Source organism: Balaenoptera physalus (assembly GCF_965194825.1).
Source record: "Balaenoptera physalus genome assembly, chromosome: 8".
NCBI lineage: Eukaryota > Metazoa > Chordata > Mammalia > Artiodactyla > Balaenopteridae > Balaenoptera > Balaenoptera physalus.
This window is the reverse complement of record NC_138887.1, coordinates 16,499,154-16,554,927: the sequence shown is the minus strand read 5'-3', so window position 1 is coordinate 16,554,927 and position 55,774 is coordinate 16,499,154. Positions and strand designations below refer to the sequence as shown.

General features: G+C 41.2%; 1 pseudogene across 1 annotated transcript; it reads right to left on the bottom strand.

Annotated features, from left to right (window-relative positions):
- Positions 1–27,425: 27,425 nt before the first annotated feature.
- On the bottom strand, positions 27,426–55,250 carry LOC309666276 (large ribosomal subunit protein uL22m pseudogene; annotated as a pseudogene). Its single transcript has one exon. The product of its transcript is annotated as a large ribosomal subunit protein uL22m pseudogene (transcript).
- Positions 55,251–55,774: the final 524 nt, after the last annotated feature.

Here is a 55,774-nt window from a genome sequence, read left to right as displayed (position 1 = left end):
GCTGAGGCATTCATCATCTAGAAAAGTTTGATAATGGATCATGGAATAACTATAATTCATTTTAATGCAGTAAGAGCTTGCCACACTGAGACAGCCCTTTCTCCAGATAATGTTGTCCTTATTTTCAGGTGCTTATTCTCATGGAATCCTAGTTTCCTTAAATTTGTGAAATTTTTGTCTTTAAATGGAATTCCATTTCGGCACAATGATTATTGAATACTTTATATCGCTGGGGGGGTTAAGAAGATGACTTAGATACAACTCTCGAGGATCTTTTTAGAGTCTAATGAGGGGATAAAGGGCGCAAATAACTTGGATACAAGGCAGAGCATGACAAGTGTCAGCCATCAGCATGGGTATTCAGTTGATGATTTTCCTACAGCTTTCCTTCCGTGTTTAATTCCCAGTAGCTGCTAAGAATTTGAATAAAATGCAAATATTAAACAATCATCCCAATATGAGATCTTCTACACACTATTATATATCATTTTCTCCAGTTTGCTGTCCTGGTTAAAAACAACACTCAAGCCCTCTGATACTCCAGCACTTTGATCTCTTTTCATGGGGAGATTTGCATCCTCTAAAAGAACAAACCACAGTAAGTCAGAAAAGCAGAGGAAGCTTTCAAAAGTAAGCCAGAGACTCTAGTAGAAAACTATGTAATTCTCTACAAGCTTAAAAGAACCAGGTGTTTTTAGATTCCCTCAACAGTTGGATCGTTCTTTAGATAGCTCCCGCAAAAACACAGGTAATACTAACACCTTAATATCCACCAATGTCATGCATAAATATTTGAGACTTTCACAAACGCAAAACTCCTACTCCCTTTATACACCACAGAATTAATGGAATGTTCTCTCAAAGCAAACAGTGAGGTTTCTCTCTGGCAGACTTATAGAAAAACCTTTTCTTTTAGAAGATGGTTATAAAGGCTCTTAATACTCTGGGTGTGAATGCCATAGATTTGTAGCATGTGTCATATCCATTATATTTTCTCATTTTCCTCTAATGCTTCAACTACTAATGCTGCAACCTAATATCATATCCACTTAAACCTGAGAGTTTAGTCTTGGATAGGCCAACCAGATAAAGCTCGCTAATAAGTTTGACTGCCCAGCAGATCTAGTGAACCTGTTAAATATTTCTTAGTTGTGCCATGGCAAAAACCCCTGATCCCATATGAATTCACCTATGTCTCCTATCAGGCAGGTTGATTCTGCCCCCAAGAAGTTTTACTGAAGTTCATTTGCTCATATTCAAAATCCCTAAGTAGACATGGATTTCTTTTCCAAGAGCGGACAATAAAATACAAATAAAAACAAAACAAGCAAACAAACAAAAAGAGAAAGCACTCCCCAAATGATGTAATTCAGAGGATGTACCAAATATATCAGCCATGATGCCTGTCCCCCCACAGCCCAAGCTAAGGAGCTCTGCTTTGCTCCAAGAGACTGTGACCTCACCCGAAGACAGTTTAATATGAGCCAGTCCATAGCTTGACTAATGACACATGAGGTACCCTGGCATGGAAAGCTGATGAAGATGAATCCTTGTCTTGACATTTTTAAACTAAGAAATATTGAGGAGGGCATAGGGGCCTCACCCTCTCGGTTTCTCATGTCCATAATGGAAATGATAATAATATTAGTATTCACAACATAGCAGAGATTAATCAAGAATAGTAAAGCACTTGGAACAAGACCTGGCACTTAATAAGCATGCAATAAATTCACTGTCATCACCATCATCTTCATCATTATGAGTGGTTGTCTTCTATTCAGCAAACCTTGCATGAGAACGCATATGTAACAACGTATGTGTAATAAGCTGAAAAATGAAAGGAATGAGGGATGACTAGCCCTACCAGGTATGAAAATTTAAAAAAATAAAGCTACTTTAAGTAAAATGATATGGGATTCATGTAGAAAGAGGCAGATAAAAATTTTTCCTGAAATTGACCTAAATATATATGGAAATTTAGTGTATGATAAAGGTGGCATTTCAAATTAGTGAAGAAAAAATGTTATTATTAATAAATTATTAATAACTATTTTTAGAACAATTCAGCAGCTACGTAGAAAAAAGTAAAATAAAATCTGTAACTCACCCCTTATATCAAAATAAATTCTAGATAGGTCAAAGATTTAAATATAAAAAATGAAAGTAATAGAAGGGAATATGGATGAATATTTTTACAGTATTGGGAGATGCTTTTCTAGGATGAAAAAAAACTCTGAAGGCATTAAAAAACTACTGACTATAATTAAAAGCAAATGTTTGGGGGGAAAGTTAGAAGCAAATGCTTGGTGGAAAAATCGTGAAGTCAAAAGACAAATAGCAAATAGAGAGAAATATTTGCAACCCAAGTAAAAGTCTAAGGGCTAATTTCTATAAAATACAAAGAGCTCTTAAAAATCAGTAAGGAAAAAAAAAAAAATCAGTAAGAAAGGAGTTGACCTTTCAATAGAAAAATGCACTAAGGACATACAAATGACTAATAAATATAGGGAAAATATTTAATTTCTTTATAATTCAATAAATATAAATTTTAAACAAAATTAAATATCAACATAAGTTATCAGATTAGCTAAGACTTCATTTATAACAATCAGCATTGAGAAGGTGAGAGAAACTCTTTGATTCACTGCTAGTGGGGGCAATTTGATCATATATTTTCAATTAGAAATGTACCTTCCCCTTTACCCAGCAATTGTATTTCTACAGACTTGGACAAAATTACAAGAGTATGTATAAAGATGTCCATTGCAACATTGTTCATAAGAACAAAATACTGGAAACAATCTAAATGCCTGTTAATAAGGCACTGGTTAAATAAATTCCATGCTGTAGAATACTATACAGTCATTAATAAAACCAAGGGTAGATGTATATATTGCCTTTACTGACACAGAAAATGCCCAAGATGTATTTTTAGTGGAAAAAACAAAATAACAGAAGAGAATGTTTAATAAGAGTCCATTTAAGCATTTCAATATCAATATAAACATGCATTATAATATTGCATATAAATATGCAATATAAATATGCCCCATTTATGTATTCATATGTACATAAAATACATACATATTAAAATACATGAATGAGGCATATTATGCCTATATCTATAAGTAGTAGCAGTACTAGTAGTAGTGGTGTGTGTGTGGCGGTAGTATTTGTATACACTTCAAGAGTGTCTGTGTAGTATCCCCAACTCCTAACCTCTGGGGAGTGGGGTGGGGGGTGGGAAGCAAGGCAGTCAGAAAGGAAATCAAGAACCTTTACTTTTTACTCTTATATTACACATTTCTGTGCTGTTAGAATATTTTTATAATGAATGTATATTATTTTAATAATTTTAAAAACTCAAAGAAATTCATTTTTTTAATCCTGCTGTGGCTCCTTTTGGAGAAAAAAATAAAGCCCGGACTCCTTAGCCCACCAAAGGCTGCCATGATTTGTTTCTTATCCGCCCCTCCCTTTCAGCCTATAATCTCCTATAATCAGAACTGCCTTGCCCTTCCTCTTTTGCTCCCCTCACCCCCTTGGGGATAATTTGCCTGTCCGCTCTCAGATCCACTCCCTGCCCTTCTCCCTTTGCTCTGTGTCACAGGAAACTACATTTCCCAAGCTCCCTTGCCCTTCAGCTTCCGGGTGGAGTTGGCCAGCAGGAGCCCTGGCAGGAGCTACGAGGAAGCCAGGGTATTTCTCCCTCTCTCTCGGCCTCAGATCATCATCTGACTGTATCGCCAGCTGCCGTGGGACATGGTCTTCCATGGACCTAGCGTCTGTAGGCAGGTCTACTCTGGTCGCTGCTCCCACAAGATGGTCCCACATCCCAGGCTCTGGTAACACCACTCTTTGTCCCTCCAGCCCGATTGGAGGTAGCAGCTTCCTGCTGTTGCTAAACTTGGAGCTGTCTCACCACCTCTGTTGGACTTCTTAGCTCTTCCATTGACCATGTAACCAATTTTCCACGTTAAATTTTCTCCTTTTGAGATACCTCAGGTGCTGTGTGTTTTCCGGACTGAGAACGATGCCCTATTCCCTCTTCCCACGATAATAAAAAACTAACAGTCTGTTGTACCTAACTGCAACAAGCACAGTAAGTACTCCAGTACCTCTGGGCTTTTGTTCAAGTCGTTCCCTCAGCCTGGACTGTCATTCTTTCCCTTGTCTTTCTGTCAAAACCTTACTCATTCCCTAAAGCTCAGCTCAAAGCCCATCTTCTCCGAGAATCCTCCTCTACGTCTCACACGTATTCACCCCCTGCCTGCTTTCCAGCCACAGGTAGAGAGCAAATGGATTATCCCAATGCACTTTGTGTCAAGTATTGAATAAAATACTCTAGTGACAGGTGACATCTTAGGCCAATCAACTAACACCTTACTGGCCATTGGGTTGTCATTTTTTTCTATTTTGAGAAGCTGAGACGTAGTCACCTCATCATAGAGCCTTCCCTAACCACCCTATAAATAATACACCCTTTTCTGGGGAATCATAATTGCCAGTAAATTCCAGAGTCCTTTGTTTGGTTTTAGTTTTCAATGAGCTCACGTTTGCATTCAGGTGCCTTTTAATAGCCCTTTTCTCTTCAGTTTGGTAATAAATGGCTTCCCATTCTTGCTCCAGTTCAATGAAAGTTCTTTTTAAAGGCAGTGCCAGCCAAAGTGTAGTCACGTGTATACTGTCCCAGCGTGTAGACACATTTGCAGAAGTCGACCCCCAGGGGTCAGAATGAACAAGCTAGATGTGGACTCAGGGGTTTGATCATTAGCTCAAGAACCCTCAGCTCTGTTTCCCTGGAGAGTAATCACTTATCTGTTGTGAGAGAATTGGGGCTTTCCCCAAATAATTTTTGACTCCTCATCGCCTGGTGATATAGGAGTAGGTCTGAACGACAGAGAAGACGATGTCAAAATCATGGTGAGTAAGCTAATGAACGTTTTGTATATTGCACAAAAACATTCCTGATCTGACAATTTTGATGACTATTTTAAGTCTTCCCTAATCCTTTAGCAAAGAAGAATGTTCCTTTCTGCTTTGCCAACTTAGACCAAATAGGCCCTCTATTCACACTGACAGAATTCTTCCTCCTTGTTACAAAACCACAATATGTATATTTTTAGGGGAAGAGTTTCATTATATAAATTTAAATTATAATTGATAAACACTCTTCAGAAAACCATTTTCACAGATGCACATTTTTATCTGACCTCAGTTTATAGAGTGTAGCAAAGGCAAACAGTTGAGAAATGCTTAATGTTTAAAGTATTTATGGCATTAAAATTTCAGATTAACACTTAATACCTCTTGGTGGATAGTCCTATCAGGAGAGTTGCTTCTTTAGATTAGAGTGGAAAATTACTCCCTTAGGAGGAAACAAAAGTCCCTGCGTTCCTTGTGTCCCCGTCTACTTCACTTTTGCCCACAGAAGGACATAGAACAGCAAAGGGCCCTATGCATGGAGAAAAACCAAGCTTGCAGCACCAACGTTAACCCAACTTGCATCAGAGTTCCAGCAACCCCACTACCATCCTTGGACATTATCAACATTGCAAAACCCTCTAATCATCTATCCCTTTCCCCACTCTGCTCCTCAAGTTCAAGTTCCCACTATTCGCTTCCTTCTTAAGACCAACTGTCAGCTGTCATTCCTCGTTTGATGGTAAACAAACACTTTTATTATTCAAAGAGGTTCCCCACCCTCTATGTCCTCTGCTATCCTTGCAGAGAAGGAAACTCCACTCTCCACTCTCGCAGAGGCTCCCACTTTTCTGCAGTCATCTGGGGTAGAAGCTGTGCTATATTTTCAAGCTCTGCTTGTGTGCAGAATCCTACCATTTCCACTTCCAAATTTTAATACTGCCTTTAGTCTCTCATTGTCATTCTTGACTCTGACCTCACTACACATTCACCTCAAACTCAGTCACTTGTGTCACCACTTCTTTCTGGAGCACTTTGCAGAAGACCATTCATAAACCACCTTAGTCTCCTGATACCTTGAGCTCTCAAGACCACACCTTGAGTTTAATTATTCCCTAGAATTTCTGTTGTTTAAGCCACCCGGTCTGTGCAATTTTGTTATGGTACCCCGAGCAGACTGAGACAACACCCAGTATTAACCTGGGCTCTATATTTGAACTTTTATACTCTACTCTGAAACAATAGGTTTTCTTATGCAAAATTCAGATACATAGGTTTAAGGCCAAAACATGAAGTCAGATCACACTTGACTCTGTTATCCTCTGTCTCCTCCTCTGTAAAACAGGTATGATAGTTCCTTCTCTGCCAGCTTCACATCATTGCTGTGGCAATCACACGAACACACGGCAAACCTGGACGCGCCAGGAAATGCAAGCATCACACAGTCGGGCCCCTGGCCACCTCTTGAGCTCAGAAGGGAGCTGCATGTTATGAATGTTGGCTCCTAGTTTCCTTTTTTACCCAGAACAAGCAGTTATTATAATTCTTAGTTTAAATAATTAAATGGGAAAGTGTCCAGAGGCAGCAGGAAAACTTCAGGCAGTCTATTCCAGGGAAGTCTCAAGACAGGCCAGGAGGGAACCTTGGAAAACCTGAGCCAGAGAAAGGAAGAGTAAAACAAATGTTCAGGTTAAAGAAGAAGAAGAGCCAAGAAGCTAAGAGAACTCTGGCTTCTTTTCCCAAGGCAACAGTCTGTCCCGCAAGCAAAGGCCCTTCCAAAGGGAAGAGGGAGAGCATCTTCTCTGGCTGTCAGGGTTGCTGAGGGTGTAATCAGGAAGAACAAATCTGACTCTATATTGGATCTGTTTCTTTTTCTTTAACCTCTGTATTCTATTGCTTTTGCTACAAGTTACTCACTAAAGGGATGGTGCCTATAGCTTCAAGTATACACGGTGGCGCATCTCCAGGAACCCCATCTCCCATGCCTGCGTGTTAAGCTAAAATACCTTTGTTTAGCACACGGGAAACATCCTGACCAGGCCCACCTGTGAATGGCTGCAGGAAAGAAGAAATTAACACAGCCCCTCCAGAGTCTGGCCGGAGCCAAAAAATATTTACGACAACTTATTGCCTTTTTACTTTACCTCCTCATTTCCTCCTCTTTGTTCTAGAAAAGAAACTAGCATCCAAACTCGGGCAAAATGGTTCTTTGGGACACTAGTCTACCATCTTCTCGGTCTGCTGGCTTTCCAAATAAAGTCGCTATTCCTGCCCCAATAACTCATCTCTCGATTTATCAGCCTGTCGTGAAGCGAGCCCTCAATCTTGGACTCGGTAACAAGGGGAGGGAAGTGTGTACTTGAGGCCTGAGAGAAGACAAATCACTTGCACGGAGCGTGAGTAAAAATGAAAGCAACAATGAGAGGAAGAAAGCGAACGGCCTGAACTTGGACTAAAGTAAATTCCGTCAAACGTGATTAAATACACACAATGCCTAGAGCAAAAGCAGGAGCTCAAGTTCACACATCAGCCAAACCACAGTCTCTCACCAGAGGAGCCAAGACACAAAAGTGGTCGGGTGCAGCACTTGCCCAGCAGGGCGGGATGAAGGGACGCGCTCCGGAGGGCCCAGCAGCATCACAGACTCGGTAAGGCCACCTCCAAATCACTGGAGACGCAAAACCAAAAAGTGCACAAGACAAACAACTCCAGGTCAGCACACGCCTGCTCCACTCCCAGCTCTACCACTTCCAAATCCGGACTCGGTGATAACTTACTACACATTTCAGGACCCCAGTTTTCTCCTCTATAAAATGGGTTGATAAAACTGGCTTGACTGGCCTTCCAGGATTGTTGTGAGAATCAGAAAGTTATAAGAGGAAGCATTTCATAAATGGGAAGGAATCACACACGAGTGGGGTTGGATATAGGTATTTCCGCAGAGCCGCATCCCTGGGACTTGAGCACACGCGAGCTTACATCCAAGCTCTCTGGGGGCCTCAGCGATGTTCATTCTGAGGAGAACCACTTGCTTTCTGGCGAGCTCGAGCTGTGGCACAGCAGCAGCCGTGGTGGCTGCAGAAACGCGGCCCGGGGCTCTCTTTTCTCTTCCTCCTCTCTTTCCTCAGAGCCCTGCCCAGCAACAGCAAACTACAAGCCCTCCAGACTCCCGCACTCCCCACCCACTTCCCCCAGCTCAGATTCCTCATCTCCCCACTTCCCCATCAAGGGCATTACTCACGAGAACCAGGCCTGCTGCCGGGTCCACTGCACCCTCCATTTGCCTCTACCTTTGATGCAACAAATGATGACCCTTTCTCCTGCCAGTGTGGGAATCGTGGTTGCCTCGGCCAGGAGGGTGCAGGGAGAGCAGTGGGGATTTCCTGTGATGGGCTACACCAGCACCCCAGGCCCAGAGGGAACGTTGGGGGCCCTCTTGGAGCTCCTGTAGGGGCACTGAGGCAGCTGGGGGGTTATGGAGGGTCTCAGAGGAGGCTGTGGTCCAGGTTTCATTCCCTCTCCATGCACTCAGGCTGCAGCCCCCCAGCACCACACTGCCGCCTGGCCCAACCCTGGAAGGGCTCTCCCCAGGCCCTTGCCTCCATGGGCCCCAATGCACTGGCCCATCCCTCCTGCTGTCTTCACCTTTTCCTGGTTTCCTGCTCTCCCATCTTTTCAACCCAAATTGGAACCGAGGACTCTGACAAATTCGGTCACGCAGAGCTCACTGTGTTTTCTTTCCTTTTTCCCCTTTGTCAGAAAAACAACAACGAAACCTCTGTGCCCACCATCCAGTTTGGCGGTACCTTGTTTACCAAGGTTTACTCACCAACAGGTTTGCTCCCAACTCCTTGGTGTTTGAGCTCCCAACTCCAGGGACAGAGACGAGTTTCGATCCACTGGCGAGATGTTGAAGCACTTGAGAGGGAAAGGGGGCTTGGAGGTCCATGATAATAGAATGAACATTTTTTTATTGCACTTCACAATTTACAATGTCCTTTCGTGACTACATTATTTTGTTGGAGCCTCACAATAGCTATATAAGGGAGGTTGTTCAGATTAGAAATGTGGACCTCACAAAGGTCACATAACTTGCCCATCAAACATCTGAGCTGATTAGAGATGGTCCTGGAGCGTAAGTCCTCTGCTTCTGACTACTTCCCCTCCACGAATACTGGAACCGAGGACGGCTCTGGGGTAAAGACTCTCCTGCCCCAGGAGAGGCTGCCCGTAGCCGCAGAGCCGGGTGAGCAGTAACAGGGACCGAAAGAGTGAGAATGGAGTCCCACGAATGCCCCCGACGAAGGCCCGCTTGGTCAGAGGTCCCTTCTGCTCCTGGAGCTGGCTTCCTCCCAAATGTACAGAAGACTGCATCTTGCTGCCTGTCGGATGGCAGCCTGTAGGCGGCTTCCTTGGAGGTGAGTGAGGAGAAACTCCAACTCCGTGCCCCTCAACGTGGGCCTCACTAGAACCACCTGGAGGGCTTGTTAGACCTACTGATTGTCTGGCCCCAGGTGATTTAAATCTCCCCAGGTCATTCTGCCGCACAGGGATGATGTAGAATCACTGCCCCAGGTGATAAGAATGAGGGAGGCTAATGGAAATAAAAACAAAAATAAACAAATGGGACCTAATGAAACTTAAAAACTTTTGCACCACAAAGGAAACCATAAACAAGATGAAAAGACAACCCTCAGAATGGGAGAAAATATTTGCAAATGAATCAACAGACAAAGGATTAATCTCCAAAATATACAAGCAGCTCATGCAACTCAATATCAAAAAAACAAACAACCCAATCCAAAAATGGGCAGAAGACTTAAATAGACATTTCTCCAAAGAAGATATACAGATTGCCAACAAACACATGAAAGGATGCTCAACATCACTAATCATTAGAGAACTGCAAACCAACTACAATGAGGTATCACCTCACACCGGTCAGAGTGGCCATCATCAAAAAGTCTACAAACAATAAATGCTGGAGAGGGTGTGAAGAAAAGGGAACCCTCTTGCACTGTTGGTGGGACTGTAAATTGATACAGCCACTATGGAGAACAGTATGGAGGTTCCTTAAAAAACTAAAAATAGAACTACCATATGACCCAGCAATCCCACTACTGGGCATATACCCTGAGAAAACCATAATTCAAAAAGAGTCATGTACCAAAATGTTCATTGCAGCTCTATCTACAATAGCCAGGACATGAAAGCAACCTAAGTGTCCATTGACGGGTGAATGGATAAAGAAGATGTGGCACATATATACAGTGGAATATTAACCATAACAAGCAACGAAATTGAGCTATTTGTAGTGAGGTGGATGGACTTAGAGTCTGCCATACAGAGTGAAGTAAGTCAGAAAGAGAAAAACAAATACCGTATGCTAACGCATATATAGAGAATCTTAAAAAAAAAAAAAAAAGGTTCTGAAGAACCTAGGGGCAGGACAGGAATAAAGACACAGACATAGTGAATGGACTTGAGGACACGGGGATGGGGAAGGCTAAGCTGGGATGAAGTGAGAGGGTGGCATGGACATATATACACTACCAAATGTAAAAGAGATAGCTAGTGGGAAGCAGCCACATAGCACAGGGAGATCAGCTCGGTGCTTTGCGACCACCTAGAGGGGTGGGATAGGGAGGGAGGGAGGGAGATGCAAGAGGGAGGGGATATGGGGATATACATATGCATATAGCTGATTCACTTTGTTATACAGCAGCAACTAACAACATTGTAAAGCAATTATATTCCAATAAAGATGTTAAAAAAACAAAACAAAAAAAAAAAAAAAAAAAAAAGAATGAGGGAGGCTGATAAGTGGGGTGATGAGAAGGGTGGCTCACAGAAGAGAGGCCCCCCAAAATTGAAGCAGTGTGCTGTCACCTCTCTACTCTTTCCCCAAACCATTCCCTTTTAACTTGAATTTCTGAGTCCTGCAGTGCTGGTTTGTTCAAGGCTCTAACTTTCTGCCAAATCCCAGTGCCCAGCCAGGAATCTCAGTGCCCAAGAAGTGTCCCCCATCTATTCTAAAGACAATTCCAAAGTGTCACTCCCTGATGGAAAGGAGTGCCAAGGAGAAGGGTGACTGGCTGGCCAAAGACCTGCAGCGTAAGACGAGGAACTCTCTGCACAGAGATACCAGCTACCACTCAGCACTTCCAGTGGAGACTGAGGGGCCTCACAGAGTCACTTACACTCGCTAGCTTTCCTTTCAGGCATTTATCTAACAAATTCTCTGAGCCAAGCTTCTCCCAGACACCCACTGCTTACTGCCTCCCTGGAGCTAAAGCAAGTAGCAAAGTAGCACCAGATATATTTTATATATATATATATATATATATATATATATATATATATATATATAATCTCCAGCACCATAGTCAGAAGCACCCCCAGAACCTAGGATGCAGCTTAATCATAAGTCCCACCACCTCAGAGAGCCCCGTGCCCAGATCAGGTCACAGGATCAGGGAGGCTAGATGTGGTCTTATTTAATGTGGGAACAGAGAGTTCTCTATGCAGCATAGGCAATACAAAGGGAGAGGGTAGATGCTCCTATCACCTGTTTCAATTATCCTAACAATAACCTGTGAGATAATAACTATGATCTCTGTTTTACATGTCGACAGAAGCCCAAGAAAGACACATCTCCAGAACCTAGGAGTCACTAAAAGCAAAAGAGTTCGTACACAGGCCTCAGGTTCAGGGGAAGGTGGGTATTGACTGCTCGTCAATAGCAAGTCTGTGCAGAGAAGTAGGCCCTATAGAAATTCACCAACCCCTGGCGCTAACTCAACCCAAGGGAGAATATTATTCCATAAGAAGAATGAAGTACTGAGTCATGTTACAACATGATGACCCTTGTAAACATTATGCTAAGGGAAAAAAGCCAGTCCGAAAGGACCACATGTTGTAGGATGCCATTTATATGAAATGTCTGCAATAGGCAAGTCCGTGGAGACAGAAAGTAGATTCCTGGGGGCTATGGCTGGGGCCAGGGGTGGGGTGGGGAGGAACGCTGTGTGAATGCTAATAGGTACGGGGCTCTTTTTTGGGGTGAGAAAAACGTTCTGGAATTAGATAGTGGTGATGGTTGCACAACCTAGTACATTTATTAAGAGCCACTGAATTGTACACTTTTCATGGTATGTGAATTATATCTCAAAAAAAAAAAATCCAAGGGTGGTGGGCTTCAAAATCTGAAAGGTGCCTAGGGTTCCCTGAGGCTTTCAGGGGAGCCTGAGAATCACCTGTACAAGGTCTCTCAGCTAACAAGTGGCAAAGGCAAAGCGTAAGCCAAAGTTTGTCTGACTGAATAGTCTGCTTTTCTTCCGTCCAAGGTCAAGTTCAGTCAGTCCCCTAACTCAGCAGCAATGCTCGTTAGCTCAGGCCGGCTGCTCTCCTCCTAACATCTCACGCAGGCCCTCTGCCCTGAGGAGTCGGTGTCCGGGTTAGGACGCCACAGGAGTAAAAGAGGACGGGCACCCTGGGCCTGAGCTGCCCTTTGGGAGGTTGGGGGAGCCCAGTGGTGCCGCTATGGACCAGGGCTCAGGGGAACTCAGAGCCACAGAGGGAACAAGGTCTTTGCATGATCCCAATACCTTTCCTTTGAAGCTCTGGTTACAACATGAATTATTATTTTTAACTAAAGCATCTTAATGAAATATTTTAGTCTTATAATAATTTAAAAATTACCCCATATTCTCTACATTTTACAATTAATATATATATTAATTTAAATAGATATTCATCTTTTGTTGCAATCATTCTTTTCTTTAGTAATAATTGTAATATTATCATGTTTAGCACTTTTCTGCAATAATATAAACATTATCAATGAGATAAAATACTTTATCCTTGCTGCTGCTGAATAGTGTAGCAACTAATGTTGACAATCACACGATTTCACTTGTCCACTTAAAAGGTTAAAATTACAGTTACATCTGTATCTTTAATGATTGCCTATGCTAAATAATGTATATCTGTTATTGGATAATATAACTTTCCTTTTCTGTTGTGATACATATTTTAAGCTTTTTTCAAATGTTGAGAGTTTATTAAATCTTTGATATTTGTTTGTGTAGCTCAAAGTCTTAGAGATGGTAATTTACATGGTAATTAGAGAAATAAAGATAGATTATCTATAAAGGAAATGATAATGTTCTATTTTAAAAGAGCCCATGTTGATTCTGTAGTCCAGAAAGTATGAGGAGCAATTCTAGAGCCAGAAGGTAATTGTGTGTTTCATGGGACTATTATCAACAACATGAAATTATTTATTTGTCCTTTACCTGTCTGTGATCGTTCTCCCTCTAGATTGTAAGCTCCACGAGGACAGGGCCTGCATCTGTCTTCCTCACCACCGTGTTGCACTGAGCATGCAGGACAGCACTCAAGCAACCTGAGGCAGAGGGAGAGAGATGAAGAGAGCTGGATTTGTCCTTGTTTACTCACAACTCTCCACCTCATTCAGCTGCACAGGAGGAAACGATTCCACTGGGGCATAGTGTCCCCTCTTTCTACCTTAGACGCAGTGAGCAGACCTTGAGAAGAAATAGGACTTCTGGATATTAAAGGGGTGAGGCACAAGATCTGCTAAAGAGAATCTGATAATGGAAGTTGGGTGTGGATAAAAGGGGGGTCCTGGGCCACCGGAAACAGGAATGATTAGAGCCAAGCCCAAGGCTATTGACATGCTCTCTCCTATTTGCTTGATTAAGGGATTCACGGTGGCGAATTCCAGGCCCCATTCCATGGACACAGATGGCAACCAGAGAGCTAACTCTTCCAGTCTAAGTGGTGATAGCTCTGTCTCCCTGATCTTCCAAATAAATGCAAGCATTCCATGAAGTGATATCAAATGCACACATTTGATTCTCCACATTCAGGATAGCAAACTTGGCTAAGTACCCACCCTCTGCTAGAGACTTAACATGCATCCCCTTGTCTGCCTCTCACCATAATCACAGGATGTAGCTCTCACGATTCCCAGTTTACAGACAAGGAGTCTGTTGAGTATGTGGGGAGTATGGATTAGTACTCAGGCAGCCTGGTGCCAAAGCTTTGCAGGCATAACCACCACATCTCACTGCTTCCTGCCACCGTCGCCTTCTTAGTAGAACTCCACGGAGTTCCCTTGACAAGGATAATAGCCCAGCACCCCTGTGCTCCGACCTCAATTGTGACTTGTTTACAAAGCTGGCCCTGCACTTATCGGCAAGGGAGGTTCCAGTTCACAAAAGTTAGTAGGTTAAAAAATAAAGCAGTTGTCAACAACTGCCTACGTGACATTTTATTCTGAATTTTCATCGCATTGGAAACCAGTCCTGTTGTTCCCATTTTGTGAAAACGAGAAAAGCCACAAAGTGTCAGTGACACAGCGGTCGCCAGCTCCTCTCTGTGATTTGGGCTCCTCCTTCTGTAAGAAAAGTTAAGTCATTGAGGATAAAGCCTTAGGAAAGAGTTCTCACTTCCAAATATCTCTCAGTGCATCAGTGCATCTATCATTGCATCACTTCTATCAGTGCATCACTTACTTCTCCTTTCCAAAAACAGGACTTTTATTCACATCTACTTGTTCTCCTTCAAAGAGAAACTGCATTTGAATAAAAGCATCAGTACCACCTGCAGCGCTTTGGCACGTGCACATGAAGTTATTTCTGAAACTGAGGACTGCGGGCTTGGGGCAAGGGAAGCATCTCCCTGCAAAGTGTCACTTGGGATGTTCTGAATTTCAACCTGAGCCACTGCCTGTGACTCCTGTCTACCTTCAGAAAGGCTGCCCAGCCATGCCAGACTCTTTTCCGAGGCCGTCCCTGGAGGCGGGTGCTTGTGGAGATCCTTTATCTATTTAACAAACAGAATATGGTTCAAAGAAGGATCTAGGGAAACCTAGAAACTGAAAGAAAGCAATGGGGAGAGGCTGTCTTAGCACATCTAAAGCCGAGAGGCTAGAAAAATAGAAGGATGAAGGAAGAGGTTGCTACAGGAAGACTTCTCCAAGGTGTGGGGACCTAGCATCAGCAAGAACAGGAAATCAAAGGGACACTTTCTCCCTTCGTAAAGCTGTGAAGCTGTAGCCTTCCTAAAGATGAAGCCCACACTGACTGTTATGAGATGGGCGGAACGTGATTAGAACTTCATCTCTGCCTTGAACTTGCAAATAACAGTTCCCCCTGCCTGTTCTCTGAAGCTGGCTGGCCAGGTGCTGCAGGAAAGTGTTCCTTGTCTTTTCTCTGGATGAAAACAGCAGGCATAGGGTACCCTCTGAGGGAGCCCTGCCACAGAGTTGTAATGAACCAAGCCCCCAAGGCAAACGGTGTAAAGCCCAGGACTATCCTAAAGCCACTTTGCTGCCTGACTAAAGCCACATGGCCTGAATACATTCAAAATAGATTCCTCGTGGAGAGAATCCCTGAGATTCAACTCATGATTTTCCGTGAAGGGAACGGTATCCTCGGATACCCGAAACAGGGCTTCTTAGAAGTGGAGTCGGGACCATCTGTATCTGAATCAGCTAGGGAACCTATTAAGAATTCGGAGTCCTGGGCCCCATCTCAGACTTACTAAATCAGATTTTCTGGGCGGTGGCACCTGGGAACTTGCCTCTTGCAGATTTAGGGGATTCTGAGGAATGGTAGGGTTTGGGAATCATTGGATTTGAGAATTAAAGACAAACTCTTAGAAAAATTTGGCTCAGGTGAGACTACAAACATTTTCAGAACAGTATTTTTTTCAAGCCCCCTCCTGTTACTATGTTAACAGGAGCTGCAGATTCTTTAGAGGACAAAGGATCTGTACACAGAAAGGTGGCATCCAATTCACTTAAATGTCTGTCTTGCTAACAGTGCAGTCTGCTGCTAAATGGTAGCTTGCCCTGAACAAAAGGAGCAGAGATGCCGGTGTTGCAGGTGAATCTGACTTATGCTTGCAATTGCCATGGAAACGGCAGCCATTATCGCTAGCTAGGATGCCCTCCCAGGCAATCCTGCTGTTCTATTTTAAAAGCTACTGCTTCTGCTTGCTTCAGATTGGAAATCCTGCCTTCTTGGGGCATGGTGCTGAGGGTTTATAAATGTGTATCCAAAAAAGAAGTAAATAGGGAATTGTGCTTTCCTGTCACTCTGTTTTCTTCTCTTACTCATCTTCCAAAAGCATCTCAGCATAATCCAAACAGGATGGAAATTCTTCTCATCTCTTGGCACAAATCTCATCTTGTCTCTGGCTTGTAGGGGTATAGGAGAGGGTGAGTTTAGGGTTGAAATAATTCATTTGCCCCCCTCCTTTCCCTTCTTAATCGGTAGGCCTAATTATAAATGCATCTGCACCAGGATTTTAATTAAGTTGAAATTTTAAAACATTGTTTATTTTACACTGAGTGAAGGGGAAATTTTAAAAGGATGAATATGAGGGGAAACAAGGCCACACTTTTGTTCTAGAAACCAGATGTTAATGTTGGGCATGCCATGCACAGTCAGCGCTGTATCTTACATTATGAATTGAACATTTTATCTTTGCCTAAAAATGGTAAAATAACAGCAGCTACAAGCATATGGGTTTATCATATGCTATCACATAGGAAACAAGGATCCAGGGGCTATGTCCTCACCAAGGGAACTCTCCTCATTCCAGAATCAGGCCTTCCCCCTTCCAGGCTCCGAAACCCAGATGCTCCCGGGTTATATTCATCTCCTCAGGGGCAGACTCACATCCATGAATCCCCCCAGATGGAATGCCAGATCGTTCACTGACAATGAGAAGTACCTCTCACAGGGACAGGAACACATATATTATATAACCAGTCCTTTCTTCCCCGCTTGGTCAACCTACAGCGGAAGCCAAATAATATAGTGATCAAAATGCTGTTTTGTTCATTTACAATCAGAAAAAATAAATAACGTTATAAGGAATAGGATACTAAAATCCCTCATAACAGATTCATTTCTGTAAGCAGAACCAGAGAGGAAGTCAGATAATAATCAGAGATCGCCTAGAGAGCAGGAAATCAGAACAAAGAGTTCTCCAGTGCTTAAAAGCCTTAGGCTGACATAGCCTGATGCTTCCACCTGCAAGATGTGATTGGTCTGGCCAATGGGAGGGGATTATTCCCTCTCCCCTGGACAATGTTTTGGAGGCCCTTGCTAACTGTTCCTGGTGACTCAATTTCCTATGCTCCCAAGCTGATCACCATGCTCCTGATTTTCATATTATTTCTTTGATTCAGCTTAACATCAGTCAGGTTACTGTCTCTGTGGACTGGGTCTGGGGGTGGGGGAGGCATTGTCTTTTAAAAGGCTTTGCATATTCCAGGTTCTGTATTCTGTGCTAAGCTGTGTTGATTTTATAGTTTAACTCTGTGCCAGCTATCTTATTTCAATTTCTTAAGAGCAAGCTCTCTGACGCTCCCACTAGGTGGGCAACATATCTGAGTACACTGTTACATTTCTTCAGATTTTCCAGCTATCCCAGCTTGTATTTGAGAAGACAGTAATAAGTTCACAACCCATCTCTTCCTTAGCGTGGTTCTGATAGTGAGCTGGGCTGAGCCACTTTCAAACGCCATTACAGGGGTATCGTCGGTTGCTTTAGAGTTGCCACCCTCCTTCTTGTCCTTGTCTGTCTTCCCCCCTGGTTACCATGTGTCCATCACCAGTTACCCATTAGGTGAATGCTTGTATCCTACACTGAGAGGAAGGACTCAGGGCAGCTGGGGGGTTAGGAGGGTAAAGCAGAGGCTGAGCAAGGACATGCAGATGGGGACATAGGTCCACCGGGCCACTCTTTGGAGGCACAGCACAGAGACCAGTTAGAGAATTTATTTCAATTTGTTCTATTAAAATGTTTATATTTGTTGAACTGAACATCTATTGCATGAAGGTACCTGATTTTGCACCTAACTTACTGGTATTTGGGTAAATTCTAGTAAACGGCAGGCAAGAGGGAACAAGCACTTAATATAACCCCTGGAGGCCGGTTGCCCTCTTTAGGTTACTAGGGTAAAGGAGCTGGGGACTCGAGTTCTGAAAGCTTTAGCCTGGAATGAAACTACCATCCGGAAAGGAAGGATCAGGGCAGGGCAACAAAACAGAATGTAAAAAAAACAAAACAAAACAAAAAACAGATAAATAGGTCCACTCAGCCTGTTACCGACTCTCCCTTACCTGTCCCCTACAAGGGTCCTTCTGCTGCCCCCTGCCATTCCAGCCAGTAGAAGACCCAGCTCCGTTTGGGGCAGGCCGTGGGCGGGGCTGCTTTATAGGATCTCGTTTGGGGCGGAGGGGGCGGAGTCCTCCTGGGTCTAGAGCAGGCGCGTTGCTCACGAGCTCCAGACGGAAGTGCGCCGCGCAGGTCTCTGCGCAGGGCTCGCCGCCTGTGTTGAATCGCAGTGTCGTGGGCAACGCTTTTCCACAGGGCCTGCGGGAGTCGAGGTGTCAGGCGCTGCGGTTCTGCGTTGGGAACTCTAATCCTTGTTAGATGCAAGGCCTCTCTCTGCACGCGGCCCCCTAAGGCAAGTGAAACTACACGAAAGCCCAAAAGAGGAGGTTAGACCTTCTCACCTAGGTTCCATTTTATTTTACCCAGAGACTCCAGTGGGCTTTGCCGGTGACAAATGCGTAGATTCCATAGAGATGTGTGGGGTGAGGGCATCAAGGGGTGGGAGCCTCTTTGAGAGGTCCAGGCATCCCCTTCCCCTGCCCTTGGACCCTTAACTCTACTTCGAGCTTGTGGGTCTCCTGGGCTGAAGCAGAGGCCGCTAGCTCTTGGCTACGGGGGCACCGTTAGGGTTTCTGCATGGAACGTGTGAGCTCAGCATTCAGCCTCCACCCTGGAGAGACAGCAGACTGTCTCTCCACGAAGGAGTGGGCTTCGTGGGGCATTTGTGGGGCTCTGCAACAAGCTGAAGGCATGCAGAATCCCAGCCTGGGCTTCTGCCATCTCCAGAAACCTGGGGATCTCACCTGAACGAGGAGAGTCTTAAGATTCTGCTGGAGGAGTCTGAGGTTGTTTAGCTTCACTCGCTGTACTGAGAGTCGTGTTGGTCCAGGCTGATCCCGAAGGAGACAACAACAGGTTCCTCTATGGAGCTAGCGGGGGCTACTCTTCAGGTTCCAGAGTAATCCCGGGAAAGAAAAGATGAGATATGCCCCGGGATCTACCCAAAGTTAAAACCTAGGACTTAAGTAGAGGCAAGCCAGATAAGCAAAAGGACAGTTTACCAATTTTAGGCCACAAAGATCCTAGCGCCTTAAATTTTGCAATGTAGAAACAAGATAATGTTGGATAGGATTCAGGATTCCTGTAATGGATGTTAAAAAGAGTTGATTGAATAGACATTTTCTGAACCGTTATTAAACGTGTATGTAGGAAGGAAGGAGGAGGAAAGGAAAAGTGGAGAGACTGGGAAATGTTTTCTCTTTTGGAGGTACCAGAGTTTTATTTCTTTTTTAAGCAGAACCATTGGAACTACCCAACTCTACATTGACTAATTGGTGATAGTATATATATACACATATAAATGTGTATATATATGTATATAGTATAAATATATATATAATGTTTAATTTGGAGACATAAAAAAGCTAGGCATATACCATGAAACAACATCCAAATAAAAGTGAAAGGGGGTAAGAACTCCAGAATTTGAGTTTAATTGCTAAGAAAATGTCTACTTGAAAAGCTGTAGTAGCCCGATACACAGGTGAGTCCTTCTTTAAAGAAATCAGTTATGGCATTAAAACCATTCATACATCTACACACTCTAGTTCTGCAATATTTCCTATTGCAAGTAAATTCATATTCAAAATTTTAAAACTGTCTTCAGTCCAATTAAAAGAATAAAAATAGTTTAAAACTCACTAATTTAAAACAAAGCATCTACACTGGAAAATTCCATTGGTTTACAAAGACAGTCCCCAATTTAGGATTTTTTTACTTTACAATGGTGTGAAAGCAACACACATTCAGTAGGAACCATACTTCGAATTTTGCATTGTGATCTTTTCCTGGACTAGCAATATGCAGTGCAATACTCTCTCATGATGCTGGTGAGGGCAGGAACACAGCTCCCCGTCATGAAGGTAAACAACTGATACAACCACTCTATCCAGATAATTGTTCAGTTTTTCGACTTCAGTACAGTATTCAATAAATGACATGAAATGTTCAGCACTTTATTATAAAATAGGTTTTGTGTTAGATGATTTTGTGCAACTGTAGGCTAATATAAGTGCTTTGAGCATGTTCAGGCTACGCTAAGCTATGATGTTTAGTTGGTTAGGGGTATTAAATGCATTTTTGACTTCTGATAGTTTCAACTTACTATGGGTTTATCAGGATGTAACCCCCTCATAAGTCTAGGAAGATCTGTACTGTATTTTCAAACTTGAACCATTTGAGCTATCTAGCTCCACATGAACTAAATGACAGAAGCTAAGGTTTCTAGAGTGGATGATGGTGTCTGTGAGTGAAACCCTTTTCATTCAACTGCTTGGGAGAATCCATAGCCTGATGGGCAGCCCCTACCCTGCTCACCTGAGAGCAAAGACTATGAGCCACAGCCCTGCCTGCTGAGTGTCACCCCATGCAGAGTGTCACCTTGAAGAGTCCTTCTTACATTACAGCAGAAGAAAGCCACACTAGCTACTCAGTCTCTCCTTCTTCTATATGAACAGACAACTTAGGATTACCAGGCATAAGAAGAAAACCAGCAACAAGAAAGTGAGACCAAGATAAGTAATTGGAAAAACAGAAATAATTCAGGAAACAAAGCAATTTTAATGAAAATCCTCAGAGAGCTTAGCTATCCTTAAACCAAGGTGAAGATACTATAAATAAGGGGCAATCAAAAAACAGAATGAACCATTAGAAATGATTAATTACTAATATTTTTTAAAATGTAATAGAAGAATGGAAAAGTCAAGGACATTGCTCAAACCGAACAAAAAGACAGAAATTTTAAAATGAGATAAAAGTTGAGACAACTTTATGTTTTGTATATTTTATCACAATAAAAAATTTAAAAAGTTGAGACGACTAATTCAGCAAGTCTAGCATTCAACAAGTCAACTTTCAAGAGAGCACAGAGACCATTGAAGAAGAAGAAATTAGCAAAGAAATAATGAAAATCTTTTAAAGCCACGTGGTCACAAATCTTCCAGTTGAAAAGATCTATTAAATACCTAAGTCAAAAATTTAAAAATATTTATTCCTAAACATGTTATTATGAAATTTCAGAACACCAAGCATAAAGAGAACATCTTCAAATCTTCCAGAAAGTAAAAACAAGTCAGCCACAAAAGAACAAGCCAAACTAGCATCTGATTTCTTATTAGTAACAGTGGGTGCTGGAAAGCAATGGAGCTATGCTCTCAAAGGTCTAAGAGCAAATAATTTCCAATCTGTTGTGGACTATCTTGGACTATGAATCTGTATATTTCCTGTGTGTTTCTTTAACCTCTTTACCTACTCATGTGAACCCCTAGGGTCTATTTTCTTCCACTCAGTTCTACTCAGATAGGCATGAGTTACCCACTTTGGAAGCAGCAACAAAGACTATAAAATTAAAAGGAAAAAGCCTTTAGACAGAGGACCAGATGGAAAGATACATCTGCATGCGTGAAGGGCTAGTTTTTCCACTCTAAAGCCTAGATAAAATATGGACCAGGAAAGGGAAGAAAAAGACAAAGGGACCACTTCAGAAAGGAATGAAGAAAACTCTAAGAGAGGAATTGGCAGGATGGGGAAAGCTTTTATGACAGATGTCACTTGGTTGCCTGGAAACTGATTTGGTGCTGGGCTGTCCACACTGGCTGCAGTCTCTAGTGAGAAACTCCACCCTTGTTGTCAATGGCTGGTCATCATCCATTGAGTGTCCAATTTGATGGGGCACTCATTCGTATGGGTGGATTATTCACTCTCTGATGGTGTACCTAGGACATTTGTGGGATGTTGGTAACATGAATATATCAAGACAGGGCTGGACAAAACCAGTTGAAAATTGCACTATTCTGGTTATACTGGAATACTATACCCAGCCAAACTATCAAATGTGTTAACAAAACTGAGATACTTTGAGACATGCATATCTCAAATGTTTTATACTATTTTTAAGAAGTTTCTTGATCTATTTTTGCAAAATGAGGGAGAGAACCAAGAAACAAGAAGTTATGAGATTCAGGAAACAGTAGATGCAACACAAAAGGGCAGTTAAAGAAAGTCCTGGTATTTCCAGAATGATAGCTGTAGTGCAGGTCTAGGAAAAAAGCAATTCCTGTAGAAGTAGGAGGATGGAGTTCTCTGGACAAAAGGGAGGTCTTTGAGAGGGTGATCGTGATGGAAAAGATGGTGTATGGACAGAATGTTTGTGTCCTCCAAAATTCATATGTTGAAATCCTACCCCTCAGCATGATGGTATTAAGAGTTGGAGTCTTTGGGAGGTTATTAGGATTAGATAAGCTCATGAGGGTAGAGCCCTCATGAATGGGATTAGTGCCCTTCTAAGAGTCATGAGAGCTTGCTTCCTCTCTCTGTGCTCTCTACCATTAAGGATATAATAAGAAGTTGCAATCTGCAACCTGGAAGAGGGCCCTCGCCAGAACCCAATGGTACTGGCACCCTGATCTTGGATTTCCAGCCTCCAGAACTGTGAGAAATGAGTTTTTGTTGTTTAAGCCACCCAGTCTGTGATACGCTGTTATAACAACCTAGTCTAAGACAGATGGTATGATGGAATAGAATTTGTCAAAGCCAGTGCTTTAAGAAAAAAACAGAGAGAGAGAGAGAGGCATTTAGAAACTTAAAAATAAAACTCCACAAGAAAAATATATCTAAATATGTGGCAAACTCAAGTACATAATGGTTTTAAGAAATTTCTAAATTATAAGAAAAGAGAACTCCATTTGACTTTCTTACAAATTTCTAAACTGTAAGAAAAGAAATCCTCCTACCGGTGCTGAGTTTATATCATTTGGCTCAGTAAAGAAGTGAAAGTATTTCAAGCACATAACTTGGGCCAGCATTTGCACAGGCCTAATAACAGAAAAGTTGCTTTTTTGGCTTGCAAGGAAGACTTGACTGTGGTAGCAGAACAGAATACAAATTGGTAATCTTGATAATGTAAAAGGTAAAAATGACAAAAGGAGGGCCATGGCAGGAGGAGGAAGCTAGAGAAAAGGATGGGGAACGATTTTCTTTTTATAAAGCTGGGAGTCAATAGATAATGCTGAAAGTTTATGATACAAGAAACAGGTTGAAGTAAATTATTTACAGTCACAAAGATAACCAATAGAAGAACCGGGGGGGGTGGGAACCAAGATAGACATCTAGCATTGGAAGGAGTGGAGAAGAGTGTCAAATATGAGAACTAATACAAATATTTTTTAATATTGACTGTCTTAGTTCAGGCTCTTATGACAGAATATCATACAATGGCATTGGGAGGTTTAAACAGCAGAAATTATTTCTCACATTTCTGGAGGTTGGGAAATCCAAGAACAAGATGCCAGCAGATCTAGTATCTGGTGAGAGTACTCTTTGTGGTTTATTGGGGACTGTATCCTCATGGGAGAGGGGGAGGGGAAAGGGAGGGGGCAGCAGGGGGAGAGAGAGAGGACTGGGGAGAGGGAGAGAAAGTTCTTTCCTCCTGTGTCTCTTATTATAAGGGCACCAAGCCCAACTTAACAGCCCCACCCTCATGACCTAATTAGCCCCCAAGTGCTCCACCTCCAAATACCATCACACTGGGGATTATGGTTTCGATATATGAATTTTGAGGGGATACAAACCTTCATTCCATAGCATCAACTATGGAAAGTGAACCTGAGGCTGGAGAGAGGTGGGGAGACTATTGTTTTTTATTGTATACTCTTCTATGCTCTTTGATTTATTTTGAGCAAATACTTCTTTGATTAAAACATTTTAGATGCATTTCAGGAATCACCTCCTCTGTGAAGCCTTCTCTGACCTCCCTCTACTAGCAGAGCTGGGCATTCATTATGCCCTGGTTGTACTTATACCAGATGTTATGGCCTAAATTGTACCCCGTCAAAATGGATATGGGGCACTCTAACCCCCCATGTGACTATATTTGGAGCTAGGGCCTTTAAGGAAGTAATGAAGATTAAATGAAAAACAACAAGGTCCTACTGTATAGCACAGGGAACTATATTCAATATCCTATAATAAACCATAATGGAAAAGTATATGAAAAAGAATATGTATGTATGTGTATATATATATATATATATATATATATATATAACAATCACTTTGCTGTGCAGCAGAAATTAACACAACATTATAAATCAACTATACTTCAATAAAATAAATTTTTTAAAAAAAGGTTAAATGAAGTCTTAAGGGTAGAGTCCTGATCCAATAAAACTGGTGTCCTAGTAAGAAAAGGAAGAGACACCAGAGCTTTCTGCCAAGTGAGGACACAGCAAAAAGGAAGCTGTCCCAAAGCCAGGAAGAGAACTCTCACCAGAACTTGACCATTTGACCATGTTGGTACCCTGATCTCAACTTCCAGCCTCCAGAACTGTGAGAAAACAAATTTCTGTTGTTTAAGCCACCCAGTCTATGATATTTTGTGGTAACAGCCTGAGCTAATACACCAGATTCTACTGCCATGATTTGATACATCTGTCTCCTCTTCTGGATTATAGACTCCTGAGAGCAAAGCCCCATATTAATATAACTGCCATATATTGAGGACTTACTATGTGCCAATCACTGTATGAGGTACTCACACACTATCTCATTTAAACCTTAGACCTTCATAACATCAAAACTATTATCCTCATTTTACAGATAAAGAAACTAAGACTTGAAGAAATTATGTGGTTTGTCTAAATTCATTAGAATCCATTTATACCTGGCTCACACCACTATACTGCCTTCTGTCTTCTGTTTCCTTGCCTCCTAGCAGTTCCTCACACATAGCTGGTTTTGAGAGGTTGTTTGTTAATTTCTTGGATAAATGTATTCCAATCTCATCAAGGGAAAAGCACTTGTTTCTCCTTACAATAATATATTCCTGAACTTAATGTTCTTGAACACTCCCACTTCCCATAATAATAAAACTAAAGAAAATTTAAAATCCCCTCCTCCAGACAGATCCATCTATATAACTTACAGAGCTCAGTGCCAAATGAAATTACAGGGCCTCTTGTTCAAAAATTATTAAGAATTTCAAGAGCTTCCAGGTTGGTGAACACATGGAGATTTGGGGAGAGTGGTGCATCATGGAAGCTCCACGCTCCTTCCCACATCCATTGCCCTATGCTTCTCTTCCACCTGGCTGTTCCTCAGCTAAATCCTCTTATGATAAACTGATAAACATTGCCCATTCTGGACACCCACTTTGCTTTATTCACAGAACAACCCACCCCAGCGATCTCTCCGCAGCAATATGTTGGGATCTTCCTTGTTCATTTTTCAGCCTCAGAGTCCTCCACTAGGTGCCTTATCCACCCAGTCTCTGCTGATGGACGTTTTCCCTGTTTCTAGTCTTCTGCTATTACAATGAATTAAAGAAAAAAGAAAGAAAGAAAGAAATTCACAATGGCAACAGCAGAGCATTAAGTGAAGTGCAGGACCCTTCTACGCACAGGGCCTCGTGTGAATGTACAGTCACATGCCCATGAAGCCAGTCAGCCCCACCTGCAACATTTTCCTCTATCTTTCTTTTGAAATCAGTCATAAGTGTAAGTTTCTAGCCATCACATATACAATTGTTAGTCACACAAGAGCATAGGTTCAGGTAGGGTGAGGGTAATTGTGCATCACAGACCCTTTTCTCCTTTGTTTCTCTGTTTCCTGGAAATGGTTCATTTGTCTATCAAGAACCAGCACTTAACGCTAATTCAAAAAGATACATGCACCCCAATGTTCATAGCAGCATTATTTACAATAGCCAAGATATGGAAACAACCTAAGTGTCCATCAACAGATGAATGGATAAAGAAGACGTGGCATGTATATATACACACACACACACACATATACATACATACACAATGGAATATTACTCAGTCATAAAAAAGAATGAAATTTTGCCATTTGTAACAACATAGATGGACCTGGAGGGTATTATGCTTAGTGAAATAAGTCAAACAGAGAAAGACAAATATTGTATGTTTTCACTTATATGTGGAATCTAAAAAATAAAACAAACAAAATGAATATAACAAAACAGAAACAAACTCGCAGATATAAACCAGTGGTTACCAGTGGGGAGAGGGGTGGGAGGGCAAGATAGGGGTAGGGGATTAAGAGGTACAAACTATTGGGTTGGCCAAAAGGTTTGTTCATTTTTGTCCATACGATGGCTCTAGTAGCACTCAGTTGTCTTTAACTTCATTCGAAACAGTTTTGTTAGACTGTATGTGACAGCTGTCATCAGCGTCCATTTAAAAAAAGGCTTATCAAAATTAGTGAATTTTTGTGTAGCCATTTTAATGAAGATGGAAGAAAAAGGCAACATTTTCAGCATACCATGCTTTACTATTTCAAGAAAGGTTAAAACACAACTGAAACGCAAAAAAAGATTTATGCACCTTTATGGAGAATGTGCTGTGACTGATCAAAAATGTGTCAAAAGTGGTTTGCGAAGTTTTCGTGCTAGAGATTTCTCGCTGGACAATGCTCCCTGGTCAGGTAGACCAGTTGAAGTTGATAGCGATCAAATTGAGACATTAACTGAGAACAATCAACGTTATACCACCAGGGAGATAGCCGACATACTCAAAATATCCAAATTAAGAATTGAAAATCATTTGTACCAGCTTGGTTATGTTAATCACTTCGATGTTTGGGTTCCACGTAAGTTAAGTGAAAAAAACCTTCCTGAGCATATTTCCACATGCGATTCTCCACTTAAACGTAATGAAAACCTTCCATTTTTAAAACAAATTGTGAGAGGTGATGAAAAGTGGATACTGTACAATAATGTGGCGTGGAAGAGATTGTGGGGCAAATGAAATGAACCGCCACTAACCACACCAAAGGCCGGTCTTCATCCAAAGAAGGTGATGTGTATATGGTGGGATTAGAAAGGAGTCCTCTATTATGAGCTCCTTCCGGAAAACCAAATGATTAATTCCAACAAGTACTGCTCTCAGTTAGACCAACTGAATGCAGCACTTGATGAAAAGCGTCCAGAATTAGTCAACAGAGAATGCATAATCATCCATCAGGATGACTCAAGACCTCATATTTCTTTGATGACCAGGCAAAAACTGTTACAGTTTGGCTGGGAAGTCCTGATTCATCCACTGTATTCACCAGACATTGCACCTTTGGATTTCCATTTATTTAGGTCTTTACAAAATCTCTTAATAGAAAATATTTCAATTCCCTGGAAGACTGTAAAAGGCACCTAGAACAGTTCTTTGCTCAAAAAGATATAAAGTTTTGGGAAGATGGAATTATGAAGTTGCCTGAAAAATGGCAGAAGACAGTGGAACAAAAGAGCAAATACGTTGTTCTATAAAGTTCTTGGTGAAAATGAAAAATGTGTCTGTTATTTTTACCTAAAAACCAAAGGCACTTTTTTGCCAACCCAACACTATGTATAAAATAAATAAGCTGCAAGGATATATTGTACAGCACAGGGACTATAGCCAATATTTTATAATAACTATAGATGGAGTATAATCTATAAAAATTTGATTCACTATATTGTGTACCTGAAACTAATATAATATTGTAAATAAACTATACCACAATAAAAATAAAAATAAATAAACAAGGTACAAGGATGTAATGCACAGCACAGGGAATAAAGCCAATATTTTATAACTTTATATGGAGTATAATCTATAAAAATATTGAATCATTATGTTGTACACCTGAAACTAATATTGTAAATCGACTATTCTTCAATTTAAAAAAAAGAACCAGCACTTGAGAAAGAGAATTCTCAATAGACATGCAGAGCTGCATTAGTCAACAACAAAAAGTAGTAGTGGAATGTGATAAATTAGCAATGGGAATTGAATGCCTATGATCCAGATTTTACTCCAGAAAGGGGAAATACATAAAACTCCATATAAATATATTATAAAATTGGAAGATATATTGATTACAGGAGATTAAAACATTTGGCCCATTGCCTCACAATCTAATTAATCTTTGAATACATTCAGGAGTTAACGTCAACGCTGCCAGCCCTAGCAGAATTATTCCATATTCTCAGTCAGTGGTTTGGAGTTTTTAAACCAGGAATTGCAAATCCAGTGCTTCTAGGAGCCAGACAGGTACTTGGATGAGTGAGGTCAGCCAAATGAGGAGTTGGGAAACTGGAACCCACTTCTGGGTCTCTACTGCAGCTGTTCCCCTGGTCCAGTTGACTCTTAGCAGTGTGGACTGATATGGTCTGAGCTTCTGAATTTGCAAGCAAACCCAGAAATGAGTTTTTCCCAAATGTGTAAATGTTAGCAACTAATTTTAATAATTAAAAGAAAAATATGGTCAAATAAGAATTGTCTGGGGGCTGGAAATGGTCATGAGCCCTTAGCTTGAGCCCTCCATGACAAAAGATTCATTTTATCATACAGAGTTCTGAGACAACTAAGTTTGGACTAGAGTCCCATATACAAATCCATCACTCACAAGAACGCTTGAGTGGCTAGGTTGTTTGAATTAGGAAGAGCAAATAGCCTAAGCCGGTGATTTGCAAAATCCACCACTCCAGAGGACATTCGGCAATGTCTGGAGACGTTTTTGATTATCTCAATAGGTGGGGCTGCTACTGGCATCTATCTGGGGGGTAGAGGCTAGGGATGTTGCTAAATATCCTATAATGCAGAGAACAGTTCACAGCAAATACTCATCCAACCAAAATGGCAAAGTGCTGAGGCTGAGAAATCAGCTCTCAGGTAGTGATTCACCCCCAGAATGTGGTTCTCAGGCCAAAGCTTAAAATGCAGATCCCTGGGCCCCGACCCAGGCTACTCAGTCTTATGCCCTGTAACACCCAGATGTGTGCATTTTAGAAATCTTCCCAGGTGATGTTAATGCATGCCAAGATGTAAGAGCCATTGAACTGAAATATCCAATCTAAAGACTCATTTATATCTAGAGAGTTACCATGGTATGTTTAGCAAGGATGCATGTTTAATGATAACAGAGAAAACTTTTACTTTTAAGCGGCAAAATACTGCACAGACAAAGCAATAGTATCAGAATAATCCACCCACAATCACAGCCTGTTCCAAAAAGATAGGAGTTATAAAGAAGAAAAACTGTCATCACATCTTTACCCTCCAAGTACAGAAGATCATTTCCGAGACTGCTGAAGATATTTTTTAAGTTTATCGACATGAAAAACAAAACAGCTACAAAAATCACAATTTTAAAGGCAATCTGTATTCCTCAAGCATTGCAAATGGAAGCATTTGAAATTAGGATATGGGAAATTAAAGAGAATATATTATAGATATCCTTACTGCCACCTTCAATCCATGTCATAGCAATGGGAAAACTAGTTTAAACTTTATAAAGCAACCTATATGTAAGTTTGTTTTGTCATTTTCCATTAACACTAAAAATGCAAACTTTAAAAGAAACACTGCCTGGAGCCCTCGCTCACTTGTGGGGTGTATTAGAAGCATCCCCATTCCAGAAAGGTCAATAGATACTCTTCCCTTCTTCTCTGTCCAGTTAAGTCCCTACTGGAGTGAGCTGCTGTTATTCACAGAAGTGCATCCCACCCCTGGAAGGTCAGGCGTGTGTAGTGGTCATCATCTGTAGTGGACATAAATGGAAAATTCAGCCCAGAAGCATAAGCACAGTTAAGGGGAGATTTGTCCCTGGGCTGACGCAATAAGAATTTCAAGGCTGTAAACCCAGACAAAAGGACTGAGAGAAGTAGCTTCCTGGGTAGTAAAATCATTGCCTTGTATGCTAGTGTTAAGTTTTTTCTGACTCGGGGCTTATATAAAAGGCATCTTTGCAGGCTGACAAGACCACTGAATTCTAAAAAGGCATCTATAAGATAAAGCCTTATATGGTGAGCCTTCCCACACTCTGGCAAACTTACCTTGTTTATAACCTCTGTGCTGTCCTTTTTCACTGCTTTTGGAGGAAACCAAAATAAAATTGGCCATACCTAAGCCAAATTGCCATGATTGCCTATCCTGAAACCCAGATGAGCTTCTGTGGTCTGGACTAACTCAGAGTGAGGAAAAAGGCTGAGAGACATGGCTTACCCTGGGGAGTAGAGGTAGAGGGGCTCACTCCCGGAAGCAGCATGACTACTTCATGTCCACAGAGGAAGGAGAGCCATCAAAATCCTTAGGACATTACATAAAGAAAACACTCTTGAGTTTACACTTTAAAAAAACAAAATCCTTAGGCCAGAAAAGACAACCCTCCGGGGCCTCCCTCCCCTCCCAGCGTCACCCTAATGACATCCTTGGTATTCACACAAGGCCACCCAGCCCCTTATTGGTCCTTGGGACTCTCAGACCGCCTTTCAATGCCTGTCTGTCATTCCGTTCAAGGCTCTCTACCTCCTTCCCCAAAAGATAGATATTCAGGGTTCATTCTGCAGAGTTCTTTCAAGTTGAGATGAATGTGATAAAACTCACTAATGTGTAAAGAAAGCAATTTGTTACCTCTGTAGGGGTTCAGAATATATCACCCCCAAATATGCCACTTTGGCATCCTGATTATTTTGAATTAAGGTACTTGAGAGACAGCTGGTGCAGGAAGAACACTTTGACCCACCTACGTCTCCCTGAATGAGGAGAAATCTCCCATGTGAAAGGTACCCTGTACCAGGAGGGCAGAAGGCATCCCTGGTAAGTCGCCAGAGGCAGGGCATTTAGGGCCAACAAGGGCAAACAAGGCAAACTTGTTACTTCCTCATTTTACTATTTTGTCTTGTCAATTCCTCACAAATTGTTTCCTTGTCTAAAAGGTATAAAAGTTTCCCATTTTGGTCACTTCTTTGAATCTCATGTCTTTGTGTGGCTCCAGCACATATGTACATATGTAATAAAATTTGTTTTTCTCCTGTTTTTCTCTTTCTATCTGTCTTTTATTACTAGGGATTCTCAGTCAAGCACCTAGCAGGGTACAGGGAAAATTATATATCCTCTCCTATACCTCCTTCCAGAGAATATTTATATTTTAGAAGCTGTTAGTAACAGAAAGGTGATACTTAATCCAACATAACTGATCTGTAAAGGTAAATTTTCAAGGACCAAATCTCCCCAGTGGAGATCTTACACCCCTCAAATCATCTTGGGTAGTCAGAATGTGAGCCATGGAAAGATGGACCTTGTAAAGACAAGTCAGTTGGTGAGTTCTCCATCATTCAAATCCATCAAGAAATGGAGATGCCCTTTCCCAAAATCATGTTTGAAAACAGAAAAGTTAGATAGCATTCTACCTGGAGCATACAGTACAAATTCCTTTATCTTCAGAAACAAAACCAGCAAATTCCCAAAGAGAGTGCACTTCAAACTGAAAAAGCACCCAGTCATTTTACATTACCTTTGCAGGGGATGAGGGGAAATAAGAAAGACTGTCCCTCAGCCTCGCTCTGAATCAGCTTGCCCATCTATGAAGCTGAACTGCTCCTATGCAGATATCACAGATATCCATTGTCTCAGTATCTAATTGTCCCTCTGCTAAGACTAACGATGGTTTTAAAGCAGGCTGTTACACAAGGAAGAGTTTTCTATTGTTATAATAAATATTAAGTTACAGATCTGAGAATGTGGCAAAGTATTTTCAAAACCACAAAGAGACATCAATGAAAAAGAGCTGCAGCTCCAGAGAAAACGCTAGAGCATTGAGCCTCTGTCCTGCTCTAAGTGCCAATTCCTGCCCTTCAGGTTGTGTGGTCCCAGCTGAGGCAGGGAAAGGTAGGCTAAACAGCCTTTAATAGTTTACAGCTGAAGACCATTTAGGTATCAAGCTTTCTCTCAAAAGAGGAGAAGAGCCCAGGTGGCTTGGGGTAGTAGGTCAAAGACAAATTTTAATCTTGAGTCAGAAGACTAATAAGAAAGTTTAGCTATAAGGTATGGAATGAGTGCTATGCCTGTCATTAAGGAAAAAGGTAGCGTGAAACGAAAGAAAGAGAGATGTAGCATTTCAGTCCCAGTTCTATCACTAAGTTATCATTATTCACTGGAATGTAAGCTATGTGTGGGCAGGGACTTTCTGTTTTACTCACTGCTATATTCCCAGCACCGAAGAACAATAAGTGGCACATATTAGGCTCTGAATAAATATTTACCAAATGAATCAATACATTACTGCTGTCTTGAAGAAGTCAAACAGACAGCCCTTAGGGACTATTTCTTCACTGATTCTTTCTCCATTTGCCCCACAGCACTGCTGCCCTCGTCAAAAGAGCATGAGTGCATGAGCAGCGCGTGTGAAAAGAAGCTGATGAGGTGATGCCGGTGATTCCCTGGAGGAAAGTTGCAAGGCCTGAAGGTACAGATGGGGAACTTGGGTGGCAGGTCGACTGGTCAGAAGGGAAGGGCAGCCAGAGCTACCTGTGAACGCAGAGATGCCGAGGTTGGAGGAGGAAAGGAGAGCTGCCAGGGCGGCAGCAGGAGCTGACCGGAGGGACTTGCTTGAAGCAGAGCAGGAAAGCTGTTTAAGCAGCCAGTTTGCTGCTGGCTTTGGCCGAGAGGCTCGTGGAGATGAGCTGTCAGCTGCAAATGGAGCCAGTGAAGGAGAGGGAGAGCAGAGGGAAGTTGAAGAATTAGGGCAGACTAGCCAAAAAGGAAAGCAGGCGGATACTGGACTAGCCATTTTTGCTTCCCATAAAAAAGAGAAGGCAAGAGGGGCAGGAAGCACAAAGAGCAGAAGAGAATCTTATCAGACATCCTGGAGTTTCCAGGATGGCCTTAATGTTGTGTCCTTTTATTGTTTTCACCGAAGGTATCTTGGCCTTGGTTCTCTGAAAAATAGAGCCTTCAGATTTGGTGGGTTTTTTCCTTCATAAAAAGCATTTGTCTTTAATTTTTGTTGGTTTTTAGGAAACAAATGGTAAAATATATACACTGTGGATTCTGAATTTCCCCGTCACAGAGTGTGAATGTGATGGTCCGGTTTCGAAGCTCCTGAATATATTCTTTGGTGTGGGTGACACTGTCTTTGGTATCTCACGTGGAGGTGGGAGGCCTTCCACCAACTTCACAAAATAATGGCACCAAACCTCCATGATCCCAAAGCCACCTCCATGGTGGTATCGGATGTGTTTCGGGTACTGGCCTCGCCCTGAAGTGGGCTCAGCTGTATATATTCAGCTGGACCTGAATTCCACATTGTGGCCTCTCGCTGCCATGTCTTGTGCTTCTAAGAGAAACTCCTCCGTTATTTGGGCCCCTTTTTTGTCACTAAATTCCAGTTGAGCTAAAGCCTGGTCAGTGGACATTCCTCGAATCAGTTTCGCCAAATACCACATCTTGTCTTTGCTGTACTTTGTCTTCGACAATGGTAGATTTCAGCTGGTCTCTGAGGAGGTTCTTCAGGTAGCTGTGGAGGATAAACAATTTTATTCTCCCATTTTCAAGAAATTTCAAGAGAAGCACTGGTGTGGATATGTGATTAGGGTAAAATGTTATGAGATGAAAGAAACCCCAAGACCAGCTTCCCCCTCAGATTCTGCATCCATAACGCATCCAAACGTTCAGTCTTGCCACTGCCATCTTTCCTGGAACTTGTAAGTTGTTTATTGGGGAATGTGATTCTGGGAGCAATAGGGCAGGACAGGAGAGGGGAACAGGGAAGGAGAGAGAAACAATACAAGGATATGAAACTGAACTGGCCATTGCTAAGGACACCTGGTGCTCCGTCCTGACCAAACCTTCTGAAGAGCTGATGGAATGCACCTCTGAACTGTCCACAGAGGGGCGGACATGGGGAACGGTCGTTAATTCCCCCACGCTTCTGGGCTGGGTGGGTTCCCACAGGCGTCCCTTGCCTCAGCATCATCAAAACCCCAAGGCCAGAACTGAGAGGTTCACTGCACAGGCTCAAGTGCATCCGCACGAGGTCCATCAAAGCCCACAGGAAACTGGTCATCACAGCAGTGGCCGGATAGGAGGGGGTGCTGGGAGGTTTGGACGTGGGGCGCAGTCATACCTGGCTTCTCTCTGACCTGCTGGTGCCCCGCCTCTAAGTCCAATTCATCACGGAGTCCTGACCAAGGCCGTGGCTAGTTGCAATCTTCGCAAGGACTTGATACAAAAGGGCTAGTGGGACAAGCTGCAGCTAGTTTACAGGCCGCTGTTCGTATTTAAGACTTCCCTCCTTTGCCATAAACTGAGATCAGTGGTTCTCAAATTTTTCACATTAGAAACATCTGAGCAGCTTTTATAAAATCCTTAGCCTAGGCTGTAACCCAGACAATAAATCAGTGTAGTTATCTAATTAGAAAATTAACATCGATAACAGCATTGCCTAATTTACAGACATTGCTCAAATTTCCCCGCTTGTCCTCTCCTGCCTCTCCTGTCCTTTTTTTGTCCATGATCCAATCCGGGGTCAAATGCTTTCAGTTCTCCCGACTCCTTCGTGTCCTCCAACCTGTGAGAGTTCCTCAGTCTTTCCTTATCATGACCTTGACACTTTTGAAGAGGACCGGTCAGTTATTTTACAGAATGTGCCTCAGTTTGGGTTTGTCTGGTGATGTTTCATGATTCGACTGAGGTTGTACATTTTTGGCAAGAACATCTCAGAAGGAATATTGTACACTTCTCAATACGTTATATTATGGTTATATGATGTTCATGTGTCTTACCAGTGGTGACGTTCATCTTGATCACCTGCTTAAGGTGATGTCTTCTAAGTTTCTGTGGTGTAAAGTTATAATTTTCCCCTTTGTAACCAATATATATCTCGTGGGGAGATTCTTTGAGATTATGCAAATACCCTGTTTCTCCTCATACTCTGCTCACGAACTATAGCATCCATCAGTGGTTCTTACCTACCACGCTTACAGCTAGGTATGTGCCTAATGTTGACTTGCTATATTCTTTTTTATTTTTTTAAAGATTCTTCGTGTTTCTGTTTTTTATTTTTTATTTTTTATTTTTTATTTATGGCTGTGTTGGGTCTTCGTTTCTGTGCGAGGGCTTTCTCTAGTTGCGGCAAGTGGGGGCCACTCTTCATCGCGGTGCGCGGGCCTCTCATTATCGCGGCCTCTCTTGTTGCGGAGCACAGGCTCCAGACGCGCAAGCTCAGTAATTGTGGCTCACGGGCCTAGTTGCTCCGCAGCACGTGGGATCTTCCCAGTCCAGGGCTCGAACCCGTGTCCCCTGCATTGGCAGGCAGAGTCTCAACCACTGCGCCACCAGGGAAGCCCCTGACTTGCTATATTCTTAATTCCTTCTACATTTATCAGTTGGAATTGTAATCTAAGTAAGAGCTAAACGTGCCTTTAAATAACTCAGAGACTTTAACAGCCCTAGATAAAGGGGTTGGTTTGGGGCTTGACTGGAGGAATAAGTGAGAAACAAAACTATTGGCATGAGTAGAGTAAAATAAGATACATGCTGGTAGTTTTCATTTGGGGCCTGATAATTCCACTGGATACAGGGAGCAGCCAGAGATGAGGAATGCATAGTTGGGAAGGGTTTCAGTTATGAAACATAACACAGCAGTGTCTTCTAGAGTAAAAAAAAAAAAAAAAATTGGCAGGGTGGGTGCAAGAGGGTTACTATGTGATATCTGTATCGAAAAGGAACACATTTATACAAATATTCCAAGATTAATATCAAAAGAAAAGAAGGGCATAAAGGTACCAGCTGCAAAGATGCAGAACAAAAGCAAAAGAGGAAAAGCTGAGCTTGATACATCTGCTCACAGGAAGACAGAGAAGTTGTCTGAGGTGACAAAAAAGGTTGGGGGGTAGGGGAGTGGGCAGTGAGGAGAGACTTAAGAAGAAATGAGGAAATAAGGACACAGCTGGTGATCCCAGCAAAGGAAACTAGGAAAATTAGCTAGAGGTGGAAAACTCCTGAACCAAGAGAAGAAGAGAAGTGGGTCTTGCAGGGTAGGAGTCTGGCAGTCCCAGTTCAGAACAAGGGCCTTGTCACTCAGGGGTCTGGGAAGAAAGGAATGGAAAGGAGGGAAGGAAGGGGAGAAGGAGAAATTGAGTGTAAAGGGCATCCTAGCCATGAGTTTTTTAGTTACAATGACAACAACTCAGCTCAAAGCACCTTAAGCAAAAAGAGACTCTCTGGGCTTCCAGATCTGGGAAAGTCAGGATAGGAGCAGACAGAGGGCTGCCAGCCCCCTCACAGTTATAGGCCCTTGTCTGTCCCTCTCCTCCCTACCCCACCCCACCATCTCTCAGTTCTTTTCTCTTGTGGGTATTGGCCTTACTGCTTCCCATCTCAGATGCGCTTCCTCTGTGCAGACAGGGAAGATGGCTGCCTGTATCTCAAAGCTTTCATCGTCTCAGCTCAGCGGCCCTGGAGCAAAGACAGACTACTGTATGCCAGCATCTGCCTGTCAGTGCCAAAGAAGAACTCTGATTGGCCCTCCTTGGATCCCAGGCCCACACTTTGAACCAGTCACTGCTGCTAGAGGAATGAAGTACTGTCTGATTGGCCAGGCCTGGGTTAAATGCCCATACAGTGCTTTGGAATCTGGGTGGGACCAAGATTAATAGAATCACTTAGAATGGCAGTTACCCAAAGTAAAGAGATGTATTCTTACCAGAACAAGGGAGAGCAGACTTGCTAGGAACATCAAGAGATGCTTCCTACTGAAGACTCCCAGAAAGAACTTCTGGAAATAATAATAGTCAATTTTATTATAATAGCAAATATTCCTTGAGTGCTTACTATGTGACAGGCACTGTCCTAAGCCCTTTATGTGTATTAAAAGCTCATACCATGCCTAGATACTGTTATTATCACCATTATACAGAGGAGGAAACAGACACAGGTAGGTTGAGTCACTCGTCCAAGGGCCCACTGAAAATAAGCAGTAGAGCAAGGACTTCATCCAGGCAGTCTAAATGAAGAGCCTGTGCTCTTAACCACTGACATAGGATCTGAGCAAGGTAGACAATTGAGAAATAAAAATAAAGTCAAATAAGAAAAAAGACAGAGTTTGAAGGAAGCCACGAAGGAGGGTTGATAAATCCCCACAAAGAGGTTATAAACCTATCACAGCCAGTGATATTATAGCACTTACAGACAGTTAGAACTTAGGCACTTAGAACTAGACTATAAAAACACTGCTTGGAGAAGTCTGAAGGTAGGTACTAGAAAAGAAAGAAGAATGTGGAAGACCAGTCCATTGTATCCATGGGGAACTCAGATGAGGCTACTGATATTTTTTTCCAAATCTTTTCTATTTTGGTAAAATATACATAACACAAAATTTACCATCTTAACCATTTTTAAGTGTACAGTTCAGTGGTATTAAGTACATTAACATTGTTGTACAACCATCACCACCATCCATCTCCAGATGTCTTACCAGCTTACAAAAACTGAAACTCTATACCAGTTAAACACTAACTCCCCATTCCCCTCCTCTCCCTGGGCCCTGGCCACCACCATTCTACTTTCTGTCTCTGTGAATGTGACTACTGTAGTATCTCATATAAGTGGAATTATACAGTATTTGTCTTTTTATGACAGGCTTATCTCACTAAGCAAAATGCCTTCAAGATTCATCAACGTTGTACCATATGTCAGAATCTCCCTCCTTGTTAAGACTGAATAATATTCCATTGTATGGATATGCCACATTTTTGCTTATCCATTCATCCATCAATGGACAAGGCTATTGATTTGTTGTTGTTGTTCAGTGGTGGAAAGGGGAAGAATTTAGAACATGTTATTGTACTAGGGAAAGCAATAAATAGGCCGTTAGCCATCTTTTTCTGAAAAATACTCCTTGGACTTGCCTCAACTTAACGGCAGTAGACCAGGAGTAGAAGAAACCCCCATGTTCATTGCAGCATTGTTTACAATAGCCAAGATATGGAAACAACCTAAATGTCCATCGACATATGAATGGATAAAGAAAATGTGGTATATATATACACAATGGAAGATCATTTAGCCATAAAAAAGAATTTTGTCATTTTTAACAACATGGATGGAACTTGGGGGCATTATGCTAAGACTAAAGAAAGACTAGTACCATGTGATCTCACTTATATGTGGAATCTAAAACAGAAAACCAACCGCATAGATACAGAGAACAGATCGGTGGTTGCCAGAGGAAGAGGTTAGGGGTGGACAAAATGAGTGAAGAGAGACAAAAGGTACAAACTTCTAACTATAAAATAAATAAGTCATGAGGATGTAATGTACAGCATGGTAACTGTAGTTAATAATACTGTATTGCATGTTTGAAATTTGCTAGGAGAGTAAATCTTAAAAGGTCTTACACACAAAAAATTATGTATGTGCGGTGATGGATGTGAATAAGTCTTATTGTGGTGATCATCTCCCAATATATACAAATATAGAATCATCACGTTGTACACCTGAAACTAATGTTGTATGTCAATTATACCTCAATTTTTTTAAAATATGAAAGTACATGTGATGCACTAAGTCAATAAACAAATACTGGTTACTATTAATACTATATTAGAAGTGTTAGTATCGGTCCAGGAACCTATATTTTTATTAGTGTTTTTCAAGAAATTTATATTATGTGAAAAAAAAATAGAAGGCATCAAAAACACTAATACTGAACCAAAGCTCCGTGTGACACACATAGGTTGCTTGGGTAACATGTATATCTTTATAATAAACCTGAAAGCATGAGGAAAGAGAATGCCTATAAAAAGCTTTTGGGACATGTGCAGTGGTGGAGATGAGCCAGGCATGACTGCTCTCCTAGGAAATTAGTTGCTTGAAGACTGCTTCAGAAAGTGCGGTTCAGAAGAGTCAGCCCAGGAGCCTGTCGGCGGGGCGGCAGTGATCCTGGGAGGTTCTGACCCAGCCGTCATTCTCTGGGCACTGCCCTCCGCCCTTGCTGCCAGTGGCTTAGAGCCCCGTTACTCTTTGCCCCAAGGAGCATGTTGCAAGATAACTCAGACGTTCAAGTGCCCTCTAACTCTCCATGCTATTTCCACAGCTTTGAACTTGCACCCAATTTGCCCTTGTATTTCTCATCTGTTAATTTCTCCCGGTGTTTTCTCTATTTCCTCTAGCCCCAAGGCCTCTCTGACCTCCTTAGGGGCCACTGCATTTTCTACAAAGACCCAGAGGAGCATTTGGATTGACCCGCTACATTCCGCCAAGCATCCAACTCTGGCTATAGCAATCTGCCCCAAGAAAGACCTTTAAACTTTCATTCAGTCCTGTCTTTTAACCTTTGTCATTTCTGAATATAAACATTAAGGCTGAGACTGAGCATGAACTGTCCCTTTTCTCAACCCATTTCATTACATACGAAGCACTGTCCCATTTTAAGACATTTGGAGGCATTTCTCACATTCTAAAGTAACTGTGTTCAGCAACCCTCACAGAAAATTCTATTATATTCTTGTCTAATCTTATTTGCTAAAGTTTCAACCTGCTATTTGTTGAGGGAGAGATTGCTTCAATATTTATTGTCCTCCGGTATCTTTTCTTCCCTTCTGTTACAGTGATGGAACCCTTGATTGGTAGACCTTTACATAGATGTTCAGTAAAAAGATTGCATTGTTCAACCTCCTGTGCCATTAAGTGTGGTCACGTTACTAAGAGCTGGCCAATTGCATGTGATGGGAAATATGTTCAACTCTGGGATGTGTCTTAATGGAGGGGCGTGCCCATCATTCCTCCATTTTTGCAATGTGGGTGTGGATGTAATGGTGTGTCATACTGGACTGTGTGGGTAAGGGCAATATCCTAAGTATCACAGACCAATAAGGTGGAAAAAACTTGGATCCCTGAATGACCTCATGGAGCAAAACCTCCATCCCATGCCTGGGACCATCTACTTCCTGACTGTAACATGAGAGTAGATAAGTTCTACCCTGTGTAAGTTACAGTTACTTTGGGTCTCTGATCATGCAGAAGAACCTATATAATAAATACACTTGTAGATACACTTAATAGAGATGATCCTCAGTATACCAGATGTAGTGGAAATGTGTAGAGAATTTGAAGGAGCCCTTTCCTATGTTTGGGGGAATTCCCCATTACATAAGTCTCAGTGGGAGATCCTGATCCTTGATTTCACCATCCCTGGAAGTTTGGGCTCAGGTGTGTAATGCAGTCTTGGCCAATCAGATACTTCTGCTGAGACTTTAAATCTGGAATGAGTGAGGCAAAGAAGCTGGAAAGGTCAAGAATTCATTGTGCCCTGTGGAGCCCACAGGGGCACCCAAACATTTAGTGGGAACAGCAGACATGTCCCTATCATGTGTCCTTTGGCATGATTTGGGTTCTGATTCTCACCTGGGTTCTGAGTGTGGCCTTCCTGGAGATGCTGTGACTTACTCCAAGGGCCTTTTGTGAAATTGCTTTTTTGCTTAAATCAGTCAGAATTCCTTTTGCTTGCAACTAAGAATGCTGACCCACATGCTCAGGTAAGAACTACCACACAATTAACTGTATATATGTTTTTGCTTTTACAACTGTTTCACTTTAATAACATACTCATACGAACCACTAAAAGTTACTGGATATTTTTCAGCTTTGACCATCATATTCGTATGGTTTTTCATCTTCATACTAAAGACTAAAACTAGAAGGAACCCTGGGGACTGTCTTGCCCACTTCCTTCACTGAGGGACCCTGAGACTTAAAGACATTCTTTCTCATTTCAGTGGATGAATCTCATTTCTATGCGTGGTCTCTGATAACTTCTCCAACTAAATCAAAACCATTCCAAATTAAGGGTCTGTCTCTTCTTATGCTGAAAATTTATTTTAGAAATATAATGAGCTACTTCTGTGTTCCATTACACAGACCACCGAAGGAAATAAAAAGACTATTGGGCCCAGAACCAATCCTAAGAAAACATCACCAATGGTCAAGAAACTTGAGAGGGGTACAGTTTATAAGTTTCCCTCAGGGCAGCCCTATTTATATGTATTAAAAACAAGCATGGCCTGAGAATTTGCCTCCAATTATCTCCCATTCCTTGGCAAATAATGCTAGTCACTCTGTAGTATTTTAAAGTGGACAAATACATAGAGTTTTCCAATCTTTCTTGAACTGCTCTCAGACACCTCTTCTCTATGATGCAGTTTCAGTTTGTTGATGATTTCCTGCTTCCTTAAACTTCCATATCATTAAGGTAAAGCTGTCATGACTAAGTTTATACTCATACACATATCTCTTCTATATTATTTAGGATTAGGTTCAACTGTAAGAAACAGAAAACCTCTAAATTACTGTGGCTTGGACCAAGATATAAATTTGTTTCTCTCTCAGTTAACAGAGTCCAGAGGTAGCTTCTCAAGGTCAGTATCATCAAGACTCAGGCTTCTTCTCTGTTACTATTCTGCCACTTTAGCATGTTGCCTCATGTTCCAAAATTGCTACTGAGTGCCAGTGATCACGTCTGCATGACACCCAGAAGAGATAAAAGAACTCTCTCTTTAAGGACACTGTCAGAAAGTTACACAGTACTCCTTCTTATATCTCATTGGACAAAATACGTAAAGCAGACTGTGGAATATGGCCTTTTAGTGCGGTGATTTGCTATTCCAAATAAATTTGGGAAGAGGGAGAGAATGAATGTTGGATAGTACTGTTTTAATTTTCTGATAGATTCTGTGTTGCTTTCTAAGTAATAGATTCAAGGAAAGTCAAGTGGAATAAAGAATATATAGTAATTAAGAGCCCAGTCATTGGAATCAGACTAGCCTAGTTTCAAACTCACTAGGTTTGTAACTTTGTACAAAATACTTAACTTCTTTGAGGTTCTGTCTCTTCATCAGTAAAATGGAGACAGTGATGCCTACTTCATAGTGTTATTACACAGATTAAATGAGATTTTATATATATGGCAGATTAAAGATGGCCACAATCTCTTTGATATCCCTCCCATTGAGAGGTGAGGTCAGTGTCCATTCCCCCTTGAATCCAGGTGAGCCCTATGACTATTTTGACCACTAGACTATGGCAGAAGTGACGCTATGGTCCCCATTCAACATCACCTGATGCTGGAGTTGACCTAGTCACCACTGGCTGTGTGACCTTCTGAGGGTATAATACTAGCTGGAATTATTTTCCCTCTCTCATAATTTCACAGACTAGATCAAGTTAGAAAAGTATCCATATTTATAGTCCCAGCTTCTACTTGTATCTCTTGGAATACTTGTTCTTGGAAGCCAGCTGCCACCTAGGAAGTATGACCACCCAGAGACCACCATGCCATGAGAAGCCTAAGCCATGCAGAGATGGGGGCCGAGGAGCACTGGGGTGCCAAACATGTGAATGCAGATGCCATCTTGGAAGATACCTACTGGAAACCCCAGCTGCCCTAGGGGATGCCATGTAGATCCTAGACAGATTGCCCAGCAAAATAAAAATGTTGTTTTAAGCCACCAAGTTTTAGGGGTAGTTTGTACACAGCAGTAGATAGCTAGAACAATGTACATAAGCACATGGTAAGTGCTTGACTGGGGTGCTGACCCTGATTCAGGTTTAGCAGTGAGTACCCAGTGACTCTTTGGAAGTCTTCCAGCACAATGATGCCCTGGGTGAAAAATATCACATATTGATAAAGAAGCACATATATTACTTTATCACAGTGTTGTATTTTTACTATTTTGATAACAGTATTTTGCTTTAGTTGGTTTCCTTTGTAATACTGTGCATTTTCTTTTACACAATTAAATACTTTATGCTGAGATAAAGTCCATAAATTTTCAATTAACTTCCAAAAGAATACATGACAAAAAAAGGAATTAAGAATCCCTGTTGGATTGCCAATTATTAGAGTAATGCAAATCAAAACTACAATGAGGTACCACCTCACACTGGTCAGAATGGCCATCATTAAAAAGTCTATGAATAACAAATGCTGGAGAGGGTGTGGAGAAAAGGGAACCCTCCTACACTGTTGGTGGGAATGTAAATTGGTAACTGCCAATTTACAGTATGGAGGTTCCTTAAAAAACTAAAAATAGGGTTACCATATGATCCAGCAACCCCACTCCTGGGCATATATTGGGACAAAACTCTAATTCAAAAAGATACATGCACCCCCGTGTTCATAGCAGCACTATTCACGACAGCCAAGACATGGAAACAACCTAAACGTCCATCGACAGATGAACAGATAAAGAAGATAAACACACACACACACACACACACACACACACACACACACACAATGGAATATTACTCAGCCATAAAAAAGAATGATATAATGCCATTTGCAGTTACATGCATGGACCTAGAGATTATCATACTAAGCGAAGTAAGTCAGAAAGAGAAAGGCAAACACCATGTGATATCACTTATATGTGGAATCTAAAATATGACACAAATGAATTTATCTACAAAACAGAAATAGACTCACAGATATAGAGAACAGACTTGTGGCTGCCAAGGGGGAGGGGGGCAGGGAGGGTTGGACTGGGAATTTGGGATTAACAAATGCAAACTATTATATATAGAATGGATAAACATCAAGGTCCTATTGTATAGCATGGGGATCCGTATTCAATATCCTGTGATAAACCATAATGGAAAGCAGAGTCCCCTTCCTACCCACCTCCACAGCTATACAGTGGACTGTATTTATTTTAAGCTATACAGCTTAAAATAAACTTTTATTGTGCTAAGCCACTGAGATTTTAGAGTTACGTTATTTAGCCTACACTTCCTAGCAGAGTGTCTAATTATAGAAGAATACATTTATACCCATCAAAGAAAGCCTACCAGAAGGAGAGACTATGATGAGGACAGAAAAGTTTAGCCAGACTAATATAAAAAGATGAGAGTGACTCTGAAGACTGTGAGCTGTCTCATAGACGGCCTCAGCATGGCCCTTCCTGCCGTAGAGTCCCTTTTGGCCCAGGCTCCACCATCTCCCCCATGCAGACTCTTGGGCTCCTGGTCTCTTCCTTGAGGCCGACCCTTTGCCTCCTCTAGGCTTCTTCCAGGTTCACTGAGAGCTGGCTGTCGCTCGGTGTTGACCTCCGCTGCCTTTGAGCACCGGCCTCTGCCTCTCCTTGGCTCAGGTTGGTCTCTTTGGCTTCACCCCATGCCTCATTCTCAGCCTTGGCTTTAGGTCTCCTGGCTTGAATCCCACCTAGGACCCAGAGTGTCCCCTGCCCAACATTGCCTGATGCTAGAGTTAACCCAGTCACCCTTGGTTGAGTGAACTTCTGAGGGTTAGTCCAACACTAGTTTGGATTATTTTTCCTTTCCCATAATTTCTTTGAGCTGAATAAGTTAGAAGAATGTCTATATTTATACTCTCAGCTGTTCATGTTATCAATCATATATTACATGAAAGAAAAAAAAAACCCTATTTATCAAGCACCTTACTGTGTGTCAACCAATGTGTGAAACACTTCTGCATTTCATTTAATCATTGCCAAAATGCTCCTTTGAGGGAGGTATTTTAGCTGCACATTTCCAGAAGGAAAAAAAAGTGAAGCGCTGTAAGATTAAGTTATTGCCTAAGATCGTACAACTAGAAGTGAAGCAGGGAATCTGAACTAGATTCATCTCTTCTCACAGCCCATTCTCTTTCACTCCACTGTGTTGACTCTGACCACCCCATTCTGGTATGATTATTCAAACAAGGCATATAAAGTTCTAGGGGGGCCTGGGGGAAATAGAAAGTGCAAATGTACAGGACCTGTCCTGAGCATCAGAATATTTCCTATTTCTCTTGATAACTTGAGTCATGGAACAGACATAAGACCATCATTTGCCGTGACATTAAGGTGATTAGTTGAGCAGCAGTAAAACAATCATGGTAGAATTTAATAAACACGAAACTTCAGAAGGAAAAATGCAAGTGCACACTTCAGAGGACCAATTCTGCAAAAGTTTACTTAAAAATATTCTCAGGTTCATGGTGACTCAGCAGAACAGCCCTAATGATACACTTTGATGTTGGTGATGGTGTTGCATATTGTGGTGTTGTTTTTTAAAGTATGACTCCAGGAGTTGTTAGCAAAAGCATGACGCGCAGAGACCGTGATGTAATTTTTCCACCTGTTCAACCTTGGTCAGGACTTCATTGGATTATGTGGCCATTTTAGAGCCATTCAGTTGCGAGGGATATGTGAAGATCTTGGGCATGTTCCAGAGGCCAAGCAATAACAATTATTAGCTTGGGGTAAAGAGCCTTATTAACAAAGCCCAGGGGACCAGGGTTATTGAGAAGCAGAAGAGATCAGTGATTAGGATGAAAAGTGAGGAATTTCAGTCACTGTAGTAGTGTTTTTCTAAGTGTGCCCCAGAGCCATACCCATCAGCATCACCTGAGATGCATGTAAGAAATGCAAATCTTGGGAAAATCCCAAACCTACTAAACTGAATTTCTGTTGAGGGAGGAGAAAACCCCACAAGGATTATGCACACTGAAGTTGAGAATCTTTGTGCCAGTGGTTCTCAGCCTTAGCTGCACGTTGGAATTACCTGGAGACCGACCTCAGAGATTCTGATTAATTGGTCTGGGATGACTCCAAGACATCAGACTTAAAAGCTCCCCAGGTGATTGTAATGTACACCCAAGGTTGACAACCTCTGCTTTGTGCTAAAACGTAACGTACAAATGCCAGCAAGCAACTGTCCAACTTCCATTGAATCTAGTTTAACACTTTAACTAGATAACTCCTTAAAATTTGTGTCATCTTTCCAACATAAATGCATTTTATTTTTATAAGTGATTTGTCTGTTCTCTTAATCAGGACCTGAGACTCAAAGTCATTGTGAACAAAGTTATTATTTTCTCAGTTTTGGAGACTTCACTCTCCCTTTCATTCTGGTTTTTCTCACACAGTGACTGTGAGGTATGACAAAGAAAAATATTATAGAGTGCTTTTAAACAATGGTGTGTTTCAGAGCACCTTGGTCCTCACTGTGGTCTTCCTATTCTCGGTGGTCCTGCATCGTCTTCAACTCCAGGTAGAAAATCTGCTCATTAGAATTGAAGACGATGAGTGCAAGTTTATTTGAAGACATATTTGATCAGAACCCAGAGAACAGGTGCTTTCCCAGTTGGGGAAGTGTCCTGGTGGTTATCAGGTACAGCAGACAACTCTTCCATATCAGAAGAGGAACAATTACTGCTGCTGATATTAGCCATTTGAGCCTTAGATTAAACTGGAGTCCATTACCAGGGAGCTTTGCATTCTGGACCTTATCTGATTATGTGATGGCATTAATTGGCCCCTGAAGGTACTTGACTGGATTTTTGGTACAGGCTCTTCCCTTACACTTCTGAAATTACACTTTAGAGAACTCTTTTTTCTGTATAGATGTGTAATTTTGCACATTATCTTTGTTTAAATTGTGGTAAAATACACTTAACATAAAATGCACTATCGTAGCCATTTTTATGTGTACAGATCAATAGTGTTAAGTACATTCACATTGTGCAACCAACCTCCAGAATTCGTTGCATCTTGCAAAACTGAAACTCTACCCATTAAACAACTTCCCATTCTCCCCTCCCCACAGCTGCACATGATCTTTTGAACAGGAGAGTCATCAGTTTAATCTTCTTTTTAAAAAGTTTCCTAAAATTCATTGGTCTACTTGGTTTTAGCCACATTTGCCAGTCCAATCTTATGAAATCAAAATATTTTCTTTCTCCTTCTTGGGTCCACATATCACTGAGGTAAGACATCACTTACTCCAAAAGCAAAAACATTCTGGTTTTTCTTTAAATAAAATGTCCACTTAAGTTAAATGTCCATTTAAAAAAGAATGAAAGTGGAATACTATAAATTGAATTTCTCTTGAGAGAAAACCTAAAATTTTGATAATACCTGTGCTGGAGAAATAGTAACTCTCAAATATTGGTGGGAGAGAAAACTAATTCAACAGATTAGACAATCTATGTCAAAATTTTAAATGTAGATATCTTTTCACCAGCTATTCAACTGCCAAGTCTTTACAGATATATTCACAAAAAATAAAAACAACTTAAATGTTAATCAATAGGAGACTGGTTAAATACTTACTGTATACAATATAATGAACTATTATACAACTGTTAAAAATAGTGGGATAGCTCTGTGTGTGCTAATATGGGAAGATCTGCAAATATATATTTAAAAAAATATAATGAAATGAGTGTGAAAAATTTTAATTATATACATACACACACACACACACACACACACACATATATATGCAGGTGTCTGGGGATACATTCCCTTTTCTGGAAGGATATACAAGCAATTATTAACAATTGGCCCTTTGGGGGACTTCCCTGGTGGCGCAGTGGTTAAGAATCCACCTGCCAATGCAGGGGACGTGGGTTCGACCCCTGGTCTGGGAAGATCCCACATCCCGTGGAGCAACTAAGCCCATGCACGACAACTACTGAGCCTGCGCTCTAGAGCCCGCGAGCCACAACTACTGAGCCCACGCGCCTAGAGCCCATGCTCCACAAGAGAAGCCACCACAATGAGAATCCCGCGCACCGCAAAGAAGAGTAGCCCCCGCTCTCCGCAACTAGAGAAAGCCCACGTGCAGCAACGAAGACCCAATGCAGCCCAGAATAAATAACTAAGTAAATAAACAAATAAATTTGTAAAAAAAAAAAAATTGGTCCTTTGGGAAAAGAGGCTGGTGATTGGGGAGGGGTGTCAGTGGGAAGGAGCACATCTATTTTTCATTTACACCTCTCAGCACTATTTGAGTTTTTTTTAAACATGGGCTTGTATTACTTTATAAAGGTTTTAAACGTCAACATAGTTATCTAGTCAGTGAGATTATGGAACATTTAAACTTTACTCTTTATCATTTTCTCTATATAAAGAAGTACATTTTTTCAAAACTCTGTTCACTTGAAAAGCAAAACAAAATACAATAAAACATGAAATTTTATTTCATAACTTAGATATTTGGGCAAATAATTACTTTCATGACCAATTTAAGTCATATAGTCTTCCATGTTTTATGTCTCTACAATAAAAAACCAAATCAAACTAAATCAACAAAACAAACAAAGAAAACCCTGTTTTATTTTCTTTTTTGACAAGAGAATAAATGGCATTTACTAAAAATCCCCTCAGTTTCCTTCTTAATGTTCTTCAAACTGTCTTTGTAGAAGCTTTGTAATTTTATTGTTTATTTAAGCTTTAGTACAGGATTCATCATTTTCTATAGATTTTGCTTAGACAGTTTTGCTCAAAGATCTGTTGTTCCATTGAATAGAATATAACATCTATGGATCTCTCAGGGTATGAGACACTTGAAGATTGCCCTTGCAATGACATTGTCTTGTATTAAGATTGCCCCTTTTTCTTCTTCCAGTTCTGGGAGTTAAAAAACTTTGTTGCAAGTGAAAATATTCTGCTTTTCTCAGGTCAAAAAGACATAGTCTTAATATCCATACTCTTAACACTCAGTGCAGTAGAACAAAAGGTCTTCCTACCTCTGGAAAGAAGCTCAGGATTTCCATATATAGGAAAATATTTCTTTTTTTCTGTTGTGAACAGGACATGTGATATCAATTATCTGGTTATTATAGTTAACATAATGTTTGTCTCCGGGCATGAATAAACACATTGAAGAGCTATAGAAATCAAAGCTGTCCTGTAAATCAACAAGTAAGCCACACTGTTGTAACAGATCAGTTCTTAATGACTTTATAAAAGAAGATATTTTTGTTTAAAACAGATCACTTTGAAAGACAATAAACAAAACTCAAGCTCACTCTTAGTTACCAGAATATTAGAGTTACAAAAAAGTCCAAGCTACTTTATATAATTTTAAATGGTGTTCCTAATTGAACTCATCCTACTGCATCCCAGCATAAAAATGCAGAATGTACTTATTTAGAATTGAGTAATACTCATTGGAAATAAATTTCTGGCAAATGTACAAACTATGTGTGGTTCCCATAGAATTAAACAAAAATAGATCTTGTTCAAAATAACAATAAAAATCCCATGGGACTGACTAATAAAAGATGGCTGGCACAATTTGAATTCCATTCCAAAGGCTAACAAAGAACTTTAAAAAGTGATAACAGTAGAATCATCATTCTTTGTAGCTGTGGCAGCCATCTTGGAACTACCCTGGTGACCATGACTTCAGAGAATTCAGGCTACTGACCACACTGGAAAAAACAAAGCTTGTTTCTCTGTATTTTGGGATTTTAACAAACCAATAGTGGACTGTACAGACACCGCAGACTTTAGGCGTTGTGCTGATTACAGAAGAATCATACCTTAATTACAACTTCTTGTTTATGTGTGCTAAAGTTTCTGAAATTTTGTTCCATCGATCAGAGGTTTTTCTTGCTCTCAGATTCTAAAAGAAGAATAATGTGATCAGAATATATTGTTCTTTAAGTTTTTTTACCTAAGGATGACGATTATCACATCAGATTTTCAATTCACTTTGCTTACTATAAATATAGCATAGTCCCAAACCCCTTCCACTGTCATGTAATTTTTACTGTATTCAATAATAGCAATTGACTTATAACCATAGCTAAATGGTTATGTAATTTGACTATAGTTATAAGAATTTTCATATAATAAGCTCAGTAATCAGGAAAAAATCCTTTATTCTGAATATGTGTCTTGGAAAATACAGTCATTTAAAATATAGTAATGATTCCAGTGTGCCTACTTTGTTCTCTGGGAATAGTCTCCTAAGAGATATTAGGAGGAGAAGGTTCCAGTAAGGAACGCATAAAATGCAAACAATTTGTGTATATGTATAAGTGTCAGTTAGCGGGTTTGCCCTTGGAAATGTCTGGATGGGGTTATTCCCCACTCCCCAATCCTTTCTAAAGAGAAGAAAAAAATGTATGCTGGCTGCTGTTGGTAGGACAAATGACCAGGTCCATCCAAGCCCCAGCAGACTAGAGAGGAGTTCTCCACAGGACCTCACTCCTGCTGGTGCACAGGGGTCCTGTCTTCCCATCTCAATGGTCTTTGAGTGGCCATGAGGTACCACAGAGTCATAGGTAGTATCAGGGAAATTGTCTCTCAAAACTGGTTGGACATACTACATATGTGTTTAGAATGGTGTTATTACTGAGATGTGTATGGTGGCAGAGTGGAAAGAACACGGATTTTGATGTTAGACCCAAACTTAATATCTTGGTTCTACCTTTTCCACCTGTGTCATCTTGTACAAGTCATTTATCTAAGCCTTAGTTTCTGCATCTATAAAACAGGGATAATAATTATTTCATAGATTTTTGGAGAGGAGTGAATGTGATTACATTTTTAGTGTGTCTTACATATAAAAATATAAAAGTATAACTGCTGTAGAGTCAATTAGATCCAGTCCTTGAGGCAGCGCCAGACAAGACATGAAGAAATGCTTTCTCCATGCAGCCATTTTCCCTGACACACAACATAGACAAGTATGATTTCTGAGGGGCTGTAAGGGGGATGTCCACCATGCTGGTGGGAACCCATTGGGGTTTGCCTTGCTAATGGCACAGAGGAAACTAGTTAGAATAGACAACGTTCTCCTTGCAGCCCCAAATTCCTACCACTGGGCTAGCTGCTGCTTGAAATTCTACAAGTAGAGTTTCATTTCTTACTTCCCTAATTAGAATACCCCTGAGAAAGAAGACATATCAGACCTTTCTACGTTATTTTCTTTCTCTTCCTCTTGGGAGAAAGGACTTGACCAAATCCTTTCTTGAGAGCAGTGCTATAGAGAATACGGGCCATTGGGTAAGGAGAAAACAGAGGAGGGAAAAATCACTGGTCAGCTTCTCTTGGGTCATGTGAGATAGTTAGCTCCCTCTGTCCTGGGAACATTCTCACCAGTAACTAGTAAAGAATCCTAGAACTAGTGCTTTAAAGGAATTGTTGTGTTAGCTAGACTTGGAGATGAAATGTCATTTTCTGCAATTCCTCCATAACTCAGTTGTCTTTTACTCAAGATCCTGATATAATGACCCACATCCTAGAGGCTTTGGAAAGATATCCCTGTGAGATAGCCTACATTCTTAGTGCGGACATTGTATGTAAAACAGGAGTGCAAGTCTTTTCGCTAGAAACACTGGAGAACAGAAACCAGTTCATCTTCCATAACACTGTTCAACTGTTCTGAACAAACTGCTGATAGCTTCTTTAGTGCTTCTATTTTCCTCTCTTACTGGTAGATCAAGTTCTTCAAGGCCCAGGACTCAGGCTGGCTTACTTCCTCCTGTCTTTATCAGGGCAACTGCAGCAGGAGCTACAGCGGCGGCAGCTTTGATAGCCCTCCCTATCTCTGTCCCTCTTTTCCTAATTGCAAACTTGGATGTGGTCACCCTTTTCCTTTCAGACACACCTACAGGAACATGACAGCTTAGGCTGCTATTTTGTTGTAATGCAAAACTACATTTTAAACATTGCAGTAATTCCACGGTATTTGAAATTACCGTATTTATACCTCACGTATAATATCTCACACGTTATGGATAAGTTAGAAAGGTCCCCAGAATGAAGGTGATACCTGCTTTAAACAAGAAAAATCCCTGGATGGTGACTATAGTTAACAATACTGTATTGTATACTTGAAAGTTGCTAAAGAGTAGATATTAAATGTTCACAAAGAAAAAAAAAGTTGGGGAGTAGGGAGAGGGGTAATTGGATGGAGGTAGTCATAAGGTACAAACTTCCAGGTATAAGATAAATAAGTCCTGGGGATGTAACGTACAGCAGGGTGACTAAAGTTAACACTGCTGTATGGTATATAGGAAAGTTGCTAAAAGAGCTGATCCCAAATCTTCTTAACACAAGGAAAACACTTTTTTTTTGGGTAACTATATGAGGAGATAGATGTTAACTAAACTTGTTGTGGTAATCACTTCACAATGCATGTATGTCAAGTCATCATGCTGTAACTTTAAACATATAATGTTGTAGGTCACTTGTATCTTAATAAAGCTGGAAAAAAAATCCCTATTTATTTATTGTCAGGAGTAAAAAAATAGTAATAATAATTCAGTTGATGCTTGAATAGTAGTCTATGTGAGATGTTCTGGGATGTAGTCTTTGGCTAAAATATTTTTCTCATTTTGTCCAATATCTGGATATGAACTTAGTTGACCTGGTTCTCAGGAGAGCTGGAGCCTTTTGTTTAGGGCTCAGCCCTAGACCTCCATTCTCCATGGAACCGAAGAACAATATGGATGCTACGTAGCCCAAGAGCTTCCCGTTGCCATGGGAAACATGGCAGCCTGCCGGAGAAACCCGTGCAACTCCTGTGCAGTTTGCTCAGAGCTCCTTCTTTCAAGTTCCTCTGCCTTGACTCCTACTGAGCCTTCTCCCTCAGTCACCCAGTTTGTTCTACCTTGGCTCTCTAGAAAATAAGTCACTTTAATTTATGACCCAGCTGTCTCTAGAAACTCGAAGTGCTTTAGAGACATTTTCTCATTCAACCTGCAATAGACCCAGAGGAAACACAGTTCCATTATTGCAACAATGAAAATTAGGTGCACATAGTCTAAAATATGTGCACATAGCAAGCTGATAAAGCTTCTGAGACAGGAATCAAAGTCTAATCCGCTAAAATGTGATTGCCTCATTTCTTTAGAACCCAAGATTTTTGGGGTGTGCCATCACTGTAAAAGTATATGAGGCAATGCTCATCAAAATGAGCTTACCAAAAGTGAGGATAAATGCTACTTAATAAATGGAAAGAACTTCATTTCTGATAGAATTCAACAAGCATGAGATTGTCACAATCAGAATCAGTTATCTTTTCCAAATTTAGGTGACCTTTTCTAAGTGGAGCAATTGAAGTCTAATTAAACACAAAGAAGCTACGAATTCACTCAAGAATCAATTTATAAATCCAAAAGTTATTTCAGTGCCAAGGCTCTGCTTACTTTTACCTGAACTAATTAATAGAGAATTTTTTAAATGTTGGATGTGCACACTGAAGTATCTCATATATTCTCATAAAGAGTATTTGCAGGGGTTTTATTAGCTACTTTTAAGTGTCAAAGAAGAATAAAAGACTTGAGGAATAAAGTCATTGATAACGAATGCGGCAATCAATTTTGCATGGCAGAACTAGTCACCTGATTAGATAGGGAGATAAAAATGTTCATTACCAGACTGTACCTTTCATTTGTGACAGAGGGGATGTGTGGAGGATCAACAACAGGCTTTTTAGCCAAGATCAACTTAACTTCAGGAACTCCACGGAGAGGATTAGCATAATGAGAAGAACTGAGAAGGATCCAGCATGTTCTTTTCTCTGACCTGATAGAAGCAAGTGAAAGATTCTCCTCAGGCCTGGTGTGTCCCTATTCACCACCATTCCTCACACTAAGGAAGGTTTATGCATTTAAAAACAATAACAGTTCTTACACTCAGATGGGACTTAAAAGTGTTTTCAAAACACTATCATATCCTTTCTTGTTTTGTCCTCACCCAGCCCATTATCTCCTTTTACCAAATGCAGACACATTCAGTCTCTCTGAAATCCAGGCTGCAACCCCTCTTCAACACCATGTTGAGATACAACCCAGAGTTGGGGGCAGATAGGAGGAAAACATCTGTGCCCCACCCCATGCTTGGTCCCTCAAAGGCTGAGAGCAGAGTTACAGCCAGACACAAGGTCAGATTCTTACAGGGGCAGACAATCTACTGGACCTCTGGAGGACATTAAGGACAGAGGCTTCTGTGCCCTCCTGCACCCAAATCCCTCCTTTGTAGGCTGAGTCACTGTGTCAGATTAAGCAGAATGTGTACTGTTGTGAAGTAGGCCCTGTAAGGTATCCCAACCTTCCAGCCTCACAGAGTGTGTGCAGACAAGCCCACTGCAGAGTATGTGTAGAGCAATCAGTGCAGCTCAGACTGGATCGGTGGCAGCACACGGAACCCATCATGAGGTCCACCATGAAAAACTGTACATTCTGACTCCTAATGTACATAGACAGTAGTTCCTCCCCTGTCCTAAATTAAGTTAAAACAAAACACATTCAACATTTTCCAAGAAACAAAGCATGAATCCATTTTATAGGTCAAAGAATACCAAGATAACTACTGGCAGTGGGTTTCAGAGAGATATACCTTCATTTTGAAATTGAACCAAAATTCACATCTTACCCTCCTGAAAATAGGGTGTTGTTTTTTTTTTTCTTCAGAAAATTCCTAGGTTTTGGTTGCAGTGGTAGAGTGTGACACCTATTGGAAAGACCACCTTGCTTTGGCACCCATGTTACTTTGGATAGTGATGCCAAAAACTCAGCCTCTGTGCACCAGTGCCGAATCAAGTCTCGGAGACCGAGTTCTGGGTGAAGTAGGAAAGAATAGCTTTATTGCTTTGCCAGGCAAAGGGGAACACAGTGGGCTCTTGCCCTTGAAACTGTGTGTCCCAATCCGGGAGGATTTGGTGAGGAGTTTTATAGCAATGGTTCAAAGGTGGGGTTGCTGATAATATTAGGGTGTGTGCAGGGCCTGCACTCCTTTAATCTGGTCTCAGGTGATCTCTTGAAGACTTCTCTGGTTCCTTTAATCTGGCCTCAGGTGGTCTTCTCTGGAATGAAGAATGCTAACATCCTCCATTTGTTGGGGGTTTTAGTTCTGTAAAGAGCTCAGAGATATTGTTATGTGTATTCCTTGAAGCAGAACCAGGACCCTGCCACAAGGCTGCATGATTGTTTCTTGGCTGCTCCTTCCGTGTCTGCATTCCCTCCCTTCCCTGATTAGCAACGGTTTGAATCTGCCCTTTGGAACTCAGGGAAGGTCATGGAGGCTGGAGTCTGTTCCCCACAAACAAGAAACGGGGGACATGGAAAGTCTTCCGTGCCCAGGAGCCAGTAGGGTCCTGCTTGGTTTCAATAGCATCATGTCTCCCAAATGCCCCATAAGAAGTAGCTTCCTGTTTTATGTACAGGTAGAGATTTCTGTCTGTCACTGTAGCATTTTTCATTTTATAATTTCAAAATACTTTGAAATACTGTTATCACCACCATATTTTTACAAAAAGGAAGCTGAAGCCTGAAAAGACTGTCCAGCAATTAGAGTTAGTTTAGAGCAGTGGTTGTCAAAGTGTGGGCAGAGGATCTCTGCAAGTCCCTGAGACCCTTCGGTGGGTCTTCGAGTGCTTCCTTTCCAATCACATATCTGTCTGAGGTGGGATTTTCTTCAGATACTTCAACCAAAACTATATATGGCAATGGTGTCAATGTAGAAGCAGATTGGAGAATCCAGTTGCCTTTTGTTAGCCTAGATATTAAAGAAATTAGCAAAATATAAAACGATGCCATTCTTCTCACTGAATTTTTTTTCTCTGCAAACTATAGTTATGTGTCATCAAATATGTTATGTTAATATGTAATAGGCTCCTTATTGTTACTTTAAAATGAAACACTAAGTATTTTTTAATTGCTCAGTTTTAATTTCTAATATGATAAATAACAATAGCTATAGCTGACATAAACAAAAGCTCTTTGGGGTCCTCAATACATTTTTAAAGGAATTTTGATACTAAAGCATTTAAGGTCTGCTGGGTGAGGGAATAAAACCCCGTTAAAAGAGAAAGTCAAGTCCCATTATCAAAAGAGAATTAGAAGGATGGATTTGAAGTTTAAATAAAGAGATCAGTGTTGTAGTTAAAGGAAAGAAGAATTCTGAAAGAAAAAAGATATTTTCAGTAAGATTAAGAAAAAGATAACGTTTTAAGCAAAAGATCCATATGCAAGGACCAAAGTACATGGAAAAACAAAATTCAAGCAATGACCCTCTGCTTCTGAGACTTTCGTGGGAATTTGCTTTTGAAGGGGA